The sequence below is a fragment of the Sebastes umbrosus genome, chromosome 10 (assembly GCF_015220745.1).
Source record: "Sebastes umbrosus isolate fSebUmb1 chromosome 10, fSebUmb1.pri, whole genome shotgun sequence".
Lineage (NCBI taxonomy): Eukaryota > Metazoa > Chordata > Actinopteri > Perciformes > Sebastidae > Sebastes > Sebastes umbrosus.
The window spans coordinates 9726582-9798670 of record NC_051278.1 but is presented as its reverse complement, the minus strand read 5'-3'; the positions used below and the strand labels follow the sequence as shown (position 1 = coordinate 9798670).

The following is a 72089-nucleotide window of genomic DNA, read 5'->3' as shown; positions in this document are numbered from 1 at the left end:
GAACCGGGGTAGATATACTGCTGGTGATTGGAATGATTGATTGCAGCTGCTCCTGCTGTGCCTGCCCAGGAGGAGGGGGAGGAGAAAGGCCACACCTCCCGACACACTGACAAACTAGACAAACCAGGGAAAAACACACCAGATACAAAAGGACAGGGAAACAGAGGAAACAAAAGGAAACACTAACCTACAGGCAGTGCTATCATGACAGTACCCCCCCCTTAATGAGAGCCTCTAGGCGATCTACCAGGTTTCCCAGGATGAGCCTGGTGAAATTCCCGAACCATCCCAGCATCTAGGATGCGGGAACGAGGAACCCAGGAGCGCTCCTCTGGACCGTATCCCTCCCAATCTACCAGATACTGATGACCCCGGCCTCTACGTCTAACATCCATCAGTCGTCTGACTGAATAAGCTGGCTGACTGTCAATGATCCGGGCGGGAGGAGGGGGATTGGTCGGAGGGACCAGAGGACTGGTGAGGACCGGTTTTAGCTTAGAAACATGAAACGAGGGATGGATCCTAAGAGACTTAGGCAGGATGAGTCTGACAGTGGTAGGATTAATAATCTTCTCAATTTCAAAAGGGCCAATGAAACGGGGAGACAGTTTTCTGGAGTCAGTCTTCAAAGGTATATCTTTGGAAGATAACCAAACTCTCTGACCTGGGATGTAGACGGGAGCCGGGGTCCTGTGACGATCCGCGATCCTTTTGTTCCTCTCAGCTGTCCGAACCAAAGCAGCCATAGTCTCCTTCCAAACCTTGCGGCAGCGTTGAAGGTGGTGTTGCACAGATGGCACAGCCAACTCCTCTTCTTGTGCTGGAAACAGTGGGGGCTGGTAACCTAATGAGGCCTCAAACGGAAATACCCCAGTGGCAGCAGAAGAGAGAGAATTATGCGCATATTCAATCCAAACTAACTGTGTACTCCAAGAAGAGGGATTAGTAGCAGCAACACAACGTATGGCGGATTCCAAATCCTGATTAGCCCTCTCAGACTGTCCATTAGTCTGAGGATGGAAACCAGAAGACAGGCTGACAGTGGCTCCAAGGGCTTGACAAAAAGACTTCCAAACCTGAGAGATGAACTGAGGACCACGGTCCGAGACGATGTCCACAGGGATACCATGCAGGCGAAACACATGGTTAGTCAAGAGATCAGCTGTCTCATGTGCTGAAGGCAGCTTGGGAAGACCAATGAAATGAACGGCCTTGGAGAACCGATCAACAATGGTAAGTATCACTGTTTTCCCATTAGAAGGGGGAAGACCAGTGACAAAGTCCAATGCGATGTGGGACCAAGGGCGACCAGGTATGGGTAATGGGCGGAGCAACCCTACAGGCGGCCGATGAGATGTCTTTCCCCGGGCACAGACTGTGCAGGCGAGGACGTATTCCTTAACGTCCCTCTCCATTGTGGCCCACCAGAAGTGTCGTCTGAGGAGTGACAAAGTCCTACTCATCCCAGGATGGCAAGAGAACCGGGAAACGTGTCCCCACTGCAGGACCTGGGAGCGAACTGACACAGGAACAAACATACGATTAGCGGGGCCAGTACCTGGATCCGGTTCTTCACGTTGAGCCTCCCGAACCGCTGACTCAACCTCCCAGGTTAACGTCCCCACCACCAAGGCTGCCGGCAGAATGGTGTCTGAAACACTTGGTGACTCCTCTGATGAAAACTGCCGGGATAACGCGTCAGGCTTGATGTTCTTGGAACCAGGACGGTAAGTAAGGGTGAAGTCGAATCGACCAAAAAATAAAGCCCACCGAGCCTGGCGGGAATTCAGTCGTTTGGCTAACTGGATGTAGGCAAGATTCTTGTGATCAGTCCATACAATAAACGGAAACTCTGAACCCTCCAACCAGTGTCTCCATTCCTCCAGGGCCAACTTCACTGCCAACAACTCACGATTTCCCACGTCGTAGTTGCTTTCAGCTGGAGACAGGCGTCGAGAGAAGAACGCACAAGGATGTAGCTTCTTATCGGTCTTGGAGCGTTGGGAGAGGACAGCTCCCACACCAATGTCCGAGGCATCAACCTCCACGACATACTGAAGATAAGAGTCAGGTTGCACCAGGATGGGTGCGGACGTAAAGCGGTTCTTTAATAAGGCAAACGCCTGATCCGCCTCAGGGGTCCAGCGAAAAGGAACAGCAGGAGATGTGAGCTTAGTCAGAGGAGCAGCAATTCTGCTGTAATCTCGGATGAATCGACGGTAGAAGTTGGCGAATCCAAGAAAACGCTGCAAGAGCTTCCTGGAGGAAGGTTCGGGCCACTCTGCCACCGCCTTGATCTTGTCCGGATCCGGCCTCACCTGCCCACTCTCAATGATGTAACCGAGGAATCCAACAGAGCTGACGTGAAACTCGCACTTCTCCGCTTTCACAAACAGTTTGTTCTCCAGTAGTCTCTGGAGCACTTGGCGCACATGAAGCTGGTGTTCTGCGAGATCAGAAGAAAAAATCAAAATGTCATCCAGGTAGACAAACACAAACCGGTCCAAAAAATCTCTCAAAACATCATTAACCAGTGCTTGAAACACTGCAGGAGCGTTAGTCAGTCCAAAAGGCATCACTAAGTACTCAAAGTGACCCAGTGGTGTGTTGAATGCTGTCTTCCATTCATCTCCCTCTCGAATCCGTACCAAGTGGTACGCGTTCCGCAAATCTAGCTTGCTGAAGACAGTAGCTCCCTGTAGAGGTACAAAAGCAGAGCTGATTAATGGCAGAGGGTACTTGTTCTTCACCGTGATATTGTTTAACCCTCGAAAATCAATACACGGGCGGAGAGTCTTGTCTTTCTTGCTCACAAAAAAGAATCCTGCCCCTAGAGGCGAAGAGGAGGGTCTGATGAGGCCTGCAGCTAGAGAGTCATTTATGTAGGTCTCCATAGCACCTCTCTCAGGACGTGACAGATTGTACAGGCGGCTTGAAGGCAGAGTGGTACCAGGTAGCAGCTCAATAGCACAATCGTACGGACGATGAGGTGGCAAGGATAACGCTCTCTCCTTACTGAAAACCTCACCGACATCATGATATTCAGTAGGCACCGCAGACAAGTCAGGAGGGACACAGGGCGGAGAAGCAACACTGATCTCTACAGGTGGTAAAGCCGACTGCAAGCACGAGGAATGACAAAAACTACTCCAGCCCATAATCTTACTGGTCGACCAGTCGATCTGGGGGTTGTGTAGCTTTAACCACGGGTGTCCGAGAACAAGAGGAGTCTTAGGGGCAGAGAAAACAAAAAACTGTATTAGCTCACGGTGGTTTCCAGACAGAATTAAAGACAGAGGTTCAGTGCGGTGAGTGACTAATGCTAAGGACTTGCCGTCTAAAGCACAGACTCTGACAGGAGTCTCAAGGGGTTCAATGCTGATATCAGCTTGAGAGACTAACTCAGCATCTAAAAAACTCTGCTCTGCACCGGAGTCAATCAATGCTAACAGGGGCAAGGACATGTTACTCATACACAGTTTGGCAGGTATTTGAGTACAAGGTCTAGTGTTGGTGGGGGCATCAGTCTTACTCACCAGTATCCCCACAGCTACTGGTGAGCCCGCTCTTTTGGGCGGAGAGGACATGCAGCAAGAAAATGTCCGACTTGACCACAGTAGATGCATTCACCCGCTCGGATCCGTCTCTGACGTTCAGCGGGAGTGAGATTAGCCCGGCCCACCTTCATGGGTTCATCAGAGTGAGCAGAGGAGCTGAGACCGGAGCCGTGAGTCTCTGACGAGCCGGAGGCAGCTCTCGCGAGAGTAGGAGTAGCGGCAAAGGCGTTCATGGGAGTGTGGGATTTGTAGTTCTTCTCCCGGCGTCTCTCCCGCATACGGTTGTCCAGTCTTATAGACAGATCAATAAGAGCATCAAGGGAGTTAGTATCATCACGGACAGCAAGTTCATCCTTTAACTGTTCACACAGACCGTGTAGAAAAACTCCTTTTAATGCCTCGTCATTCCATCCAGCCTCCGCAGCCAGAATCCGGAAGTCCACAGAATACTCCGCCACACTTCTTTGACTCTGTCGTATGTTAAGCAAACGTTTAGCAGCGTCTCCAATACATACAGGGTGGTCAAAAACTTTCTTCATTTCACTCATGAAACAATCATAGGACAAAAACTGTATCCCTCCTCTTCCCAACATTGCTTCAGCCCAGTCCAGTGCTCTCCCTCTTAACAGTCCCGTAACATACGCTACCTTGGCTTGGTCTGTGGTGAAGGTGACTGGTTGTCGGGAAAAAACCAGAGAACATTGGAGCTGGAATCCTTTGCATCTCCCCAAATCACCGGCATATGGTTCAGGTGGAGGAACAGGTGATTCTCTGAGTGGCTGAGGCGGAGAAGGAGGAGGCAGAGCGGGGGATGGGGCTAATTGGCCTGAAATTGTCTCCAAACATTTTCCCATCTGAGACATTTGATTTCCTAAAGTCTGTTGGGTCTCTAATAAACCCTGAAGTAATTGGTGATGTTGTCCTAACAAAATATCATGGCTGGAAACAGCCTTCTGAAAAACATTTGTGTCTGCTGAGTCCATAGTTAGGGCCAGATCGTTCTGTTATGTTCTGGTTTAGCAACAAAAGCTTGGACTCAAATGCAGCACACAACGAGAGTTTTAAAGTATGAACAAAAGAGTATTTATTTAAACTACAGGGTTCCAGGTTGAGGAAGAGCCGAGTGCAGGAGTGAGCAGGCAGGTTTGGAAGCAGCCACAGCTGGCAGGAAAACAGACCTGAGCACAGAGCAACAAAAACAAGGTTTAGTCCAAACAATCAAAAACATAAGAGCAACCGCAAAGACAAGAGCAAAAATCCAGGGAGCCTGATATAGTATGTACCACTGTAGGTGACGAAACGATCTGGCGATGAGTTGCAGGAAGAACCGGGGTAGATATACTGCTGGTGATTGGAATGATTGATTGCAGCTGCTCCTGCTGTGCCTGCCCAGGAGGAGGGGGAGGAGAAAGGCCACACCTCCCGACACACTGACAAACTAGACAAACCAGGGAAAAACACACCAGATACAAAAGGACAGGGAAACAGAGGAAACAAAAGGAAACACTAACCTACAGGCAGTGCTATCATGACATTCAAGTAGTTTTCTCTTTTTTTTAAGTTCATTTTTCAACAAAAAGGCTACAGAAACACACATTTTGACTGTTATCAGATCATTAAATAGGCGTTATCGGTCCCTATAAGCACCATAGATGTGGGTCATTAGGGGCCTACTACACCTACTACGTTGTAAAAGTGAAAGCAAAACTTAAAAGCAACACGTAAAACTGAATGAAACATTACGATTTGAACACAAACAAGGCGCCTGACTTCTGCTTCTGCTCCGATCATAATTACTACAATCGCTAGAGGTTACTGTCATGTTCTTTTATACCTTCTTTCAATCGTCTACCATGTGAATAGATGATAAAACCTACTATTGGGTGTAGTAGGCCCTTACTGACCCACATCTATGGTACTTATAGTGTCCGATAATGCCTATTTAATAGCCTGACAAAAGTCTAATCGGCTAACAGAAACAAGTAAAATCCTACTCTGACAGAAAACTGGGCAGCCATTTTGTTGGTCAGCCATATTGTATTGTTTATTTATAGCTGTGTGACAAAAACGTAATCCGAGGAAATGTCAGCTCAGTCTGTGGTCTTGTGTTCCACCCCCGTCTGCTTCACATAGATGCTATCACATCCTTATTTCTCCAAATAGCAGGAAGAGCCTAAATCATTGTGACGTAAGCAGAAAGCAAGGACGCACTCTGAATGGCTCGATGAAAACCGGCAACAACAACACCTCTCTGTGAATGTGAGAAGGCGGCGGCGGCAGCCTCGGGATCGAGGGAAAGCATTGTGACAAAAGCTGCGTTCTTGTTGTTATTGTTATGATACAACAAGACAAAAGAGAAACATTTCTCTCTTTGCAATGGAAAACCGCTCGGCTCAACGCGCTCCAGCTGCTTCGGTTTCCTCCCTCACCCACCTCCCCCAGCAAGACGTCTTTCATGCCATTGTGGATGTGGCATGCTGGAAACACAATGAAACAAGCATGAACCCAAACTACACTTCCCCTGGCACCAGCGCTGCATTGTGGGAGCCGGTGGGAGGAGATGCTGGGTCAGGGGAAACTCGACTAGGTCCTTTGCACCCACAGCTAACAATTTACAGTTGAGAAAGCAAAGACAAAGGGCAGCCATGTACAGATATATTGGCCTTCTGGCTACTTCCTCATTATTACCAACCTCCGTTCATGCTTTTTACCTTTACATAGTTAATTCTTTCCATTTTACAGTCTGTCGGAAGCCAAGTATGTGGAGTATGGATAGAAATCAATCCAGTGATTCAATCCAAGTTTGAAATTGTTTTACCAACGAGGGTGGAAAGAAAATTAATTTAATCAAAAATATATTAATAGGCAACTTAGAAGACAAGTGCAGCTGTCAGAAAATGTACTGTGGCTGTGTAGCTCTGTTTAAAGATAGAGTTACAGATGTGTGTGCACACATGGGATTATTGAACGCTGGTGAGCCTGCATGTGTTTCCACAACCCATGTAGAAACAAAGACGACGGACATTTTTGGATCTTTGAAAGACGAGCAGGATAGTCAGAGCTTTTCAATTAGCTGCTCATTTTACACCCAGAGCCTTGGAGCAAAAAGGTTTAGTTGGCTAATTAAAGAAACACCCCCCAAGCCCACCAGCAACACCCATTTACAGCACAGCTCATGAGCTCACCCCAGGGGGCTCTATAGGTAGCGATTACAGCCACCGCCCACCTGAATCACACACACATACAATCCTTATCCCTCTTTCTCCTGACCATGACCCCACTATCCATCTCTCGTATCTCCTCCTCGTCCTCCCCTCTCAGAGAGATCAGATTACAGGCCCATCTGATAACGGTAAACACTGTGGTTAAATGTTGGGCTGCGCCTGTGAGTGTGTCAGTGTGTGTTGGGGGATGAGAAGGCAGTAGTTGTCGGTGCACAACGAGGGCTATCGCCATTCCTGGTTCTCCTTTTTCTGGGAGCCATCCTGCGTTAAGCACAAACACACGCTCATACTCGTGTTTGTGTTTCAAAAATAGATTATAGGCTGTTTTGTTTTCCTCTTCTCCTAAATTCAATTTGCAACCGTACACGCGGTCTGCGCTATGTGTTTAACTCCATCATCCGTTAGGTCATGGTCTGTTCAGCCGTGACATCCAGACCGTTCTGCCCCTGCAATCGAGCCAGCCAATTACGGTAATCCTATTGATCCAAAGCACACCTAACCCCCTCCATTACATGTTATCTGCAGGATCGACCGCGAACAGCGAGGCAGCCTCTCGCTGTATACATCCAGGCGGTGAATCTGTGCTTGATATTTATTAAAGATGACATCTCCATCCAAATCAAGCCCTTACTTGAAGCCTCCACCCTTCAGAGTTGGAGCGAGAAACAAAACCAAACGGCTGCAGAAACGTTACTGTGGTTATGTACAGCTGTCTCGTGCACAGACACGCTGGATTTATGTTTACATGCTAGCCTGGTTTAATGTGAGCGGTCTGTGTAAAAGAGCTGGTATTTGGTGGATCTTAATCAAAAACACAGAGCTGAGAGGAGAATGTCAATCATAGTCTGTCTGTTGTATCTTCATCTTGATGACTTGATGGTCTAGTGTTGCCTAATTGCCAAATTCTGTATGATTTTACAGTACATGAAAAAGGGTTTAATGGGACCAAGTAATCTGAAAGACTAGTACTGATATTGTACTGTACTCCAACTCATTGCGGTCAAAAAGTTGAGTATGAAATGCTGGACACTTCTCACCCTACAATGGTCGCCATCTTGGCTACATAGCGTAAGTGGAGGGACCACCAAACTTGTGAAAATGGCGGGGACGGTGGTATTTTCCACCTCACATGAATCAGGGGTCACACGCAAGCAAGTAAAATTATGATAATTTTTATTCAGTTTTGATTGTCAAGTGAGTAAACAAGCCAGTAGATATTTTGGCGGGCAATGATCGCGGTCAAATGTTGGCGGTAATGTTCCGTCTGGTTGCAATTTGCCATTAATTGAAGAAGAAGAAGCTGTCAAATGTTGTCATTTTTAAGTGCACAACAGCCGTGTTCAATTTGAGACACTACCCTGTTGAAATTCATGCTCTACACAAGTCAGTACATAGTGCATGTAATGTACTACAATTTGCTAATTAGCACTAAAAATGCTGATGGGAATGTCATTAGTTTTGCAGGTATTTAGTCATGAACCAAAGTATTGGACAATTTTGACCTTTTTTTGACTGAAATTAAAGTCAGGGGATCACAACACTTCACTTCACACAATTGTGTGGGAGACATGAATGTGTGCACCAAATTTCACGGCAATCCACCCAGCAGTTGTTGAGACATTTCTCTCTGAACGCAAAATGCCAACCTGATGGTGCTGCTGGAGGAAAACTAACTTGAGAAAATGTGGATGTTTTGTACAAAATGTTTTTGCCAATCCATCTGGTAGATGACTAAAGTGGCGGCTGACATTGACATCCCCAGAGCCATGTGTGGCTAATAAAAAGTAGGATGAATAAAATAGTTTGAGGTAAGTTAAAAGTCCCTTAAGACAAGGAGAGGCTGGTTTCATTATGGACTGATCAGTAAAATATTTCCATACCAATCTGAAGCCGTTTTTCTGAAAATAAAACACATTCATATGTTCTCTGTAACTGGAATTCTGCTTATTGTTCTGGTTAGACCAATAGATCGGTTTGGACAAAGTGTTTTCAGGGAAGAACTTCCAACTTTTCAGAGACAACTGAAAATTCTTATAAAACCTGAATACATAGAAAATATCAAGTCTTATATGGAACTTTAGGGCCTCTTCTTCTGGGAATTTAGTATATTCTTATTAAACTGGGATTATTACTAGATATAAAGTTAGATATGTTGCTAAATATAAAAAGAAGGTCCAGTGACTAGCTCTATAAACAGATAAACACTGTTACAGCGGAGCTCATGTGCCAAGTGTTAACAGACAGGCCACATACCAGTGTGACAGGCCTATTTCCATAAAACAGAGAAGGAGTCCTGTGATCACCTGCTGCAGAGGGGTGGGACTCTCATCCGCTGCTACAAGAGTGCTGAGAGATGGACAGATTGGAAGATGGGGGGCCGGATTCCTCAAACACAATCACACAGGAGCACACACCTGAGATCAGATCATCACCTGCAAAGATAGATGGACGCGCACACACAGATTAGATCCCCGTCCTTCATGAACACACACACACACACACACACACTCTGCACAGTAGGGCTGTCGCGGTGAAGGAATTTCCCCTTCGGTGATAATGACTGGCTCAAAAGTACCTTGCCTCTTTTTTGTTTTGCAAATTATGTCATTTATCCTGATTTTAGTGCTATATAAATACACTTTATTGTTAAGCTATTATTTTGTATATTGTTGCTTTTTAAATGACAAAGATACTAATTAAATACTTGTTTATTGTTACATGCAGAAAACAGAAGAGCAATGAGGTGCACCGTTTTTTTCAGCTGAGACGCTCTGGTTGCATCTGGATGCCAAGATACGGAACATCTGCAGAAGTAATAATGTCAGCACAAGGTAGAGTAGTTGCTCTGGATGAAGGGAAGGCTGAAGCACGCAGGGAGAGAGGACAGACCGGTCTATGTGGGATCGTTCCTCCTCAATTGTTGTTGTTGTTGTTGTTCAGCACTTATAACCTGCATGTAGGGTGTGACGGTTGGTCTTTGTGGTATTATTCCCGCCCCACTGTGATTTGACGGCTGGGTGAAAAAGTGACGATGACGTGCGAAGCGTTTTACCCAAAGTATAACATTTTACAACTCTCAGCGACACCAAACTTGAAGCTCTCAGCGCAGAAAAGATGCTCCCATTGCAAAGAATTCAAAGAAAGGTGAACATAGCGATTGTGGCGGTTGCTTGCCATCCCCTGCGGTTGGCCTGTCAATAGCGCTCTATTGCAATATTGCGGTTATTGCGACAGCCCTACCTTGCAGGCAAACACAGTCCATGTGAACAAAGCACTGAAATGAGTGCAAATTGCAGTGACATAAATGCAGAAACCTCAAGGATTAGACTGGACGGGCTGCAACAAAACAGGTACCATGATTCAGAGCAGACCTGTAGTGTTTGCGACTGATTCATGGGGTCTGGTTCATTCTGCTGGGACACTACAGGTCATGTCAGGTGAAAGCGGTGACATCACACACAATGTTTGTATACCTATTCTGGGGATTATCCAAACGTTCTGGTCGACATCCCAAGCAAATTCTTTCAAACCAGGTTTATTTCAGATGTTGCCATCCAGGAGGCCGCTGCATCTGCTGCTTCTAGCTGGGAGACACACACACAAAAAAAAAACGGGAGTTGCACAATGTACTTTTCATGCTGGTCACACATAAACACACACACGAGAGCACATGGAGTCAGGAGGCAGGCATCCCCTTGTAGGCATTTCTGTGGGCAGCTGGGGCTCTTTAGTGGTCAAGGCAGACGCAGACACAGTCAGAATCAGAGCAGCATGGAAATCTAAGGCTCTCATTAACACAGATGATTCAGCCCCTTTTCACAGGGCCGTGCTGTGTGTGTGTGTGTGTGTGTGTGGGTGAGGGGGGTGAGAGTGGGCGTGAGAGCTTCATCCACTAAAGTATTACTTATAATGGAAAGGTTGTGACCTCCAGTATTTGCAAACAGTTCTTACAGTTAATTTCTTTCCTGCGTAGGTGCCAGGAACTAATAGTGTTATTACACTCACTGTTACTGTCGTCATGTTTTCCTCCGCTGGATTGTCCTCATATAATCACTTCAACATAAACAGCTTGAGACGCAGGTTGAGATTTATAACACAGCTACTGAAGCTCTCGAGGTCAGCGAGGAAGGCTGCAGGTGACCGCAGATGTGTGTGTGTGTAATCACAGAGGTGTATTTTTACTGGTGGCTGGGGGTCAAAGGTCACCACAGCAACTGCCACACAACACCAACAGTAAACTGCTGGCAATGACAGACTGACAGAGGAAATGCTGCTTGCTAAACAGTCACTATGAAACTGAATCCCTTAACTTTTCACCTGAAAATACCATGACTTAACATATAAATAATCATGTGTTTTTAAGGAATTTTAAGGGGATAATAATGGATTGATAAATTAATGGGTTTTAAGTATTCAATGGGCACAGCTTAAACCCATTAAAAATGTATGAAATGAAAGTCAACCGTTAAGTTATGCCTTAAAGGGGCCATAAAATTTCAGTTCACACCTTAACTTAAACTGCTATGCTTTCTGAGTAAACAATTACGGAGTCATCTCTTAATCCCTTAATAATATCTTAAAAAGTGTGAAAGGCATGTAGCTATTAAAGTCTACTTGATTTGTTAATTAAGGGATTAACAGTCAACAATTGGCAATAACTGATTTTTTTTGTGGCTTGCCTTGGGGGCATTGGAAGCAAGTTGTGAACACACCATTGACATATTATCACCTTATTAAGATATTATTGCTAATGTGTCAGCAAAGAGTTTCCTATTTACACACCCAGTAGACACGGAGCAACGTTAGCATTCATTTAAAGTCCTGTTTCTGACCTGCTCAATATTCACTCTCTTTTAGCTCTGTTCACACTACACATAGTCATTTGATCGAGTGTTAATATAAAAATACTGATTAGAGCAGCTTTAAGGTTTGGTTTGAGCTTTTTGAGAACCCCTTAAATAACGTTTTTGGATTTATCATTTTTTTTTTCAAAACAATGTGCAAACTAAGGGTAAAGTCGGTTCACTTCAATTCTGCTTAATTTGTTAATTAATGGCTTTTGAATTTAAGGGGTTTTAAAAAGGCTTAAAGTACATGGGGGTCCCTTGACCTCTGACCTCAGGATATGTGAATGAAAATGGGTTCTATGGGTACCCACGAGTCTCCCCTTACAGACATGCCCACTTTATGATAATCACATGCAGTTTGGGGCAAGTCATAGTCAAGTCAGCACACTGACACACTGACAGCTGTTGTTGCCTGTTGGGCTGCAGTTTGCCATGTTATGATTTGAGCATATTTTTTATGCTAAATGCAGTACCTGTGAGGGTTTCTGGACAATATTTGTCATTGTTTTGTGTTGTTAATTGATTTCCTATAATAAATATATACATACATTTGCATAAAGCAGCATATTTGTCCATTCCCATGTTGATAAGAGTATTAAATACTTGACAAATCTCCCTTAATTTGTAATCACGATTAACTATGGACAATCATTGCGATTAATCATGATTAATTATTGTAATCGACTGCCAGCCCTGCTTGAAAGTTGAGATTGAAAGTTCATTCTTGACCTTGGAGACAGTTTCTAAATGTTTTCAACCTTTCAAACTCATTTTTTGGTATGTTTTTCAAGGGCAAATTAAGAATTAATAAAGCGTATTTCAAGGGATCCTTGCTTCGTAGTGCGTGAAAAATGCAAGGAACTTCTCATGGTACTGAATCATTATTATCATCCAAGGATAACTGGGTTCGGATAATTGGCGGATGAATTGATGTTATTTTCTTTTTTTTTAAATTGGCGAAGGAACTTCAGAGGAAGATCTTTCTCGTAAACGTGTCAGTAGGTGTGGACTGAAGCTTAACGTATTGGACTAAACCCTTTAATTAATGCAGCCCGAGGACTGATGAAAAAACAGTCCTCGAGTAACCTGAAGCCAACTCCACACACACACACGCCCTGCTTGCCTGACCACCTGAAGCATTGTGGGATATTGGAACAGCCGCCCCCATCCACCCACCCCCATTAAAACTCAAGCTACTGGAGGAAACACCCACTTCCTCCACATTCCTGAAGGATTTTCCATACAGAGAATAGTAAACAAACCTGCGAACAAAGAGTGAGCGGGGGGGAGGGAAGGGCGCACGGACAAGTTAATGTTATTTCCTTCGTGTAGTAAATCAAACTAAAGGGCGAGGGAGTGGAGTGGAAGAGAGGGGGGGGTTCTTTTGTGAGGTGGTGGAGGTGTTTACCGTCAGCAGCGATGGCGGCAGGAGTAAGAGAGGGAACAAAGGCCTGGGCGAAGGCCTGCATCACCCTCCTCATCCTCCCACTTACCTTCCCCAGCTGCCCACATACACACACACACACAAAATATACCACACACACACACATACACTGCCTAGCACTGTATGGGAGGAGAGAGGAGTTGGCAGTGGGAGGAAGGACTCCTTATCAGCTTTCAGCATGGGAACCTCTGTGTTGTTCACTGACTCGTGTCAAAACCTTGGCCTGAACTTGACGCAGAGGGAGTGCTTGTGTGTGTGTGTGTGTGTGTGAAAGGAGGAGAGACAGGAAGAGAAACAGTCTGTCGTTAACTGACAAGTACAAACAGCTAGTCAGACAGTTAGCCCAAGAGACAGACAGCGAAATGGAAAGATAGACGTTTGGTTATTCCCAGTGGGACTGATAGACGGGTAAAGGTTTCATCTGTTAACGGGTGTGTTTATGTATGTGTTTTGTAGAGCCGGGACGATGCACCTACCTCCCGATTCGATACCATCATGATACTTGGGAGCCGATTTGACATGTAATGAGATTTTCAGGTATTGCGATTCTAAGTATTGTGATTTGATTATGATTTATTGAGATTTTTGTTAACTTTTTTAACACTTGACCATGAGAAAAAGTTGAATCATACACATTTTTACTTTAAAAAATATCAAAATTAATACATTCAAATGTTTGATTTCCAGCATGTATGTAGTCAGAGATGTCCTGAAGTCAAATATATCAGTCATTGTCAGGAATTATTTATTAAATTTTTTCCAGTACCCCAAAAATCCAAGAATAAAAGACATTTTCCTCAAGTCGCTAGCTCTCCCATCAGCTTCATTCTCTTTATACATCCCTGGTCAGCTCCATCGGGGCCGTTTGAATGCATTTAACATAAATGTCAGTATATGGGTGCTCTACAGTTGTAGCAACAGCCGATTTCACCACGGAGGTGCGAGTGACAGCTGACTTGACCGCACGTTACTGCAATACGATAACGTTTCCTGTCCATGACAGAGTTAGCATGCAGCTTTAGCAGTGTTGTCTAGCTCTGCTTTTCATGGCAGTGTGTGAAACCCAAAGTGTTTCCACACTTTACTGGATGTGTAGTGTTTACCACGTTGGATTTAACATGTGAGGGTTCAAGTCGTATCCACGCGGACTACCTCCACATAGACACAAATGAACCAAATATATCGATTCTGGCATTAAAAATTGATTTCAAAACCGTAAAAAAAAAAATCATGACACATAGGTTAATCAACTTTTTTTCCCACTCCTACTGTTTTGTGTAGAAGAAACGGAAAGGACCTCAAGCAACGTTTAGCATGTTACCCAACAGAGCAGGTGAGTCTTTGAATTTTCCAGTGCTGAGGGGTCACGCTGGCATGCAGCTGTTGACTTTTAAAAGCGCTGATTTGTACAGTTGTCAGACGTTTCCTGCTGGCACACTGGCACACACACGCACACACACACAAAACCTTGGCCCGCACAACTCTCTGGGCTTCTGAAAAAGTCGGCTTCCAGCTTTAAAGGTCACTCCACTCAGTGCTGACAGTTTCAGAGGGCATGTGAATTCAACATTCACCTCGCGTCCAGAAACAATAAACGCCCGTTCCAACCTTAGACCTCCGAGCTGCAGAATATATCTGCTGCGCTCATATAACACAGGAGGCCCGTTAAATCGTGGAGGCTGGCGTGGGATGTGTGAATAACTCATCCTCTATCTAGCAAGGGCCTACTAACTGTGAGTCCTGACCTGCTGCTTGTTCTGACGAGGCCCTTTTTGCTCAATCCCTCTGGCAGAGGCCGGCCCGTAGCTGTGGATCCTGCCCCGGCTTGCACACAGGAATGTACTATTGAGAAAGCGCTGCACCGCAAAACCCTCCCAGCCATTCCAACCCGTAATCAGATCCAGCCTGTCATCCCCCATCCTGTCTCCAATCTCTTTCTCTCTCTCTTTTTTCTCTCTCTTCAATCCCTCTCTCTCTAAATGACATGCACACACGCAGAACACAAACACCCACATACAGAACAAGCACTCAGACACCCGCACAGAATCGCAGACACCAATTTGTAGACATGTAAGCTTGTGCAAACACGGTCCTAAAGTCACAGAGACTTTCCGCAGTGACAAGTAAATGCAGCTCTACTGGGGAAACGCACAGCGATCGTACATAGTGAGTGTAGAGACATGACTATGAGAAACTGATTCTATAATACCCAATTGGATTTCTGGAAGTTAGAAAGCTACATTAGCTTGTAAGGTTTTCCATTTTCTCTGTAATGTGTCGTTTCCTCCCTTTGACCCACCCTGTCTGGCATTTTGTCTTCAAGATTGGTCATCATTTCATTAACTTAAGAGTTATTGAGGTGGGAAAAGAAGCTCTCCAAGCTGGCGAGCTTGCTAAGTGTCAGTTAGTAAGCTCGTTAGCTCGGTCGCTAACTGGACAACCTCTGGGTCTGAAAAGTGAAGCCAATGCTGAAGTGCCTTAAACTTGCATTCTCTCTAATAGCCAGCAGGGGGCGACTCCTCTGGTTGCAAAAAGAAGTCTGATTGTATAGAAGTCTATGAGAAAATGAGCCTACTTCTCACTTGATTTATTACCTCAGTAAACATTGTAAACATGAGTTTATGGTCTCAATCTCTAGTTTCAAGTCTTCTTCAATACAACATGATGTTCATTTAGTAAATTATGGTCCCATTTAGAGTCAAATAGACCATAAAGCAGGGTATGCCTTAGGGCGTGGCTACCTTGTGATTGACAGGTCACTACCACGGCGTTTTCCGGTAAGGGTGTTGTTCATGTTTGCATCTTACAACTCTAACCCTTTCACAGTGTGTTTTCAGTTCATGAAATGTAATCTTAACATTTTAGTCGTCTAAAAATGTCTTATTCAACGTTCTGTTATCCTTAGCTCCACCCTCTCGTGTCACTTCTGGTTGCAAAAAACAAGTTGACGATGGTCAAAATCGACAATCGAAAGCAAAAAAAAAGCGTGATCTTCCGCATCCATTGGGCCCATAGAGCAGGCGCAGTAGCATTTCCTTTAACCCCACCTCCCAGCCCTCGGTCCAGCCACGGTCTGGGTCTCATTCACATGAACGAAGGAAGGAGAATAACTTTGGATTTGGTTTAGTGCATTTTACAACTTTTAGGACCTACTGATTTAAATAAGGGCTATTCAAGTGTTCATACTGGGAAGTTGTTTTACTTAAAAAAAAATGATCTGCTGAGTTACAGACGTCTATTTCCCAATGTAAGTCTATGGGAAAAAGTCTTTTTGGGCCCAATGGCACCACATGACGGACATAATTCCCCCATTTGGCCACTATGTAAAATTTGCTTCAAAGCCCGGCACTCTTCTTGGGAGCTTGGTCAAAGGTCAGCTCTGTCAAGACGGCTTGCCATCGTCAAGGGCACAAATTCATGCGTAAAATTTTACAAAAATTGAACTTGATGCAAAAAGGATGGATGTATTTCACCCTTGTGAGCAAAACTGCACTATTCTAATTGCTGCTGTGACCTTAAGAGTCAGTCACACAAAGTACAGTGGGCAGCTTTTACGTGAGCATATATTAAACTTTCCGTATGTTTTGAATTTCAAATGTGATTCACATCTCAGTCCAGTTCTGACATTTCATGAATGTTCAGTTTACTTTCCCTACTTTTCATATTCCATTGGTTGTCCCCTGTACGTAGAGATGTGTTTGCTCACATAGTTGTAGATTTATCCTCTCGATGCTACAATAATTCTTGCTCATTATGTTTTATCAGAGGCAAATATATCAGTTTACATGCCCAGTTATAGGCTTAGTTGGAGTCTCAGTTAGTTAATCATCTCTTCCTCCCTCTATCTCTAACCACCAAATCTCCTCATCTCTTAGTTTCCACCTGACTGGCTATGATTGCTGCTGATCTTTCCCTCTTCATCTCTCCATCTCCAGACCCTCTCCTCTCCTCTCCTCTCTCTCTTTCTGTCTTTTCACTGAGGCGGGATGGGGAATATTTCTTTAAGCTCCCTTTTCTCTCTTCTTCTCTCAGGAAACTCTGACTGCGGGGCTGTTTTGCTGGCTTTCAATAAACTCTTGGATCCTGTGCCTCTCTGAAAAACCGCAGCTTCGATTACACAAAATGAAGCGCCACACAACCCTGGGCAACCGAAAGGTGTTTTCAATAATTACTTATTATATGTGTTTGGCGAATCAGAAACATCTGCGGCGAATTTGACTGAAAGAGCCCCAAAACAATTCTAAAATAGGACTGACGCACGCAGGCTCAGAGACACACACTCGCACACACGCACACACACTGGAGGGCTACACTGCGCCATTGTCAGTGTGGGTCTATTTGCGGGCTGTTTTTTTAGCTGGCCACAGCTGCGGAAATGAATATCAAATGTGGTACTGCTCCCATAAATCAAAACCGTTTGCCGTGTTCTGACTTTCTTTCCCCCGTTTAAAGTAAATTCGCAGGGGCAGTGTGCATTACACTTACACCCCACGGCTTAACTCTTTCCTCTGACACAGTCACAGAGGAGCGTTCAGGAGCTGGAGGTTAGAGGAGGCTGAGGGGCGATATAAAAGCTTGTTTTGAATGTACAGGCGTTTGAAGGCGCATCATGTATTATGTATAGCAACAGGAAGCCTGAACGTATTGAAAATGTGGGAAATGAAAAGTATGATCATTACAGAAGGAATGACATATATAGTGGAAATGACTCCATGTTTGCCCAGAATGAATAATAGTTTTCTTTTTGGTGTTAAAACACATTCTTTGGTTGGCCACATCTTTCTTAAATATTGGAGTAATATGTATAATAATTGGACCTGGCTTTATGGTTAGAAAAGACAAATTTGGTGACCGCTCTGTGTGTTCCGTGATCTAGCGGCGCCGCCATTACTGCGGTGGCAAGTTGTGACTCAGTGTCTGCTAACGGTGTCAACTGGTGACTTTCAGCTGAATGCGTCCGTGGTTGCTCGTAGTAACTGGCGTAAATGGTCGGCGTAGATAATAAACACAGATGAGTATGTATTTAAAATGGATCAAAGTCAAATTGAAGGCTTTTATGAGAACACAGCTGCCGTCACTACGAGCAACCACGACGCATTCGGCTGTCAGTTGTCACAACAATGTAACGCAACAACGTAACGCAACAACGTAACGCAACAACATAACAAGCATAAATAAGTTACAACTCAACATTTACTTTTAGTTTCACATCGAACAGCGGCCTCCTTGGTGGAAGACCTGTTTTTGTTTGACCCATCCAATGAAAAAACGTACACCGAATCCACACCAGGCAGCTGCGTAGTGCGGCTCACTGCAATAATTTCATTTTTCAGTGGCTGGGAGGTTTTCATATTCCTTGTAACATAGGTCAACATGTCACTGGAGTCACAGGATCTATTTACTGATTAGCTGTGGGTTCACTCTGTTCGCCCCTAAAAGTTAAACTTTTCCCAACTTTTAGTTTCGCCACACTTCACCGCAGAATCAAACGCCCGCTGAGCTCGGAAGCGGCCGCCGCAGCTTTTCATAGACATTGCATGGCAGCTCGCCGAAGGTCGCACTTTATCACCGTTATTAGCCTCAATGCACCACCCAATTTTACTTATACTCCTGTCTGAGAAACTGCTCAACCAAGGCATAATGATTTGCAGTTATAAAGTAGAAGTCAATGGTACAATTACATCTTTTGAGTAGTTATGGTCCCAGTGACTAGCTTACTAACTGCTTGCTTATGATACTTTTTGCCCCCTTCGTCAACTTTATTGGATGAAATGTACAATCCTGAGAACAAAATGCCAGAGGACAGTAAATGGCACAATACTGAGAAAATTGAAAGAAGCTCAAAAGCTCTTGTGACTGAACAGCACCAGCATATTAATGTCTGGCTGGTGTGTGAGAGGTAAGCTTGCGAGCTACAGTAGTTCCCTAACTAGCCCTGTGAGTATTAACTACGTCACGAAGCTTCTAGAGACGAATGAGAATGTGCAGATGAATTTCCCTGTGCTATTTTCTGGTGTAACTGTGCCTTTTAGGTAACAGAAGACATCATTGCTAATCTTATGTGGTCCACTATGGCAATACTAACATTGTGTGTACGCACATTTGTGTGTGTGTTTCCAGGTGAAGGAGGGTGTATCACTGAAAGCGCCGGAGGTCCTGGACTCGGCTTTACTTCTGCTTTTCTGGGATTAGAGGGGATCCAATGCTGTCCAAACCTTATCCTAACCTACCGTCCGGGCCAAACCAACACACACACTCCAGATCAAGCTGTGGGACAATAGACCTGGCCGTCTGTTGGTTTAACAGGTCTGGATGCTTGCTAAAGGGGGATTGGGGAGGCCTGCTCTGATGTCCAAAGGCCAGGGAGGGTGAGGGAGGGAGGGAGGGAGGGAGTGAAGCATTGCCAAAGGGGGAATGTGTGTGTGTGTGACTGTGTGTACATGTGTACGCTGAAGTAGGGCAGGGTGGAGAGGGGTCACATAAGGCCGTGTATGTGAGTGTGTATGTTTGGGACAGTGGAATGTGAGGGAGCAGAGGGGGGACATGCAGCAAGGGACATCCCATTAATACCAGACCTAATCTCCACCCTGGGCACTGAGTATATACACACACTCACAGACCGACAGACAGCCAGACAGAAGGACGGGGGGGGGGGGGGGGGGGGGGGGGGGGGGGGGGGGGTGAAGTCCATGTTTTCATTCCAAACTGAAATGGAAAGGAAGAGGAAATGTTTTCATTTCTTTTGATATAAACCACACAGTCAAAAATGATGGAAAGAGATCTGAACACACAGACATCAGCATAACTTTTTACTCTATGTGAAAATATTGGTTCTCTGTATTATTTCACATCAAATAGGGCTGCAACTAACGATTATTTTCATTGTCGATTAATCTGTTGATTATTCTTTTGATTAATCGATTAGTTGTTTGGGCTATAAAATGTCAGAAAATGGTGAAAAATGTCCCATCAAGCTCAAGATGACGTCCTCAAATGTCTTGTTTTGTTCACAACTCAAAGATCAGTCAGTTTACTGTCATAGAGGAGTAAAGAAACCAGAAAATATTCACATTGAAGAAGCTGCAATCAAAGAGTTTTGAATTATTTTCTTTAAAAAAATACTCAAACGGATTAATCGATTATCAAAATAGTTGCTGATTAATTCAATGTTGACAACTAATTGATTAACCGTTGCAGCTCTAAAATCAAATGTCCTCCAAATTTCATTATAGTTCTCATTAAAAGTGCTAAATATGGGATTGGGAGCATTTCCAGTATATTGCCTCTCAACGGTTCTCAACATGACTACTGCGAACCAGCGGCTCTCAGCCAAAGGTGCTAACAGTCATAACAGTGAAAACAACGGCGAGAGTGCTGACAGAGAGAGAGACATTACTCCTCTATATCTTTACATAGCAAAAAGTCGTTTAATGCTATATTAATGCTCTGGATATCGAATTTAGCACTTTTAAGTCCCCTGCAGATTGCTTGAATTTATTGTGTTAAACAGGCAAATCTAAAATAAGCCCATGGTTTCCCCATTCCCCACTCTACTTTGGTCACCTTTAAATGCACTTCTTCTCATATGAGGCCAAAACAAGAGTGATAAAGTGCATCAAAGGTTTGTTCATATGTCTAACATTTGCATCGAGTTACTACGGCTTAACAAAGTTTTAAAGAAAGCTTATTTCCCATCAGCTATTTCCCAAAGTCAAACTCGTGTGGACGGTCAAATAAATTCCAGATTGCACCTTTAAACTCCGCTCAGTGAAAATGACTGCTTTGCCTGCACTGTGCTGTCAGGCTTCATAAATTTCCCCTGAAAGCATGTTCTTTGCATGCAGCCTAATGTGTTTAAGCCCCGAGTCTGGGCAACATGTGCCTACTCGTGCTGCAACCATGCACACACACACACACACTGAGCTGCAACCCCCCCACACCCACCAGCTCAGCTTTACCTTATTAATATCGGCAGATTTACAGCTGATGTTGAGCCATAATTGGAGGTTTCACCAGGAGTGATAATGCAGCAGTGTCAGCCCTATGCTCTGTAATTAAACTGGAAATTATCGGCTGGTGTGTGTGTGTGTGTGTGTGTGTGTGTGTGAGAGGGTGTGTGTGTGAGAGAGTGTATGAAGTGCGTTGGTCTTTTTTCATGCTTACGTATGTGTGAGAATGTGCGTGCCAGTCAGCGTGAATGGATCTTAGCGTGCGTGTGTGTGTGTGTGTGTACAGTAGGAAATGACAGAGCTCCTGTGATGTGAAGTTTCATAGAAATGTCTGCTGTAGCTCCAGCTCCTCTACGCCGAGAATGGCAACAATAACAACCCCCTCGGCACTGGAAGGAGTGATGTCAGCCTCTACCCTCCCTTTACACACACACACACAAACAAGTGACACCCCCCCGATCGCTCAAATCAGACACTGGCGCAGCATACCAGCCTACCTTAGCCAGTCCTTACAAAACACACAGCTTCCTTTCCCTTTACTCTCCAACCCTTCCTCGCACCCTCCGCTGAATAGCCACATTCATAGCCGTCTGCGGCGACACATAAAACACTATTAATAAAACAGCAAGGGCCCGCTGAGTGACACCTGCCTGGCCCTGCCAATGTACACGTAAGCCCGCTCCAGCTACAAGTGTTATCATAGTCGGCCCTAAGGAAGGTGTCATAAAAATACATTAGAGTTAAAAAATATAGGAAAAATAAAGATCCTAGTAATTTGTGTGTGGCTGGCTGGAGGGAAGGTGGTTGTACTGCAGCTTTGGGGCACGGCAGGATGGCAGAGCAACAAGTATAACAGTATCTACAGTACAGCCAGGTGCACGGACTGCAGGTTATAAACACCAAGCGTGCAGCGTCGGAGGTGATAGCCAGCCTGTATAAAGGACAGAGAAGAATGGTGCTGCATAGAGAGCCATCATATGGTTCCTAATTATAAGGGATGCACCGATCCAACTTTTTCAGTCCAGAGAGCAAAAAACAAGCCTCTGGTCTAATGCCTGAGTCTCAAATAATAACACAATTAAATAAAGGTCGCTAATAAAGACCTCAAAAAGGAGGTGGAATTACTTCTACTGAGTCATACTCACCAGTCTGTTGTTCCGAGTTTCTCCAACCAAAATATTTTCATTGACTATGTGAGTCTCTTCTGCTCTGCTGTTTTTCAACTGCTGTTAAGTTACTATAATAAAACACATATTGGCATGGATGGAGGTCAGAGGTCAGATGGCGAGGTGGAGTCAGAAGACATGATTATTCAGTCTCAGCATCAGTACCGACTCTGATGGATGGAAAGTTCACTTTTTCTACTTTTTAAACAAACCTGCTCGAGATATTTTCACACACTGCACAACACTCTGACATCCATCAGCCCTCAGCTCTCATTGAAATACACGGGATATTGTTGAGTTTTTTTCGACGGATCACAGACTCACGCACCCCGAGCGGCACTACACAGCACCTGTAAGTCCACTTGCCTCCCTGCCTGTAACCACAGGCGAACACGAAGGGGGCTGCAGAGTTTTCCCAGGCTCAGCCAAGGTGAATATAAAGGCCGCTCTGTTCGCTCTCTGCCTGCATCTCCTGCTCCATCTCTTTGAACTGGGCGGTCATGTCAGCAGCTCCCAGCCCCCAGCCACCATACCGCCCTTCATGTGCCAACGGGGAGCGATAGGCTGGGCGCCGACAGATCCACACAACACCCGGGACTAATGCACGCGCGCACACACACACACACACACACACACACACACTTGGTTGTGCCCTGTCTGCCTACATGAGACGCTGATACAGGCATGTGCAGAACACATAAGACAGAGAGAGGGGGGAGCAATATGGGCCATTGCCTGTATTTTTGCATTTAGCATGCATTCAGTTACACACAGGGGTTGAGCCAAAGGGCACCATTACAGTAATACCCCCCTTAAAACATCAAATATCCCGTCTCTACAACATCCCTGCGCCCAATTATTCCATAATCCTGGCTCAAACGTTGCACTAAATGAGAAACTTTGTAATGAAAAAAAGTTACACTGTGATGTTTAACACACAAACACACAAAAATACATGTAAACATCGGAGAAAAAACAGATTCATTCATAAAAACGTGTTAAAATATGCTCAGACACGCCAAGCGTCTTTGCCTAAACAAACACTCACCAGCAAATACACATGCACATATTCTCTCGCACACAAACTAAATACACAAACACGCTAATCAGGCGTCCTTCCCTCCTTTTCCGGCCGCGGTGACGCTAAGTTGGCCCAGCAGGTAGAGTACACAATCACACTGGCGCAGGATCAGACAGTCCACTTCCTCTATCAAAGGTCATCGCTCTGTTAGTTATACCATCCGCATCTGACTCATAGTGTGATTGTTATGGAGCGAGCAAAAACAGACACAACGGACAAATTATAAATCATTGAGTCCATATTAAGTATTCGGAGGGTTGATGAAACACACCTGGCTCACGCCAAAACGAAGTTTATGATGTTTGTCGTAGCAACAAACCAGCAAATACACAAGTCACGGCGACCACAAGGGAAGCGCATGTGTGTTTATGTAACAGATGTTGTAAAGAATAGTCAGAGACTTGTGTTTATCTGCACATGCAAACTATTCAAGAGACCGAGAGACAACTGGGAACGCTAGACAAATGGGTGCTAACAACGTAAAAACTCTCCTCTCTTTTTCTGTGATGAGTTCAGGTCAGTCCAGCCAAGAATGCAGCCTGGCTCAGACTCTCAGGAAGGACCCTTTAAGGGATCCTGGCCCTCCATCAGGTCACACACTCTTCCTCTTCCAGAGGGCTCTGCGCACACATAAATCAAACACTCCCAGTGCTCCCCCCATTATTTGTGACATCTATCTGGATGGGCAGGCGCGTTTGTAGAGGATGTGGTCGTTCACCGGGCCCCGCCAGGCCTGAATCCCGGGCCAGGGGAGAGGGGCGGAGGCTGGGATACAAACTAAATCTCTGGCTGGGATGATAATACTCCCCGTGCTGTTTTTTTTCCTTTGACAAATGAAAGCCTCAGCTTGGGAAGATATAGGAAGCTGCAGCAATGAAGGAGTCCAACTTTCCTGGAAGTTATGGGACGCTGCAATAGTTTGTTTTAAAGTTTTAAGTACAAGTTTCCTGGATATAAAACAAGGGAATGAGCACATTCGTGTGCACCTATACGCTCACACAGGCACTGATTCATACAACATGTTGGGTATCTGACCCAAGAGTCCGTAAATGAAGAGTGAAGCGCTGCAAATCCTTTAAATCCACTGTAATTTCCAGGAAGAGAGTGCGTGTGTGTACTGTATGTGTGTGTGATTGGAGTTGGCAAAAGGAGCCAGGCTGTTGGAGGGATGTTTAATTAGGTTAAGGAGGTGCAGCGGGGAAGACAGCCAACTGGCCTTACACACCCTTGTCCTTGACACACACACACACATACACACACACACACACGCACTTGTAGACACTCCACTTCTTAAGTGCATCTGGCTCCTCGGACTCAGCACAGAGTTCGGTACACATAAAACTTGGAAAACTGTACAAGTTTCTAGCTGCCACCTGCTGCTGTGCTCACTTTTCATTACTCCTGAGAGAGAACGCACAGCACACATTACAGTAACCAGCAACCTTTCATTTCTTTTTAGTGTCTGTGGAACTTGACAAAGCAAACCAATATGGAAAAGACTGTTGGCTAGGCTTGCCGCGGTAGTCGGTGTTACCGATGTTATACGGTGGTCGGGCAGACACCGATTACATTACTTGCCGTCGTTTAGCTTTTATTTATAAAAATAAAACCCGTTTAGTACGCTACAAACTGAAAGTGAAAGTTTCTGCTCGGTACAAAGTCTCAGTACAGAGTCGCAGGAGTCAGAGTTCACACGCACGGGATGAGAGAGAGTTGACAGACAAGACGATGGCGGAGGATTTGGCAATATTTCAGATTTAAACCCAATGCTATAAGGGAACCACAACATAATGAGGCAATCACTGAGCGTCCACAACCAGTGTGCGCAGTGGAAACCCACAGCCCCGCAGCAAAAGCTCAACCGGAGAGGCCAGACACACAGCCATCCAACAAGTAAGCGCTCTACAGATTTTGAACGTCATCTTTTGATGAGGGCTCCAACAAAACAGTTGAACATGCCTGAACTTTTGCCACAATGCAAAGAAACGTCATCTGGCAGCACACTGTGACGGCCAATCTGATTTATGCAAATGCACTATCCAGGTACTTTGTTTTGAACTACTGCACTGTTCACCTAACAATCATCCCAGCGGAGGATAAAATCCACGTCACTGTGATAACTTTCCAGAGTTAAAAACTACTGTCTCATAGTATCATAAACCACTGTAGACGTTTGGCGTCTGATGAGCCTTAAAAATGATGGATATGTTGTTCAAACTGCAGTTCCTGGACCGCCAAGGAGGTTTTTAAGGGTATGTTTTTGATTGTTTCTTGGTTTCTTTGTCAGGACTTGCTAACTACTGTTTCTCTAACCTTTACACTACAAATATGCAGCATAAAGTGAACCATCTTGTATCAACCACAGTCATATTGGCTGATCTAGCATGAGATCATGAGAGCTGGTCCAGGATGGTTCCCAAAGAAAAGCTGTGTTCTGCTCTTCATCAGAGGTTGGGAACACCCACACAATGCTATCCTGACCACTTACATCCAAGATAATAATGATGATCAAGTGTGAGAGATGTTCACAGGTTAGAAAGTGGAGGTTAAAAGAAAGTAAATGGCACATCTGGGAATTTTGCACCAGATGACCCCAGAACTTCACACACTTCCCATGAAGAACCGTCACATAATTGGCTTCCTGGGAACAAAACATTATCACAACTCATTCACCCTCCCTGGCCGTAGGTTATGTATCCAACACACACACACACACACACACACACATATCTCCCCTTCTGACAAGCCACACCTTTGACCTCAAAGTTTGCTGGTGTGCGTCCAGGCAAAATTACATCACTTCCTTTTGGCAACTTGACAGGCGCTTCATCAGTGAAGTCGCTCGAGGCTTCAGCAAGCAGTGAAAGGGGGAAAAAAACAAAAACAATAATGATAATAATTATACCTTCACACATAATGAGCAGAGCCTACGGGCCGCAATACATAACAGCTGGGCCTGGGAGCTGTCAGACAGTTAGATAGTGAGTGAACACTCAGTGCTAACCAAAGGCAGATGTGAATTATAGCTTGTGACACATAGCTGCGTGGTTAGTAACGGGTTGGGGGCGGACTTGGATCTAAAGATCTTAATATACTGTTGTAGGACGCCTTTCAAAACATTGAAATGACGTATTACAGCTTGAGATTGTGGGTCAACCTCTCAACCGTCATTGTAATATCTTTGTTTTTTGCTAAGTTGTGAGGGAATTTCGATTCATGTATATCCTCCCACGAAACTTTTGACACAACATGCTCTTGAGGGAAGCAATTAACCTAGAATTGGTAGTCTTAAGCAGAAGTTATACCTTCTGCTTCTGCAAGTACATGATGTCCGCGTGACGTAAGTTTCGTCATTAGAGGTTGTATGCGTAGGCTCTGTGCGGACGTCCGCGTACCGGCAATTTGTTGTGACCGCGCAGCCACTACGCTACAAGTGGTAGCGTAGCGATCCACTGCACGTGTGGAGCATGTTCTCCGAGTGGACAGTATAAACAGAACTATTACACGTCCGTGGTGTCCGCAGCTGTCCGTGTACGCATCCGTTCGGGGGTATAAACGAGGCTTCAAAGGTACAGTGTGTAGGCATTTGGTGGCATCTAGTGGTGTGGTTGCAGATTACAACCAACTGAGTACTCCTCCACTCACTCCTCCCTTTCCAAACCTGCGGTAACGTGAGCCACCAAGTGCAAAATCGTGGTAACACCGTTCACCTCGCTCAGAGACCATCCTTACCATAATAACACTACTTTAGGAACAACAGAAGTCAGACGGCGGTTGGCAGGACCATGGGTTCGCACGCTGCGGCTCCCGTTACCGCAGTTTCACAAGCGTGTCCGAGAACTACGGTGGCCTTCAGGTAACAAAAAAATGTGAAAGGCTCTCTCTAGAGCCAGAGTTTAGTTTGTCTGTTCTGGGCTACTGTAGAAACATGGCTGAGCAACATGACGGACTCCGTAAAGAGGACCCGCTCCCTATGTAGATATGAATGACTCATTCTAAGCTAACGAAAACACAATGACTCTTAGTTCCAGGTGATTATACACAAATGAAAACATAGTTATGAATATTATATTCCATTTCTGCTAATAGATCCCCCAAAATGTTACACACTGGCCCCCTTAATAGGTAAATAAAGGCTTCATTATAACCACTGGTGGTTTACATTCATGACAAATGCATTCATCATTTATCCAGTAAAAGCATCGGTGGTAGATGTGATACTTTAAGCGTGAATGATTTACAGTCTTTTGCAGTAGTGTGTGTGCATGCATGTGTGTGTGTGTGTGTGTGCATGAACATAACTGGATAATGAGCGGTTGATTGGTGCTGCAGGCCAGATTAGGGCAGACATATGATGAGAACAGTCCTTGCCACAACAGCTACAGACTTGCAGTTACGGTGCCTTCAGGTTCTGTTTATTCTCAGGTCTCTCCTTCGTCACACACACACACATAGATTGGGTGTTTCTTTCTCATCATCAGCACACGCTCCCACTCTTCCTTTCCCATTGTCCCATCACAATTTCTCTCATATTTACACTATCACTCATACTCACACACACACAATGCTGTATATTAAAACAAATCAAAGCTATTGTACAGCTAAAGAATGTGTGGAATGTGTTGGTTGATATGAACCTTACTGTATAAACAATAATAACCCCTGGTATAATAATTCTGCACAGGTTGTTCTGACATAATGGAGACAATATCTTAAAAAAAAGTTGTATACCAATAGATTGCTGTTGGTACACCATGAACTGTCCTGTTACATTGTACATGAGCAAACAATGTCATCAAGATATTGTTTGGATTTGAGATAAAACATGATTTGAAAAAATTCATACCACGCGAAGGAAACAGCATACACTAAATTGAGTCAAGGCTCCATGATAACACTTAAGCATGTGCTATGTTGTGATACAGTTAACTCCATTCACTTTAACATACACTGTTTTGAAGGACAGTAGACTCCATGCTAACACTTCAGCATATGCTTTGAGAGATAGCTGACATTTTGAAAACACCACACTGACAGACAATAGACTCCATGTGAACACTGTGGCATATGTTATAAAGTCCCAAAAACACCAAACCGACCTCAAAGAACTGGCGGTGAAGAAAGCACACCATAAAAGACTACAGCCAACCGCCAACCTTCACATACGTTCTGCACCTGCGTGAGATGAAATAACTCTCCACACCAGCAGGCAGCGGTAGTCTGTATTCATCATTCAAAAAGGGAAACTGGAAGACCGAGGACTGCGGATATACAAGCCGTTGTTATGATACGTACATGAAACAAAGAGGCGTTTGACCACTATTTTCACACTGCTCTCACTCACCACTTAGGTTCATTCGTTTGATTGCTTTCCTCACTTCCGTTTCTCTTCCCGTGCACTGATTCGTTTAAGCTGAACAGCCAATCAGAGTGATTTCTCTCACTGACGGGCTCTGCCGCGGGTTCAACATGCTGAATCTGCCAAAAAGCTGCCGACGTCGGCCTGGCGTGTCATGGCCTTAGGAGACAGTAGGATCCATGCTAACATTTTAACATCCACTATTTTGAGAGACAGTAGGCCCCAATTGCTAAAATGTTTGCATTTTCTAAGTCACAGTAGGCTCAGTGCTAATACTTCTGTTTACTAACTGAGAGGTTTAATATAAAATTACTTAGAATTTAGCGTTAGCACTCTGTTTTTCCTAATTTTTTCCACATCACAATTCCTCTCATCTAATCACATCTAATGCTGTCATGGCTGATATAGTTCATACTTCACTCAGCATTTTACTGTGACTGCACTTTCAGATTTATTCTAAAATGAAGGCCAATAAATACAGTACATCTTGTGAGCACGCTGGGAGCCAAATGATGTGAAGAGGGAGGAATCTGCTATGGGAGGAGGAGGAGGTAGAGGAGGAGGGGGAGAAAAGACAACATTGACAGAATGAAAAGACTCCAGCAAATGTTTGGACAAACAACAAGTATGGTACGGCGATGATAGGGACAGTAATAACAAAGTGTGTTTGTTAGATCAGATGAGACATAGTAGTATCTCGAGTGGGAGCTTTTCATATTAAGTAAACTATAAATACTCCTTACTTCAGTGGGTATTGGAGTACTCTTTGCACCCAAACCAACATTCACACGCACAAATGCAGACTTTTTTTGCAAAAGGGTGATCTCATGCACATTGCAGCTGGCCTCAAGTGATCATAATGGAGCAAGTTCAAGTCTCCAAGCAGACCATGTTTTCTACATTAGCCCTGTTCTTGAGCTTATGACAGTCAATGACATGCATCTGACGCATCCACCTTGGCGTTGAGACTGTGTGTGTGTGTTATGAATTGAGGTTTGCATCAAATGATATCCATCTTTCCATTCATGCATAAATAATACCATTCATATCCCCACAACTCCCCTCCTCCGTCGCTCCAAAGTATTTCAATGGGCAGCACGGCAAGATGAAAAATGACTTCTGCATATTTAACTTTTATATATGCGGGAGCAACCAGATGCTCCAAAAGGCACATTTTCATATACACACATAAAAGAAATCACCCAGACATCCATATGTGCAGGTCTTGCGGCAGTTCCCGCTAGATAATGAAGTCGGCTTGTGTAAAAATGTAACTGCATGTGTAAGAGATGAGAGCACACACACACACTGAATACATAGAGAGCAAAAATGGGAAGAGCAAAAGCCGGACCAACTGTTTTCATTCAAACAGCAGACACAACCAGTCATATTCAAGCAGCCACATCTGCCTCAGGAAATAAAAAAAAAAGACCAGCATGTCCAAACTGTGGACAACAACGACCCCTAGTGGTGGAACAGCAAAATAATGTGTCAAGTCACTGATTTATTGAACATTATTTTCTCTCACACTGACTCATGATCTAATCATTATCATGAGAATGGTTTAAACCAAGTTATGTAAGATGAATTTGACCTTGCGCTATAGTTTTTAAACTGAAAAATAAATTGAGTCTCCTGGAAACAGTTTGAAGACCGAAAAGAAGCAGACATGGAAACATACAAATATCTGGATTTGAATATGTATGACTTGAAGAATTATGTTCTTCAAATATTATTTTTAGGCATCATGCAAGATGTGGGATTTGATATCCAAAAATGTAATATCCATTTTAAACTATTTGTAACTGATTATTATATGATGTCAATATGAACTCAGCATAAAACCTATATTGTAAGTACATGAGTGACGTGTCTTTTCACCACACTTTGAAACACTGGATCTTTGCAAAGATGGAGAGATACTGCCCCCTGTTTTCAGTAAAGCTGAAATACATCTAAGAGTTTGTTTAAGAATACTATGAGTCATATCTTACATGCCATGTTACTACTATACATGTTTTTGTTTTCAGGTTTGTCACAAAATATTAATATAAATGACATATAATGTTCTTTTGGTAAAAAAGTGGGTTTCAAATATGAAAATAATGATGAATAAAATATACCATAACACGAATTTGACTCTAATCTATAGTTTTTGTAACTTAATAAATTGGCCCAAGGGTAAAATTTAGTCTCCTGGAAACAGTTTGAAGCCAGAAAATAAGCAGGCATGGAGTGACTGAACTTCGACTATGTCAAATTTACAATACATTGATCTTGATTTGAATATCTATAACTCGCTGTCTTCTTCAAAGATTATTTTTGGGCATGTTATGAGTTTTGATATCCATCTTTAATTATTTATGAATGAATATCACATCACACATCATGCAAGATGTGGGATTTAATATCCATTTATCTATTTGTAAATTATTATTATGTGATTAAATATGAAGTCAGCATTGTAGTGGTCATTTGTTGGAAAAATCAAAATCAAACTTAAATCAACGGGCCACTGAGGCACCATGGATATGTGGATTGCGCAGGCAAAAGAGTCCATGGTCCATGCAAAATGTATATGTTTCTGATGATTTATTTTTTCCAAAAGGCAGGCAAGCAAACGAAGCACAAAGAAAACATGGATGTTGCTGCCTCTCTTGTTCTGTTAAAAAAAAAGCATAAGCCCACCCAGGTGCATGCTGGTCCTACCTGCCTACATATAAACACGGGTGCCCACAGTGTTACCCAATTCATAACCATAAGAAAACAAAATACTAATTATGCAAAAAAATAAATATAGGCTACTAAACAAGAAAATAGGCAAAATAAAACACTATCAAAAGTCTAAATATAGTAAACATCTAGAATAATAAATCAAACAATATTACTTATTATTAGTAAAACAACAAATAAATAGCTCCTACAAGCATATAACCTATACTGTAAGTACATGAGTGACATGTCTTTTCACCAAACTTTCAAACACTGGATCTTTTCAGCGATGGAGAGATACTGCCCCCTGTTTTCAGTACAGCTGAAATACATCTAAGAGTTTTTACTGTAAAGAATACTATGAGCCATATCTTACATTACTAATATACAATGTTTTTGTTGTCAGGTTTGTCACAAAATATGAATGCAAATTACATATAATATGGCTCTTTTGGTAAAGAAAAAAACAAAATGTGGGTTTTAAATATGAAAATATTGACGAATAACATATTGTGATATAAAATACCACATCGTAGAACTACATTTGGACAATCAGCTTTCTCCATAAAGGGCTGTCAAGTCTGGACCACATTACCAACTGAAATCAAATTAATTCCAGATATAAAGTAATTTACAACAAAGGTTAAGTGCTGGCTAAAAGCTAAACAGAGCTGTATCCATTTTTAGCTAATTTTACTGTATATTACCAAGGTGTATTGGTGTATGTGTATTAGCGTATTGCTGTATGTGTATTTTATTGTGTTTCCATATTGCATATCTGAAGCACATCAGTTTCATGCCCTGTATTCAGGGTCTGAAATTAACCTTTTTCTTCACCTGCCACTGTAGCAGGTCACTGAACATTTCTACCGGCCACTCAGTTTTTTTGTCTGTCACTTCTGAAAAAAATCTAGGTAGAACTCTTTAAAATTGTAAACATTGAGTCAGTGGTACCAGACCGTAGAATTTTGGAATATATCATGTACCCTTAATCCATAACTACATTTAATTTAGGCTTTAGAATTGCTTTTAAAATATTTATATAATATTTCTTCATATAAGGAAAACCTGTCTGCCATGGTGGCAGGTGACCTGACATTTGTACCTACCACAGCCAACCCTGTATTTGGCAGGTGGCAGGTGCTAATTTCATTCCCTGCCTGTACTGGATCTATGCTAAATTGCATCGTCCCTATCAACCTATTAATTTATATGACACTCCACAACAACTCCGTTCTGAGTAGGATTTCTAGTATTTGTGATATACAATGCAGTAAAACACATTGAGTATTTCAAAAGACTGCTCCAGGTGAGGCTCGAACTCACAACCTCGGCATTGCTCTACAGTGTACTGTCATATAAGTACCGCGCGCTAACCGATTGCGCCACTGGAGCTCACTGTACCCACACCGCAGTACTGTTTTTAAACATACACATGCATAATGTTTGTCTCGTCTACTTTTTAACGCTGTTGCACTAATTATACACAAACATTTATATGTTTACGTTAATATGAAGGTGCGACAACACGACAGCCAGAGTGAATAGGAGTGAAATGATTGCTGGTTTGTCACACGGAAACATGTCAGCACTCAGCAGGGTTACCGAGCAGAAACATGCTGCTAGTAATAACACGAGCAATGCCATAATATAACTACATTTCAACTTATGGCGAGATAATATATATATGTGAGCAGTTTGCATGTCCTCCGAGCGTCTCTCCTCCGTGCACAAAGGTACTTTCCGCTGATTGTGGAGCTAAGCTTGAACTAGAAAGGATGTGACGTCATAATAAGAACCTGCGAGAAGAGGAAACAGTCTTGATATTTTCAAAGTAAAACATGTCTTGCAGGGAAAAAAAGTGAATCTGTTTTTAAAGCATGTTTACACATCTTCTATTTGTAACGTTACCTTTTTTTTAACTTTTTATATTTCAAAATAAACCTGCTAAAAGATCCATCTGTCACCTGTGCTCTCTGTTATAAAGTAACATTACATTATCAAGCAATTAGCAAACTAAATGAAATATTATTAGGGCCCGAGCACGAAAGTGCCAGGACCCAAAGGTGTCCTGGCACGAAGTGCAAGGAACCTATTGTTTTTGTCGGTATTATTATTTTTCTGCTGCAAGAACGCATTTTTGACGACCTTAGCCATCCCCAAAACTCACCAAAATTGGAACATGCGTCGGGAGTGGCGAAAATTGCAATGTTCTGTAGTGATTGGGAACGGGCGTCGCCAGCGGGCTCTATAGCGCCCCCTAACGCGTCGAAATCTAAAGTTGATCCGATATTCATGAAATTTGGTATGCATATCCCACTCATCATTTGAAACATATTCCTCATTGGATTTCATTAGCTCCGCCCACCCAGAAGTCGGCCATATTGGATTTCATGTCATTTTTAGCGTTTTATAGGCCGCGTACTTTAACGAACTCCTCCTACAGATTTGATCTGATCGACTTGAAATTTGGTCAGGACCATCTTAAGACCTTGAAGATGAAAAGTTATTAAAATGATGAGTGTTCACTTAACGACCGGACCGTAGCGTGGCGGCCATTTTGAGCTATTCGCCATGAAACAGGCAGTTATTGTAACTCAACTGTACATAGTCCGATCTGCCCCAAATCTCTCAGGTATGATGGTGGTCCAGTACTGATGACATGTATATGAAAAATTATACTCATAGCCCCGCCCCAAGACGTTAGCCCCGCCCCCTTTCATAACTCATGAACCGTTTGTCGTAGAGTCTTGCGGGAGGTGTCATATCGCTCAGCAGAGAGTGCCTGTTTCATTGGTGAAGGTTATGCCCGCCCCCTACACATTAGCCACGCCCCCCTTCTAACTCGTGAACCGCTTGTCGTAGAGCCTTGCAGCAGGCGTCGTGGCGCTCGTCAGAGTTTCGGCTTCACGGTGCCCGGCCGCGTCGGTCGGCGTCCCGCCAGCATCCCCGACGCGCAAGTAGGGGCGAGGGCCCGTTCATCGCTGCTTGCAGCTTTAATATTTTATTATGTTTGGACAAACTGTTACATTATCCAACAGATGCCACATGTCCAGCTGAAAAACTTTAATAGGTTTACTATATGAAGCCAATCTTTGCTGGGATGGTGCAGTGAGTGAAATATACATTTCAGTCTTCAGAAGTGTCTAATCCTTTTGTAAATGTAACCTATATTATCATATTAGATAACACAATGTATCCCAAACACATGCATCATTCTGTGACATTTTATGTTTTTGCTCAAATTGATGATGTCACTATCATCTCCTCTCTCTGTAATCCTCCAGAGGTGTAACCCCCTCTTCCCATTTCTAACACCTGAGCTAATTGGTATGCATTGCTCCCAGGTCTGACCCAGGCAGTATCTGAATTGTCCTGACCAGGGTTCAACCTGGGTTGACTGGCTTGGTTTGAATTGACAAAAGGAGGGTTGGACCAGTGTAGGTTAACCCTGGTCCAACCCTGGTCAATGGTATGAAAGTGGTAAAAGACACATCAGACATCCGCTGAGAGTTTTCACTATCATACTACAGCACAAATGTTGAAAGCATAGATATAAAACAATAGATGCCTTCAGTCATAACTCGTGGAATAACCTTCCTCTGGGTATTGTTTACAATCGCCACCAAGGGGCAGCAACTGGTTGTCAGCTGTGTAGACCAGGGGTTCTCAACCTTTTGTAACTTGAGACCCATGTCTGTATTTTTAAAATAATTCCGAGGACCACCCTTCCCAAATAAATGACAAACCAGGCTATAAATATGTGTTATGCCACTGTCAGGTGTAATGACCCACATAAATACTCAGTTTACCCTCACCCATCACTGCCTGCCATTATGAATCCAAACTATTAAGGATCATAATTCCTCACCACACGCTTTGATGAAAAGTGCCATGCCAGTTTTTCCTTGACAAAATTTAGCGTAACTTTGAAATGTTATTTAACCTCCTTCCCGAAAAGCTAGCATGGTGTGGTTGGGACCAATGGATTCCTTAGGATTTTTAGTTTCATATCATTCCAGTATCCTTCCTATAGCTTTAAGACCCGCCTGCTACAACCTCTGAAAAACAGAATAGCGGCCGCTGGATTTTGAAGAGGTTAATCTAACCATTTGTCAGTACCTCTGCAGCCCACTAGGTGGTGCTCTAAGGCCCACCAGTGGGCCCCGGCCCATGGGTTGAGAATAGCCTGTGTGGCACATAACTGCTTTACCAACAGGACCAAAGGGGAGGCTGACATCACTTTCCACAGTCAGTATAGAGTAGATGAGAGATTTTTTTTTTTTTACATATGGGTCAACTAAAACTTCTAAAAAGTACCCTTGGCCTTGTCCTTCTCGCTGTAAACAATGCTGGCTTTTCCGGGGTATTAAGTTGTTCTTGTGTCGCCCAATGTAACATCAATGCAAAGAGTATAAAAGCAATTTATTAGTTACATATTTTATTGTTCAACGGATACCATTTCGGTAGAATATGACAACAGAATAGAAATCATTTTGTTTTACTTTTGTACGGCACTTTTTAGGTGGACGTTTTACTGGTCCAAAATGGTGGAAGAGCAGCCTTGCTGCTGGGCGCTGATGGCTTTTCCGGGGCATTAAAGCTGAAGTGGGCAAGATTGGAGCAAATATGATTAAAAAAAGCTATTTTTATATAACAGTCATATTGTGACAGTAGTACATGAAACAGGTAACCTGAAAAAAATCATGTGCCTCTGGTGTACTCCGTGCTCCTAACGGCATCTGCAAGATTTCACAGACCGGTTGAAAACAAGCAGTAAGAGCTGATCTGAGGTCTGCTGTCCAGCTGCCGTCTATGAGAGCCGGCTGTCAATCACTCGCGAACTCCGACCAAACGGTCAAACTAGGCAGCGCTGATCAAATATGAATCAATATTATGTCACGTTAATGCCTATTTCTCTCCTCAAATGTTTTCAGAATCATCTTGTAGTGCACGGTTTAGCTGTAAAATGAGAAGTTTGTGACGCCGCCTTTTTTAAAGCCTGAAAACAGAGCCATGATGAGTAGCAGAAGTCTAGTTATCTCTTGAATTACAATATGCTGAAAGGTTATTATGGAATTTTTGCCCAATGATGCCAAGAATATACTGCGTACTGCCACTTTAAGTTGTTCTTGTGTCTAACAAAGATTGAGATATTATTCACTTTTAACAATTCCAGTTTTTTGGCAGATGAAATTTACATAATTAATTTAATTATTGTGTAATTTAATAATTAACCTTAGCAAAATATTAAGCCAAACAGTTAGTTAGCCAAACAGACAGCTACGTTATAACCAGCAAACATTGTTTTAATGTTTGCTAACTTGGCTCAAATGTAAGGTTATAACAAAGTCTTTAATATTACCATAAGTTTTGACCGCTAAGCAGCTGTTTCCATGACAACCCAGTGTAAAGTAAACATGGGCAACACATGTTAGACAAGGAGAAGAGCTAATTAGTTAGCTAACCCCAAAATTGAATCCTGTAATAAAGTCATTATATATTACTTACTAACTATCACTTGTTGTCAGTTTACCTCGTTATGTTCCGTTCTGTAAAGAGAACAAAACTAATCCATGTCTTCATCAGGTAAAGTAAGCCAGTCTGTGAAAGAAGATTTGTGCTTCAACAGTTCAGGTTGCCATTTTGTAAAATCCCCGAGACTCTCTTCATTATCATCGTAACGTTAATGTCCGTAACGTTACCTTGAGATGAAGATTATATTAGATAATAGGGCTGTCAACCGATTAAAATATTTCATCGTGATTAATTGCAAATTAATTGAATGTGATTATCATAAAGTGGGCATGTCTGTAAAGGGGAGACTCGTGGGTACCCATAGAACCCATTTTCATTCACATATCTTGAGGTCAGAGGTCAAGGGACCTCTTTGAAAATGGCCATGCCAGTTTTTCCTCGCCAAAATTTAGCGTATTTATTATTATGTAGTAAGTTTGGAGCGTTATTTAGCCTCCTTCGCGACACGCTAGTATGACACGGCTGATACCAATGGATTCCTTAGGTTTCCTAGTTTCATATGATGCCAGTATCTTCACACCAGCTTTAAAACTGATCGCATTACAACCATGGAAAGATCAATTGCGTTAATGCGATAAAGAAATTAGCGGCATTAAAACAAATTTGCATTAAGGTGTTATTCTTGCAGTAACTTTGGCAGCCCTAATCTATAACTGACATCATTTTCAAAAATATGGTTCAGTCTGATTATCAGTTTACTAAACACAACCCGGATTGCATTGTCTCATCACCTCTCATCTCATCTCTTCTCATCGCATCTCATTTCTTCTCTTCTTCTCTCATGTCAATTCATTTCAACCTAATTTAGGTCCGTTCAATTTACCATGCCAGACCAACTCAACATTGCTTACAAGTGACTTGAAGAGAGCAACAAGTGAAGGCTCTCTGTGCTCTCTAAGGGAGAGAACGCTAATTTCCCTAACCAAATTTTCTTTGGTGACAATGCAACACACACAGAGTCGGCTCACCACTGTGTGAAGAGTCCGACCTTTGTAAGCCTGATAACTTTATGGTCGTTGACCATGCAGCGGTGCAGCCCCCCTTCCCAGCCCTAAAAAGTGTGTTTGCTAGAATCACTGGACTCTGATCTAAAGGTCCGCCATTCATCGAACTGTTTTATTAGAGTACACACAAAACAAACACACAGGACGCAGCGGTGGCACCATGTTAGGACTGGCATCTGCTCTCAGGGACACTTTATGGTTGTATTGTATTGCTGGTAGTGCATGTGTTTATACGTGTGTAGTCTTGCTGTTGGTGCTTAGTGAGTTCATTCTAGTTACTCATTTTTATAATTGCAGATAAATGACTAATAATAATCTTTATAAGGTATCATAAATCTCTTTACTGCGCATTCAGCTGTTCAACTGCTTACAGTAAATAACTGAAATGAACAGACACTATTTACAGAGGCTAACAATCAATCTGAAGCACATTTATAATATTATTATATAATAATTATTGTTAAATATGAATCAAATATTGCATTTATTTTATCTTCTCATTAAATCACGCAAACCTGACTGAATTATGACCAAATGCATTGAAATGTAGGCTCTACCTGCACAAAGGTACATATCTCAACATGCAGACCTACAGTAAATTTGCAGCTTGAACATATCACTCACTTCTGTTATTTGTAAATTCATAAATAACCATTTTGAATCAGTTTAGTCTACAATTTTAGTGTTTTAATGATCAAAAGAAATTTAAAAGCCAGAAAATATTACATTTTCCACAGGACAAGCAAATATAGGATCCAAGGTCAATCTAAAATATTATATATAAATTAAGGCTGTCAAAGTTAACGTGATAATAACTCGATAACAACTAAAGGAATCCATTGGTACCAACCATATCATACTAGCTTGTCGGGAAGGAGGGTAAATAACGCTCCAAACTTACGCAAAATTTTGGCAAGGAAAACTGTCATGGACATTTTCAAAGGGGTCCCTTGACCTCTGACCTCAAGATATGTGAATGAAAATGGGTTCACTGGGTACCCACGAGTCTCCCCTTACAGACATGCCCACTTTATGATAATCACATGCAGTTTGGGGCAAGTCATAGTCAAGTCAGCACACTGACACACTGACAGCTGTTGTTGCCTGTTGGGCTGCAGTTTGCCATGTTATGATTTGAGCATATTTTTTATGCTAAATGCAGTACCTGTGAGGGTTTCTGGACAATATTTGTCATTGTTTTGTGTTGGTAATTGATCTACAATAATACATATATATATACATTTGCATAAAGCATTATATTTGCAAACTCCCATGTTTCTAAGAGTATTAAATACTTGACAAATCTCCCTCTAAGAGACATTTTGAACAGATAAATGTGCGATTAACTATTGACAATCATGCAATTCAATATTTTAATACATTGACAGCCCTAATACAAATAAATTATTAAAGTGGTACAAATATTATTTTAACTGAAATATGGCCATCCAAAATATATCACAACCACTGTTAGGTTGGGAACCAACATTTTAAAATTATTGTTGTAAAATAATTTTGAAAAATTAAAGAAAATGTGGATGCAAAGAATGACAGTTTAACAGTCAGTTCTGTATGTCTATTGTGGGCTGCTTCCCTGACACACCCAGCTACTGTGGTTCACTGATAACCTCCAAATTTGCCCTCCGAAAACACACATCGACACATTTGCGCACTACTGAATGCTATTGTATGCCACTGTGAGATCAATACTGCACACAGACATTAGTTCTTCAGGTGGTGCAGGTTTGCTTCCTTGGTCTCTACCCAGGTTCATGACCTCAGCCTGTGACAGAGGCATCAATCTGATAACACGGAGCCGCTTAATGTTTAGCTCAAGATCCACACACACACACAGAGAGAGACACACAGGGAAGCAGAGGGATTACCACACCACAGAGACCCATATGCTGACCAGGGATGGAGGCGAGAACGCTAAATGCGAGGAGAACGCAAGGTAGTAATGACCAAGGTGAGAATTATTACTATTTATGGTGTTTAGTAACTGTAGAAGGCCACACTTTGAGGCATTATATGGTGTTTGTTGTCATTGTGTCCTCATCTCAGTTGAGGTTTGCCAAGTGATGGAGTTGGATTCAATGCTATTGTGAGACCATTGCTGACTTTATTCTGATGAGAAATAATTTAATGACAGGGACGATCACCAAGTTCATTTGGTAAATGGTAAATGGCACTTTGTTGTAGTGAAAAGTGAAAACCGGTTGAAGATTCTCTAAGCCTTTAATTTGCTAAACTGGGCTATTAGCCTGTTAATCCAGATTAGAGCCTGTATGTACACTATGCTGTGTGTGTCCTGTAGCGGAGGGACGACACAGTACTGTATACACATTGGAGGTATTATAATGGGGTGAAGAAGATCTAGAATAAAAGATGAGTTCTTCCGAGAAATAATATTAGCTGTCAATATCCTTTTTTTTTAAAGATCTTGTTAAAAAAAGCAAAATGCTAGATTCACAGGGAACACTGTTTTTCTCTATAAAGAGAGTGGTTTAATAGCTATGATTCCACCCATTTAAAAGCAATGAAAAGAAAAATTAAAGAGTAATTGTTTAGACTGGAGAATTTCACGATTAACAGTGTCAATAGTACAACTCTCAATAAGCATAGGTAACTTAAGGGGTAACTTTTCTATAACAAAATACATCCCATTAATGCAAATTGTTGCAGTAATTGATCTACTTAATTCCTGGTTTTCTTACTTGTACACCGATTTTGATCGCCATGCTTCACATTCATGGTCAAAAACAGAAGTGAAAGGAACAACTCATGATCCCTATGTAAACAAACCTGTGGTCCCACCGTTAAAATTCAAAACACAGGATGGCAAGCTGCTATCACTCCCCAAAGAACTGACAGGTTTTGTTTAATACAGACACTAACAATAGGCAACAACTGCTGTAAATATATGTCATTAATGTTAGTATAAACCTTTTTTCATTACATCAGTGATGTAAACACAACCGTAAAATAAAGCTATGATTTGATTATGATCAGCTGAGAAACAAACATCTTTTTTTCATGTATAACTTTTCAGTAACATGATGTCAGATTAATATGGTCAATAATGTACTGAATGGGCAACAACTGTTACCGAGACAGTTGTGCATTTCTTGTAGTAGTCTGTGTGTTTTAACTTAAAGGAGAAGTTCAACATTTTAGGAAATAATGACAGTAATGACAGTTTCTTTGTGACAGGGACTGTAGTTGAAGATGAAGCCCCAGCAGCACCTCATGGGAGCGGTCCTCTCTCTGCTGCAGCTCGTCTCTACGTGTACGCACTGCACGGCTGCCTCTGTGAGGTGGCCTTCACCGCTGTGTGGGACTGGTGCAGCACCCAGGACAGGAGGCTGGAAGGTCACAGCAGCCTGTGGGCGCTGCCTATGTACGCCACCGCCATCTACCTCATGGAGATCCTGGGAGCCCGGCTGATGGCTCAGCGTCTCCCGCTGCCGGTGCGTCTGACGGCCTACACCGCGTTCATCTACCTCTGGGAGTTCAGCTGGGGGGCGGGGCTGAGGCTGCTGGGGGCCTGTCCCTGGGACTACTCAGGATATAGGTACAACCTGGGAGGACTGGTGACTCTGGAGTATGCGCTGCCCTGGACTGTGGCAGCTTTTATAGCTGAGCAGCATGTGATCAGGAACACTTTGAGGATCAGACTGCACAACTGAACTGAATCTGGAAAACTGTGCTTCCAAATGCAACGACAAAGAATATATGGACATTGTTTTAGGAACAACACCATGTTATTGTGAGTGTTTGACATTTTGATGTCAGTTCATGTGTTTTGAAGTGGGGTTGTATGAGGTACTTCTCCATAGTCAGTGTATTACCTACAGTAGATGACGGTCAGCACGCCCCCAGTTTGGAGAAGCAGACAGGAGTTGCCGCTTGGAAGCAAAGCAATATAGCCTACTGCTGTGGACGAGCCGGCAGCAAAACATATTTTAGCCACCTAAAAGAAAGGCCCAACTTGAAAAATCAATATCAGTTTAAGTGTACGCTATATTTAGAATATTTTCACTGCTTTAACTTGTCATCAGACAGCCCTTTCCGACGATGAACTGAAGCCACTGTATTCATCTATGCTCTCGCCAAATCAACCAGACTCCATTGAAAAAACCTGTAATTTTACCTCGCAGAACAGGGCGGTTGCTGGTCTACCACTGCCTCGATCGGTTAGTTTGTTTGTGTTATTGTGTGACTTTGGTGAGACCAGCGACCCCTGTGTTCTGCCAAGTAAAATTACTGTCTTTTGCAATGGAGTCTGGTTGCTTTGGCGAGAGCATTTATAACTGCTTCAGTTCCCTGTCGGAGACATAGACTGTATAGCTGTCTCACAGCAAGGTAAACCGGTGAAAATATTCTAAATATAGCATACACTTAAACTGATAACGATTGTTTTAGGTGGGCCTTTCTTTTAGGTGGCTAAAATACGTTTTGCTGCCGGCCTTGTCAGCAGCAGTACATTGCTTTGCTTCCGTGCGGTAACTCCTGTCTGCTTCTCCAAGCTGGGGGCATGCCGACATGCCGTCATCTACTGTAGGTAATAACCTGGCTATGGATAATTTCCTCATAAAACCCCATTTCAAAATACCCAAACTATCCCTTTAAGAAGTTGGTGCATGATGCTCTGTCATTAAATCTAACAACTTTTTCAGTTCAATCTGAGAGTGTTTTTTTCCCACACAGACATAACAAATGAGACAGAACTATTGCATGTTAGGAAAACTGGTTTGGTAGCCTAATGTAACTGACTGTATGACAGATTTAAAGGAATAGTGTGGCATTTTGGGAAATAACTTGATTTGCGTTCTTGCTAAGAGTTAGATATGAAGATAAATACCACTCAACACGCAAACGTTCTCATCCCAACTCATCACATACCGCTCCTTGGCGTCATGCCCCTTGGCATCACTTTAGGTTTAGGAAACAAAACCACTTACTATAGGTTTAGGAAAATACTACATGGTTGGACTTAAAACTACTACGTTTGTGAAGTGAAAATGAAATTGAACGTTGTGAACACGGGACACGAACGAACAGCTGATTGGATGAAAGCTTGTGTTTGTTAGACCCATGCACCTCCCCTCCCGCCCGCACTTTGTGTTTTTTGCAGTTGTATATACGACAAGCATATCTTTATGTTTAGTCAATAGCTGCACCCATTACTGGAAGACAGTTTTATATTCAGTGGAAAATACGTCTAAGTTCTGTGTTTCTTTGTAAAAGTCCCTTGGCATGCAACACATGAATATCTATTGACAACGTGGTGACTGTTCGTAAAGCTTGCTGAAACTTGTGTTTAACGTCCTTTCATGCCAATAGGGTTGTTACATTATTACTGTGACTGTGTTTGTGGATATTTTTTTTGGAGGTTGATAATAGCAACAGGGATTTTCTTCTCTACTTTGTTTTTTACTTCCAGAGGAAATAAACATATCGTATCAGTTTATGAGGCAATTGAAAACGGTTCCTCTGTAAAATGGGGTGAATTAATCTAATGCCTACCCACTGCAGTAGAGGAAAAAACACTGAAGAAATGCAGTAATAGGGAAGTGGAAGTCAAACACTGTGCGTTAAGATAATCACAATTCTATCTCTTATTTATTTGATTTCTCTCATAAGTGCAATTTACAGTTTTAATTTCAACAGCTTATCAATACTGAAATGGGTCAATGTTCACTTTCATTAACACAAAGCAGAAGCTTGTAACTTAAATTAGTGCTTTTGATTTATTATACGTACAGCTTGTACTTTTCATTACCACACCTGTATTGAGTTTTCCTCCCCACGTATACAGAATACTACATATTTAATGTGTGTTTGACTTGGCATGTGATGGTCAGGGTCTCTTCCGCTCAGGGTTTTGGGCCACCAACAGGGCAACAGTCCCCTCATCTCTCTGCCACTGGTACCTACAGAAGAAGAAACCATATTAGATTTTTTTTTTTGAGGTAATAACTGCCAAATCTCTACAACTACAACATCTGAATATTCAGGAGGTGAAATTGCAACACTTTTACCCATTCATTTGTACACTGACTGGAAGAGTTAATATTGACTCACTGGCTCTGTTCAGGAATGAGTAAACTGTCTCCTGCAGAAAGACTGGACTCCTGCTCCCCCATAGTTACTCTTGAGGATCCCTCCTGAGAGACAAGAAAAAGACACACAGAGGGTCAGACACGGATGCATCGTACTTAGGGACAGCAGCATCTATGACAGCAGCACTGAGAGACTGGGTGGACATATGAAGCTACAGAAGGAAGAGCACATTTAGTGAACCTACCAGTTGCCAAATCCACACTTCACTTGGCCACACTGAGGTCTCTGTCCGCCCAGGTCCAAACACCATCACCTGTCAGGGTCACAAGACGGAGCGTTACTGCATCTCTTCCTCATCAATCTGCAGCACATCACATCTGCTCCTGTACAGAAGTCTCAATGACAACTCATCTATAATGCAATACTGAACATCCAAACTTAGTCACTGTTCCTCTTTTTTTAAATTCAACAAAAAAAGCCAAAGTTTTTCAAGTATTACAGTTTTTCTCAATCGCTTTGGTTTATTTTTTGAGTCGTAACATTTTCTAAACCACTGGTTCTCAACCTTTTTCGAGTCAAGGACCCCTGAATTGATACACATTAGGTCACGGACCCACATCTGATAAGATTTCCCTTCAGGGACCTCCATTTGAAAGGATTTTGGTTGTTAGATATGATTAAGACCAGAATTCTAGTTGTCTGTCTACTGCAGATGAGGAGATAATTGTGGAGGAAGTGAAACCAATGATCAGAATAGTCACTCTTATGACTCTTACTCACATTGGGCTCACTCGATTTCCACCAAAATGAAAAGTTGTTTGTCATTGTGTGAGCCGTAATGGTCAAAATGTTTAGATGTTTTTTCACCACGGCAGTTAACCCTGGAAATGTTTCTTATAATACAAATTTCTGTTTTGTTCGACTTCTTTGTTGACATTGACTACTTACTTTATTATACCAGAATCTCCATTCTCTCAAGCTGAATGTGTATTGCACTGAGCTTTTTAGATTCCCATTTCAGCAGTAGATCAAAGTTTACTGTACAAGACCGTAGTACACAGTAAACGTATTTGTGTACTGTAAACAGAACATTCATCTTTGATCTTTCATGTAAAGTGTATACTTATACATATACTGTGAACAGAAACGTTGCCACAAAATATCATCCATGCCAGAAACAAACCTGCTGTAGTTCAGCAAAAAACAACTAATTGTACTTCCTCACAGTACGTAACACCCTGTCATAGATGTTTATGGGATATACATGTAGTTGGACAGATTTTGCTAAGTGAATGGATCATTTTTTATCTAGAGACAGTGCGTAGGCTACGTTAAATCCTTTGAAACAGCAACTATCTGATCAAATAAATAAGATTAAAAATCTGAGCCAATCAAGAAATTGAAACAGTAAAACCTTTTTGGAAACACATCTGATAACATGATTAAAGGTACCTCTGTCTCAAACTGAGCTCCGAACACGTCGACGGGTTTGCCGCTGGCCAGGGATGGCCTCTGTTTGTCCAGCCAGTCTTTGAAGGAGAAAGGTGACATCACGTTCATGGTGTTCATCTGGAACGGAGGTACTCTGAAGACTTCATCTGCTCATTAAAACAACAACCAGGATGACACCAGTTGAACATTTACAGGGATTAGACTTTAGGTTAGACACAAGACATTTTAACAGGAATCACAAGACATTTCAGAACAACTCACTTGGATCAGGCCTTCCTGTTTTGGCCTGCTCTGATGCCATGAACCTGCAGGGAAAAATCAACTAACAAACTGTATTAAAACAAATAACGTGATCTGTTGGAAACTGTTTGTAAGAGTGTAGATAACAATGAAGACGGAAAGATGTCTTACTCTGTGATTATTGGCACCAGTTGGATTCCAAGATCCTGACAGTAAAACCATTTCTCAAACAGCGGATCAGTGGTGTTGTCTACGTAGTACCTGAAGGCACCAACACACTACTGTTAATACTGCTCTTACATATATCTGTCTGTCTGTTTGTTACTTTCTCACTGAATCGTATGGTTTATTTGGACACAGTGCACTTCTGAAATATAAAAAAGGGAGTCTTTGGATTGCACATCATAGTTTAGTGTACAGTTTTCCTCCACTGATTTGATGCATTTCTCCTGCTGAGATATAATAGTTAACCTCAGGCAGTCGGTCTCAGTCAGCAGCCGTCTCCTCTCCACCACCAGTCCCACGGTGTTGGCCTGTCTCTGGGGGGAGTGGGGGATCCGAGCCGGCAGCAGGAACATCTACAAACCAGAAAGACGTGAATACAGATTGTTAGAGCAAAACAGCGTGAATGAGACAAAGTTCATCGCACACATTTTTACAGACAAACTCCCACTAGAGCACTGTAAATGTGACCAGTTTATTTTCATTAGAAGAAAATCCATTGACAGGTGCAGTGACAGAGTGAATTGTACTGCTTTAATGTGGACTTCATATATGATTATAATTGACTTATTATAGAATTTAAAACTATGCAAAAGAAGAAAAAAACAGTATATAGAAGCATATTAGAGCGTTTACCTCCCCCTCCTTGATGTGCACATCCTTGTGGTTGCCATTTTCTATCACCTTCAGACACATGTCCCCCTTCACCATGTAGAACAGCTGTTTAAAGGGGAAATTTTAGGGGAAAATTAGCTGCTATACGCATAACACACCTGAATCTCTGACCGAACTGTCAGTCGTCACGATGCATTGTGGGTTAAGTAGCGTGAAGATTAAACAGTTCTATATTTTGTATGTATATGTAGCACATGTAACATACTTTTGAGACATTATACCTGACCCTATAACAAAAACAAACTAAAACTACTGTAAATCTAAAACTAAACCTTTCTTAAAAATTGAAACTGAACTAGCAAACACACTCAAACAAACTAAAACCAAACTAAAATTAAATTGAAAACTCAAAAGTACAACAAAATAAAAACCAATTAAAAATTCTAAACTATATAACCTTGACTTTGACTCGGTAAACTTAAAAAAAAAAAAAAAGCCAAACAGCAAAGGATGCCAACAACAACAACAGTGTGGTGGAGTTTGCCCTTGTCTGTGGGCGAGAGTCTAGTGGCAGTTGAAGGTCAGTATGTGGGGAACTGATTTTATCTATGTACATTGCGTACTTTATATTCTGTGAACATTTGCACATTATCTAGACAAATTTGCACACTTCTGCACAAAGCTGCCACTTCAGCTCTTTCATTTCAATTCAGATATATTGTACATATTTTTGTAGTATTTTTTCATATTTTCATTGTAATTTTCTTCTATACAGCTTTTGTTTTAATTCAGATATATTGTACATATTTTATAGTATTTTTTTCATATTTTCATTGTAATTTTCTTCTATACAGCTTTCGTTTTAATTCAGCTATATTGTACATATTTTATAGTTTTTTATTTTTATTTTATTGTAATTTTCTTGTATACAACTTTCATTTTAATTCAGATATATTGTACATATTTTTTATTTTTAGTGTAATTTTCTTCTATCCTATATTTATGTTTCTTGTTTTTTGTACTATTTTTTTTTTTTAAGTAAATTTTCTCTTATTATGTTTATGTTATGCACCAATACACCAAAGCAAATTCCTTGTACATGAAAACGTACTTGGCAATAAATTCTGATTAATTGTGAAGTGGAGTTAACTGTGAATGTAAAGCAATTAAATCAAGAACTGATGTGCAATCGCTGAGAAAAAGTTACACTCAGTGATTTGCGTTTTCAAGTCTGCATTAAATAATCTCTGGTGGAAGTAAAAATCTTACCTCCTCCCCTTCCTCGATGTGATAATCTTTCCTGGTATTAGGACCTCCAACAAACATGATATTCAATTGGGAAAAGTGCCTGAGAGAAAAGAATTAAAGACTCACTACACATCCTCAAGTTAGTTAGTTATTAATTTGTCTATGCATCAGAACTGTGCACTTGTACACTGAACACTTGATTGTGATTTGAAGAGATTTTCAATCTGATCAGAGTTTTAAAGTTGTGAATAAAATCACTGTTTTTTTATCACATTTTGTAAAGAAGACGCCGATGTAATTACACAAATATGATGTGTATGATCACAACTAGGGATGTCACGGTACCAGAAATCTAGCTGTCGATATCAATACCAGTGAATTTACATGATTCTCGATACCAATTCAATACAACGGTATAAAAAAAACAATAAATCCCATGTAATTCAACACGCACTCCTTTTTATTAAAACATTTGAGCATTACAAAAAACAGAGGCATGTAGCCTTTAAATAATAAATAAAAAGAAACGTATATTAACATTGCAAAACAGAACAGTGGCATCAAGTATTTAAAACAAACTATTGTCTGGATGTCTTTGAGGTGCTTTAAATTGGAAGTATTTCCTCCTTTGGAAAGAAAAGTACGACTGCACCGTTACTGCACCGCATACTGTTTTTTGCGAATCTATTATGACTCATGTGAATCCGCCTCGAACTCAAAGTACTTCCATACCCGACTCTTGCTATTTGTTTTCTCAACGAGTTGAGGCGGAGGTAGCGCTGCAGCAGCTGCCATCTCTCACGTCTTGTGTTGTTGTTTTGGGATTTATACAATATGATTACATACTTGTATATAAAAGATATTTAAACCTGAAGCATTCGAATAGTGATTTGGAAGTCGAATACCAGGGCAACTGTCGAAGCTTCGAAGCATTCAGGTCAGCCCTAGGTTTAAACAAGGTGAATTTTTGTAACAATGTGACTCATATCGAAACTAAAATTATACTCACATGAGCTTGTTGCACACTGGTGGCAGGAAATCATCTTTGTTCTCTTCAATCCAAAGATCGACATTCACAAGAGGAGGTCTGATGCTCATTTTCTAAACGTTGTGCTGCAGTATTAAACCTCTCTAACTGGTCTGCTGCTGGTCGGACTGGTCTGAACAATGTAACTGATTAATAAAGTCCAAAATACAGAAGTAGGGATATGGGAGGGGGGAGCTCTGTTTACCAGAGACATGAAAGGCAGCTTGCTCTGTCATAATGAGTAACAAATTGTCCTGCAGGAAGTCTGCAGACCGATTGGTACCCATTGCAACACTGCAACATGAAGTCAAGCTGGTAACAGCCACTGTGCACAGGTTTCTCCTGGAAAGCCAATACACCATTTTACACGGGGATGCAGGTCTTGAGAGTTGTGCCCGGAGCAATCCCTGTGAGATAAGAACACAATAATATCAGAACTTCAATATTGGGCAACAGAACAAACACAGAAAAGGTTTAAAATAGCCGAAAATAGGGATGTACTGGAGGTTTATCTCATGAATGTCCATAGTTAAAGTACTTAATACTCTTATCAACATGGGAGTTGTCAAATATACTGCTTTATGCAAATATATGTATATATTTATTATTGGAAACCAATTAACCACACAAAACAATGACAAATATAGTCCAGAAACCCTCACAGGTACTGCATTTAGCATAAAACAATGTGCTAAAATCATAACATGTCAAACTGCAGCCCAAGAGGCAACAACAGCTGTCAGTGTGTCAGTGTGCTGACTTGACTATGACTTGCCCCAAACTGCATGTGATGATCATAAAGTGGGCTTGTCTGTAAAGGGGAGACTCGTGGGTACCCATAGAACCCATTTTCATTCACATTATCTTGAGGATGGAGGTCAAGGGACCCCTTTGAAAATGGCCATGACAGTTTTTTCCTCGCCAAAATTTAGTTTGGAGCATTATTTATCCTCCTGTGCTAGTATGACATGGTTGGTACCAATGGATTCTTTAGTTTTTTTCTAGTTTCAGATTGAAGCCAGTATCTTCACTCTAGCTTTAAAACTGAGCCCGCTACAACCTCCGAAAGATCAAATAGCGGCCGAGGCTCATTTAAGTTGCGTTAATGCGTTAAAAAGATTAGTGGCGTTAAATCAAATCAGCGTGTGTCGGTGTGCTGACTTGACTATGACTTGCCCCAAACTGCATGTGATTATCATAAATTGGGCATGTCTGTAAAGGGGAGTCCGTGTGTGCAGTATTGTGTCCTTAGGACAAACATTTACGGAAGTTTGGCAAGGACTTTAACCAATTGATGATCACTGACTGACTGTTCATGCTGAAGTTGGTCAAGGTCAATGATGAAAACTATTTATTTGAAGTTATTTTACACCAGGTGTAGTGATTTAGAAAGCCCACTAGATGAAGCTGTTTACCCTGGTGAGAGCAGATAAAAACTGTCAAATGAATTGGTCACACAGACCAAAACTAATGTTGTATTCAGGCAGGACGATTCAACTAGGGATGCACCAACCCAACTTTTTCAGTCCCAATGCCGATACCGATACCTGGGCTTTGAGTATCGGCCGATACCGAGTACTGATCCGATACCACTGATTAATTTATAAGCTGTATGCCTCACTGCGTGGAAGTCACTGGATCAGGCTTGACTTAAACATTGCTTTATTAACTTTGTAAAACAAAAATGTAGCAGATAAATACATATATAAAAATGTATTGAAATGTTATTTATTATTATAATAATAAATCATACACCAGCAACTTGGTAAAAAAATCTTCAAAATTAACAGGAATTAAAATTGTATTTAACATATAACATTTTTAATGCAACAAATTGGTCAAAACTTAACAGGAATTAAAATTCCAGTATTTATAGTATATAATTGAATTTAATAGATTGGCCCCATTGTCGCCGATATCTGATCCAGCTATTAAAATCGGTATCGGCCCGGTATTTGATATCGGTATCGGTGCATCCGTAGTTTCAACAATGTACTGTAGAGTCAAACATTTCAAAGTTTAACAGTTTCCAGGAAACGTTAAAACACTGGTACAAGTTTCATCATACTTTGTTTACAGTACAAGTTGTAACATTTTGCTTCAACACATGATGGACAACAGTTCAATCAGGTAAATAGCAAAAATATTCACATGTATTTTTTTCTATAAAAATTAAAGGGACTATTTGTAACTTTGTACGCGCATAAATGTAGCGGGTCGTCACACATGCGCACTCGCATATGCGCGTTCGCGTGTAGCCGCTGTACCCTCCTCCTCTGCCTGCTCGCCTTCACTCAGACAGCTCAGCTCGCTCCACCTCTAGACGTGAACGCGCGTTCACTACACACTGCAGAAGAGTTAGTTTAGCTCTGAGAATATCTAGTGAATGTACAGGGGACATTTGTGCAGAAATAACTGCTGCAGCTCCTCCAGACCAACAGAGGTTTTCCGTGTCTTGTGAAGTGATGGAGCTCTACAGAGATTTACGTTGTCTTCTCGTTACTGACCGGGTGCCGGTGTCTCCTCTGCTCTCTCCGGCTGCGGGCGGAGAGAGCAGAGAGACACGCTGGAGAGCCCCGCTGCCTCAGCCTGCACTTAGGCAGGAAAAGCCAACACTAGGATCAGATCTAAATCATGTTCATGGAGAGACCTTTGTCTGGTCAGCTAACATTACTGCCAAGCAGCTGAAATATAGAGTGATATTGTGGTTTTAGCTGACTTGTGTCGCCTCACTGTTTTGAGTGATGCTCGTACAGGTATATTTAGAGCGAGCAAGCGCGAGCCCGACGCTGACTTTCGTTGATTTCACGGTCACAGGTGTCGCTGTTAAGAAGCATTTCTGAAAGTTACAAATAGTCCCTTTAAAACAGAGGGAAGGTTTGAACTTTTTTTTTTTATATATATATATATATTTCTTTTATTATTATTTCAAAATGATAGTATACATAGTAACAGCAGAAAACATTAAAAAACATTTACATACAGAAGAACATAGCGAAAACATAAACAAAGAGCTAAGCCAAACATAAAATTTAAAAGGACAACAAAGATGAAACAAAACCAACATGAAATAATCATTTAAAAAAAACACACAATAAAAAGATAAAAATATTATATTTTATTAAGTTGGAGAAAATTAGGTATACTATTAAAGGGTCAGCCGAGAAGTTTTCATTGATCTGGCAACCTTTTCTTAGTCACGTTGACTCTTTAGACTCAGATAACTTTGTGGCTGATTAAAGTTTGATGTATGTGTGTGTATGTATGTGTATATGTATGTACGTATATGTATGTACATATATGTATGTGTATGTATATGTATGTGTATATATATGTATATGGATATTTGACCAGGAACATTTCAAAGGAAAAGTGCCCTAAATGACAGGGTGTAACGTCCTAGACCTCTATCAATTTATCAAGGCAAGGCAAGGCAAGGCAGCTTTATTTGTATAGCACATTTCAACAACAGGGCAATTCAAAGTGCTTTACAGAAACATTCAAGAACATTGCGACAAAATGCAAAAGAACATTAAGAAATAATTAAAACAGTTATAAAAACATAAAAACATTAAAACATTAAAAATTAGAAAATAAAAACAAGCTAAAAATAAAAGCTAGGATAGAAACTAAAATTGCATAAAACTCAAAAGAGTAGAAGTTATAGTGCAGTGTCAGAATAAAAGGCACCCGCAAACAGGAAAGTTTTAAGCTTTGTTTTAAAAGAAGTGAGAGTTGGAGCGGTCCTGCAGGTTTCTGGGTTTCTATCATGATTTATGTTTATTTATTATTATTATTATTATTTATTTTTATTTACTTATCTATGTATTTATATTCATTCTTGTACACTTTATATATATATATATATATATATATATTTATTTTTTTTCTGAGTGCCCTCCGGGTATTGTCATGGGTGGGGGGGGGGGGGTGGGTGGGATATATACCAGTCCAAACATGTTTGTGCAATGGATTGTAAGAGTTGTATTAGCAAAATGTATAAATAAACTCTGTTTAAAAAAAAAAAAAAAGATAAAAATAAATAAATAATAATACAAAAAGATTATTTTTTCACTTAAAAACTTTAAAGATATTGCATACATTCATTGTTTTCATTGCTTTCTTCTTCTTCTTCTCTCAGGACTTCCTCGCTGCTGGTTCATAAGAAGTGCTTCCGGGTCAGAGGAAGGTTTGAACTGCTCCTCTCCATTGTTGTAATCAGGTCGAGGCTGTTAGCATCATCACTTTACTCACTTCATTCTTTACTTTATTCTTCTTTTTTACGGGATTTACAGCAACAAGCTTTTCATAGTGTCATGAAAGAAATGTCGAGGTAAGTCCTGCATGTGTAAATGTTAACATTTGTGATGTTTTTTTGTTCGAGAGTCCTTAAAGAATAGGCTAACAAGCTAAGCTAACGTTAGCACAACTGTCACAACAACCAAACAAGGCCCAACGCTTGTTAGCTTAGCTTGTTAGCTTGTTTGTTTGTTGTCGGGTAACTATGGTGGATATATACGTCTTAACAAAATGATTTCACTTGTTTATGTTTCATAAAATGTCAGTCATTAAATAGGTTTAACCGGATATCGAGTCATTAGTTCGCGTTAAACCGATTCTTCCGTAGCAGCCAGTTAGCTAACTTAGCTTCTAATTGTGTTAGCCTGTTTGTAGCCTCTCGTGCTAACGTTCACTCGCCGCCAGTTGAACAGTAAAAAGCTAATTTCAGACATGTTTTATGCAATTTGTGTTAAATTAACTCTTCAGATTTGGGATTACACACAATTATGGAGTATTTTACACGCTTGTAAGTAATGTACACATGTGCATGTATCGTGTTTACACATGTGGGTTCACGGTAATCATAGAAACAGAAACTAACAAAACACTAAACAACATGTGTCTGTGGCTTATAAATATCTTTAATATAACTTAGTAATCTTGTGCATAAAGTAAGACATGGTTTGAGAAACCATTACATGATGAAAATGAAGTGTTGCATAGCATAACATTACAAAATGTTGACTAGTAACAACATTTCAGACATGTTTTGGGCAATTTTACTCTTCAGATTTGGAGTTAAACACAATTATGGAGTTATTAGTATGCTTGTAAGTAATATGCACATTGTTGTGAGCGCATGTAGCGTGTTTACACATGTGGTAATAATAGAAAGGACGAGCATAACACTATATAAAATGTGTCTGGCTTATAGATATCTTTACTATAATATGGTAGTCTTGTGCATAAAGCTAATTTCAGACATGTCTTAGGCATTTTTTGTTAAATGAACTCTTCAGATTTTGGATTACACACAATTATGGAGTATTTTACACGCTTGTAAGTAATGTACACATGTGCATGTATCGTGTTTACACATGTGGGTTCACGGTAATCATAGAAACAGAAACTAACAAAACACTAAACAACATGTGTCTGTGGCTTATAAATATCTTTAATATAACTTAGTAATCTTGTGCATAAAGTTTGAGAAACCATTACATGATAAAAAACGAAGTGTTGCATAGCATAACACTACAAAATGTTGACTAGTAACAAGCTAATTCAGACATGTTTTGGGCAATTTTTGTTAAATTTACTCTTCAGATTTGGAATAACACACATTTATGGAGTTATTAGTATGCTTGTAAGTAATATGCACATTGTTGTCAGCGCATGTAGCGTGTTTACACATGTGGGTTCAAGGTAATAATAGAAACAGAATCTAGCAAAACACTATACAACATGTGTCTGGCTTATAAATATCTTTGCTATAATTTGGTATTTTTGTGCATAAACTAGTAAAGCATAACACTAAACAAAATGTGTCTTTGGCTTATAAATATCTTCACTGTAACTTGTTAATCTTGTGCATAAAGTAAGACAGGGTTTGAGAAACCAATGCATGATAAAAAATGATGTGAACATTGTTGTCAGCGCATGTATCGTGTTTACACATGGGGGTCCGCGGTAATAATAGAAACGGAAGCTAGCAAACACTATTCAAAATGTTTCTGTGGCTTATAAATGTCTTTACTATAACTTGGTAATATTGTGCATAAACTAGCAAAGCATAACACTATATCAAATGTGTCTGTGGCTTATAAATATCTTTACTATAACTTGGTAATATTGTGCATAAACTAGCAAAGCATAACACTATATCAAATGTGTCTGTGGCTTATAAATATCTTTGCTATAACTTGGTATTCTTGTGCATAAAGTAACACAGGGTTTGAGAAACCATTACATGATAATAAATGAACTGCTAGCTGTTATTTTAATGTATGTATTCTTGTTCCCCTCGCAGCACCATGCCTGGTGGGCAGCAGCCTCAGAAACACTATGGCATCACCTCTGCCATTAGCCTTGCACCCCCACGAGATATAGACCACCAGTACACCACTAAGCTCTGTGATGCTATGAAACCTTTTGGGGTGTTTGAAGATGAAGAGGAATTGAACCATAGGTGAGGAACAGAAATTGTTATTTTATATTAACCATAACACAAGTATGGGGGCATTCTTGAGTGCTTACATTTCATTGCAGCAATCACAACTAGGGATGTCACGGTACCAGAAATCTAGTAGTCGATATCAATACCAGTGAATTTACACGATTCTCGATACCAATTCAATACCACGGTAAAAAAAACAATAAATCCCATGTATTTCAACACGCACTGCTTTTATTAAAACATTTGAGCATTACAAAAAACAGACGCATGTAGCCTTTAAGTAATAAATAAAAAGAAACGTCTATTAAAATTGCAAAACAGAACAGTGGCATGTAGCCTTCAAGTATTTAAAACAAACAATATTGTCTGGATGTCTGTCTTTGAGGTGCTTTGCTAAAATGGAAGTATTTCCTCCTTTGGAAAGAAAAGTACAACGTCACCATTACTACTGTTTTTTGCAAACCTATTATTACTCCTTGTAAATCCGCCTCGAACTCAAAGTACTTCCATACCCGACTCTTGCTATTTCTTTTCTCAACGAGTTGAGTTACATCAGCGGAGGTAACGCTGCATTAGCTGCCATCTTTCCCGTCTCGTGTTGTTGTTTTCTTCCGTGCTGTTACAACGTTCTTCTTCCTTCATTTCACGACAGATGAGAACACTTGTAAGCGTAAACTGCCCCCATTAGATCCGGAAGAATCGCATCTCCAGTACCTCCGCGCCGGTACCAAATGAGAATTACAGGCATCGTTCGGTACCTTCAGTAACGAAGAAAACGAGTACCGTCACATTTTTAGAATTTTGGTACCGAAGTATCAGTTCTCGTGACATCCGTAATCAAAACTACACTTAGAGATGTTCTGACATAGTTTGTTTCCTTCCTGATACTGATTCCGATAACAGCGTGATAAGAAAAATATATGGTTATTATTATTATTATTATTTAACAGCTACGACAAACTACCTGCAATCAGTTCTTCTTCGCTGCTCTAAAACAGTAGTTGCCAGTGGCAGCCATGATACATCCAGGGCGACAGCACAGTGAAGACTACTGTTTTGGAGTGGCGAAGAAGAATTGATTTCTGGTTAAACTAGGGCTGTCTCGAATACCAGTTTTTGGGCTTCGATGAGAAATATTCGAAGATTCGCGGAGCAGCGCGGAGCAACAGGCTGACATGTTTTTCTGTCTGTCTGTCTCCATTCCCCCGTTTCAGTAATCAGGACACTGCCGCTGCCGCACGCACACCTCTACACGTAAAAACAGCAATATCCATCTGAGATTAACTAATAATCATTAATGTTGAATATTAATAATATGTAATGATGTGGGACCTATTTCATAGGTTATTTTGGGATTTATACAATATTTTTACATACTTGTATATAAAAAATATTTAAAAACTGAAGCATTCGAATAGTGATTTGGAAGTCGAATACCAGGGCAACGGTCGAAGCTTCGAAGCATTCAGGTCAGCCCTAGGTTTAAACAAGGTGATTTTTTTTCTGGGTTCAAAAAATTATGGTATCGGATCGGTACATAGGCATACTTGCCGATACCCGATCCCAAACTTTGGGTAGTATCGGACGCATTTCCGATACTGTTATCGGTATCGGAACAACTCTAACTACACTTACTACGGGTGCACACAAAAACATGAACACTTGTAATGTAATGCACCATGAGAGGGCTGGATTGTGAATGAAACACCCACTAAAAGTTGTATCTCTTCTCAGACTTGCAGTTCTTGGGAAGTTGAATAACTTTGTTAAAGAATGGATCGCAGAGATCAGTGAATTAAAGGTGGGTCCTGTTGTGTTGAAAGTAAAAGCTGTGATTTATGATGTATAATGGCGTCACTAATGGTGACTATCAAATCAGAAAGCTATCTATTGTTATGCTATAAAGAGAACAATACTGATTTCACTGTTTATGCTTCTCTCCTCTACAGAACCTCCCACCATCAGCTATAAGCTGTGTTGGGGGCAAGATATTTACATTTGGTTCGTACAGACTTGGAGTGCACACAAAAGGTATGTCTAGTCATTTCATCATCAATCACTGACGGGAAGCTGTCCGACAACATTACACTTTAAGACAACATCTGAACTGTGTGCGTGGCTATATTGTCATTCAAGAGGAGCAAAGAGAGATAGAGGTATCGGGACATTACTGCGACACACCACTCGGCCCTGTCTAAACAGGCATATCTTGTTGTTTTTGAAAAGCTCAGTTCACCCTGACCACACTAAAGCACGAGGCTGGCATTGTCATATTCCTCTGCCTATTGAGAGTGTTTTTGAAAAGCCTAGTTTTGGGGTCTGAAAGCTGTGTAAACATTGGCTCACTATAGACTGAAGGCATTAGTGTGAATGTGGTCGGAGTACCTCCATGCTTTAACAACAAACACAACAAGCAAGTTCAAACAACAGGAAATACTAAAAACTAATGTTTGGGACCCCGCTATCTGAATTTTGACTTCACAACTACTTTGAAGATGTCGTGTATAATTCTAGTCTCAAGGGACTTTTTGTTTTTCAACACATAGAATGGAGAAATGGATATGGTGTCAGGACATCAGATGGAATATTTACACTCACCTCTAGTCTTACAAACTTTTCAAACAAATGCTTGAACTTTTTTTCATTTTTGCCTGCCTGTTGACAGGCTAGGAGGTCATATCTAGACAAACCAGTTTGGTTTGAAGAATCTCTAAACCCTTAAAGGGTAACTTTGGTATTTTTCAACCTGGACCCTATTTTCCCATGATTTTGTGTTGAAGTGACCAATGGGGACAACAAGTTTTGAAATTGGTCCAGTTTGAGGGAGAACGCTGCAGTCACTAAAAGGCCTTTAACGTAATCACTCGTGACAACTCCTCACCGTCAAGTTACATCCGCTAGAAGTGCTTGTTTTTGACACTGACAGACTTATTATAAGTGTCTGACAACATTATGGAAAGGAGCGTAGAGAGAAATAAAACGTTCTTCCTTACCTTTCGCTTGATCCGGTCTGTTTGTTATTGTGTCCAAGTCCCGCTCTAGTAGAAGTATTGTTGTGTAATCTCGTGAGAGATGACTTGTTGCCGAAAGACAACGGTGGAAACGTGAGTGAAAGTTGGAGAGAGAAGTGCCGGTGTTGTCAGAGTTTGTTGTGTTGGAGTACAGAAAGCGTAGCTTAGTGTTCTCTAAAGATTTTTAAGGTCATGGCTGAATATGTAGCTGATTTCAACAATGTGGATGAGGTCTAACCCTCTCGCGAGATTTCAGAATGTGACTTCTAGGGATGCACTGATACTGGATCAGATGTCGGGCCGATACCGACTCGAATAGCTGGATCGGATGTCTGTGACAATGGGACCGATCTATTCATTAAATTCTATGTTTATATCCTGTGTACATTATATACTGGAATTTGAATTCCTGTTTAAGTTTTGACCAATTTGTTGCTGCATTAAAAAGGTTTACGCTTGAATTGTAATTCTTGTTAATTTAGAATATTTTTTACCAAGTTGCTCTACTTGTTTTTTTTATCTGTGATATTTTATCACATGAACTCTCTTTGACCTTGAATGCAGCAACTTATCAGATTGTTATTGAAGTCATTAACCATTTAACCTACTGGGCAACGCAGATCACACCGCTAACACTAAGGGTTTCTTTCAGGAGCTGATATTGATGCCTTATGTGTGGCTCCACGCCATGTAGAAAGAAGTGACTTTTTCCAGTCTTTCTTTGAGAAATTCAAACAGCACGAAGAGATCAAAGACCTGAGGGTAAGTTTATGTAGCACGTCTGGCCATTTCTCAATGAAGAAAGCCCCTGTTTCACCCTTGAGCTTGTAAAAATCAGTCCATTCAATCAAAGGTTTTTCATTGAGAAAGATGCAAGAGCAACAGAGAGCTGAGTTCACTGTATTGGGAATGCAGAACAATACCAAACACTGATAAAGATTACTCCCTTACATCTGTATGGCTGAGTTTATTTTTGCTGAATAGATAGAGGAGCTATAATGTAGTAACTGTCAGCAGAGAGCAAAACCCAGGAGTATTGCCTGTGCTGTTGTTAGGTCAGCTTGTGTGTTAATTTCCCAAGGTGTGTGTCTTTATTAACATCAATATACATGATGAAAAAGTGTGTACACCCTTTTAGTTTGTTTGTTTTGACACTAAATTATATTTATATATAATTATCAGATGAGCTGCTATTTGTTAAAGTGTTTACTTGCAGTTTAAAAACAAATTAAATTCACATCTTGCTGATCTTATCCAAAAATGCAAAGTGGTGGTGCACTTTTATTGGTTGATAAATGTTACTCAGAGTAGCCCTGTATTTATTAGATGTTGTAAAAGGAGGATGATATTAAATTGGATATTATACTGAAACCCTGGTCCCCAAAGACAACCATAGGTGACACTTGCATGTTTCTTTATAAGCTCTGTGTTCTTGACTTTGATTTTCAACCTCTTGTTCATGATGATGTCAGTCAGCCATGTGACTTCGCCTTGTCTGAGACGTGTTGGTGATATTGTCTCTTTTGGTGCTTTCTCAAGGCTGTCGAGGACGCCTTTGTACCAGTGATAAAGTTCAAATTTGACGGAATAGAGGTAAGTCACTTTGAGATATAAAATAAGGTAACAGAGATGAGAGAAACCAGAATGAAACCTCTGTACTTGAAGTCTTGTATTTCGCCTTGATGAAATTTCAAAAATAAATAAATCATTTAAAAGCTCATCCTGTTGTGCCGTACTGCTTTGAACTTGCTTGCCATTCCCACAAGAAAGAGGCGTCGACCTGTTTATGACAAAAACAAAAAAGCATTTTGTTGTGCCTGGTATTTTAGTATTAGACGGATCATTTATACTCTGTGTCATCTGTACTTTCCTTCTCCTCTGTGTCCGCCTGAGCAGATTGACCTGCTTTTTGCCAGACTGGCCTTACAGTCCATTCCAGACAACTTGGACCTGAGGGGAGACTCCATCCTGAGGAACTTGGACATTCGGTGTATCCGCAGCCTCAACGGTACGCTACAAACCATCTGTAACTTAAATCTTCTCTTACAGGGAATTCTCTCCGCATTAACTGTAAGAGTGTGTGTGTATATATGAGTGTAATACTTTACTCGCAGTGTTTTAGGTTTCTGGTGTTTTGTCTTACAGGCTGTCGAGTGACTGACGAAATACTGTACCTGGTGCCAAACAAAGAAAACTTCAGACTGACACTGAGAGCCATCAAACTGTGGGCAAAACGTAAGTGGATTTAAATGTTCTTGTGTTGTTGGGTGCACCTTAACATTTATTTTTTTGTACGTCTGATTTTATTTTATCCTTGTGTCATATTCAGTAGTTATAGAAGTGCTCTAAAAAGTGACTAACGAATTTGTGCGTAGAATTAAAGATATTGCCTCCTACAGGTGTCCCCCCCAGTTTAGTGTGTACTTAACAAATCTTTTGGCTGACACCAATATTTTTAAGATGTCTCTGCCTTACAACATATCAACATTTCATATGTGCAATAATGTGAACCCAACCATTCATTCAGTCCGTCTACTATTTTATTTTCTATCTTGTTTTTTACAGTTTACTTATTTAATATATCTTGTTTTGTTTTTTACCGATGTCTCTGTTGTTTGCAAGGTTCCCTTTCCTGTAAGTTTCTCCGCTGTGGGACTAATAAAGGATTATTTTATCTTATCTTACCCTTATTGTAATGTGTCGTCCGCCTGCAGGTCGTGGGATCTACTCCAACATGCTGGGGTTTCTGGGTGGAGTGTCGTGGGCCATGCTGGTGGCCAGGACCTGCCAGCTCTATCCTAACGCTGTGGCTGCCACGCTGGTCCACAAGTTCTTCTTGGTGTTTTCCAAATGGTATTTAGTTCTTGCAATTAATTACATCATGACATTTGTTTTGTTCCACTTGATGGCAGTATTTCACAACCTTGTGCAATGCCTGTTGTATTTCTCACATTTTACTACATTTGTAATTTCCCATCCTCCAGGGAGTGGCCGAATCCTGTGCTATTGAAACAGCCTGAGGACAGTAATCTGAATTTGCCTGTGTGGGATCCCAGAGTGAGTATGACACCGGTGTTTTATACCCACATGTTAACGATGTTATGCCTCCATTTTATATTGCTGTGTAGACACAGGAAACACTGTCTGGACAGTTAAACCCGCTAAATTGTGAGTTTGTTGGTATTTTTAAAAATTAGCTCAACAAATGAGAGTATAGGTTATTTTCTCTTCTTTCATGTCTCCTCATCCCTCTGTCCTCATGTGACCCGGAAAATTGATCGGGTCCTCTATCATGAGTTCCGATGCTCTTAACTGTGCTCGGAGGAGGCTTCCCAGAGCAGCTTGGAGCAAGGAAGACTTCCCAAGTGGACGTCTTTTTATCTCACACCCCTTCAGTAAAAAATTTGCAACTGAATAGCAAAACAGTGTGTTAAAATCCCATAATTGCAACACTGCAGTCGTAAATATTTGCTAAGGACACCTTTGCACACTCTTCTTTCAGGTTATCCATTTGAATCTTTTCTCCTTGGCCTTTGATATATTTGTTTTGCTATACTGTTTTTTTTCATTATAATACCATAAATTTACTTACACCCTAAACTAATTGGTCTTTAGCCTTAATTGAAAGCATTCTAGCTGTTGTAATTGCTGTGTCATGTTTGTTGTGTCTCTTCAGCAATAAACACATTTTAATTATCTATTGGTGTCGTTTCCGTTCAGTCACAGTACGGCCAACAGTCACCGTACATTGTGCAGAAAGTATAGTTTTAGATACAATTATATAATTTCCCAAATGTTTAGGCTACTTTTTAAAAGTATTTCTGTTTACTATGAGACATGCTCATCATAATCCAGAAAAAGGACAAGTGCAGAAACAAATACTTGCATTGTAGAGGCTTTACTGCTGGCAGAAATGACTCCTGTGAAGTTTTTCAGAGTACGGTCTGTACCTTCACCCCAAAATAGCTCTTGGTGGTAAGGAGGCATTCTCACATAGTCCCCCCTTTTTAACCCCGAGAACCTGGACAAAGTCGTTGAGTGGCTGGCGTCCGATGTAAAACATTATTAACTAAGCATGTGCAATGTACTTAGAAATTAAAATGTGGTTTGACTGACCTGTACACAGTTTAAACACAGGCTTGTCACGCATGCGTCGTCTAGCAGTTGGCTCAATGTGCATGTGTAATATTTCAAATTATCTTTTGTCACGTTAAAATGAAATGGCTAAAATGAATAGCGCTAACGGTGGTGACTACGTTGGGTAGTGCGGCACATTATCTGTCTAAATACGTACTCAAAGGGAAGATGCTGCAGGTGATCCAGCTCTGTAGCCTTCCTCAACAGACAAATCTCTTCACATGATGTTTTAGAAGGAAGCGCGTCTCGTTTCACGATATGTTTCCTTCGTTCCTCCTGCTTTGCATCACTTGAGGAAAAAAATGCAAATAAGGGAAACAGTGAAGTGGATTGGGATGTACCTTGTGTGTGGGATGTGTGCCCTTTGGGTTTATGATCCCTGTCAGTGTGTGGGTGTGTGAAGTTGCCCTACACATTCACTTTGGTGGGTGGAGTATGAAGGCTCTCGTTTCTGCAGCGAAAACCAATCTTGGTCCCTGTGCCGTGTTTTTAGGTGAACCCCTCCGACAGATACCACCTGATGCCCATCATCACCCCCGCCTATCCCCAGCAGAACTCCACGTACAATGTCTCCACGTCAACGCGCACCATCATGAGCGAGGAGTTCAAATACGGTAAAGATTGAAAATTAAATATCTGTTCACCTGTTTTTCCAGTTCTCTTAAAGTTTTGCATCGCAAAGTTTTTGAAAGGCAATGGTAACGGTACATTTCTGTTCCTGTGAGTAACAAAACGTATTCGTTTTTCAAAAGTGTCCCTTTGAATGTTGGATTGTTTAGCCTGATGTGTTTTTGTCGTTCATGAACAGGCCTCAGCGTCACAGATGAGATTCTTCAGGGAAAAGCAGAATGGTCCAAACTCTTTGAGCCACCCAACTTCTTCCAGAAGTACAAGTAGGTGTTGATTTTGTCAGAAAAAGGATTGATGGATGGAACATTTTATTTACCAAAGTAGGGCTGCAACTAACGATTGTTTTCATTGTTGATTAATTTGTCTATTATGTTCTGGATTAACCGATAAATTGTTTGGTTTATAAAATGGTGAAAAATGTTGATCAGTGTTTCCCAAAGTCCAAGATGATGTCCTCAAATATCTTGATTTTTCCACAACTCAAAGATATTCAGTTAACTGTCATAGAGGAGTAAAGAAACAATCAAATATTCGCATTTAAGAAGCTGCAATATGAGAACGTTGACTTATTTTTTCTTAAAAAAATACTCAAACCAATTAATCAATTATCAAAATAGTTGCAGAGTAATAGTTGACAACTGATCAATTAATCGTTGCAGCTCTATAACAAAGCAAGATGAGTAAAACATAGAGCTGCTTGTTTCTCATATACATGGCATCAGTCACAAGTCGGTATCATGTTAAGTTATGTGGAAATGAGCTGTTCATGTGTTGAGTGTTTGCATGCCATAGACTGTATTTTGCCGTTGAAACTAAAACTGGAAACTGTTTTTTGTTTCCGACCAACCTATTGTTATGACTTTTTGAATTTGGGCAGATTTGACTCATCCTAACTGTGGTCAGTAGAGTTGGTCGACTCATTTTGTTTATGAAAGTTCCTCCCACACACAAGTGTCACAACTGAGTTTTCTGCCATGTCCTGTTGGTGCTGTTGCTTCATCATCGGAGCAGGGCTTCACAGTTGATTGCAATTTTTTGGAAATCTCAACATGGCCAACTGCAATTTTCAAATCGCAGGAGGCACAACATTTGTTAAATCTAAAATATGTGTCAATATACCATTTTTAAATTAAATATTGTGGTGCTGCAGAGACGTCCTGGCCTACACATCATATTCTACAGACTTAAGAAAACATCTTTGTTTGGTACAGATCACCGCAAAAATCACACCATAATCATTTTACAGAAGTAAAGAGGAGTGACTTATTCTGCTTATTTGCATGTGCATACAGTACTTGTATTTTTGGTTTCTACTAGAACATGTTTGCATGATTTAATGTTAAAAAAATTGCTTTATTTTTCTCATAGCGGCTGTGCTGCAGCACCCCTTTTCACCCTCTGTCTGAAACGCTCTGTTTGAGCTTCTGCTCAGTTTTAAAGATTAATATGCTGCTGATATAACTGTTTATTAATTTATATTGCATACAGAATTAAGACGTCTTTCAGCAAATACTGATTGTGTTGAGGGAGGTTTTCATTCAGTTGTAGTCCTCATAATTATACACCTGGGTAGGCTATAGCAAACGTTGCCGTAATGCAGCCCGTCCCTGTATAAACATTTTATGAGCCCTAGAAGGAGTTTGTTGTGTTAATCTGCTCAACATCGTGTCTTCTGTTCTGTGCTGCAGGCATTACATCGTTCTCACTGCCAGTGCCTCCACAGAAGAAAACCACTTAGAATGGTAAGCGTCTGTACCGAGTGAAACTGTACTGAGGATAATTGTATTAGCGGCACCTCTGTGAACACATCTCGATGCTTTCCCTCAGGATCGGTCTGGTGGAGTCAAAGATCCGCGTTCTGGTGGGAAACTTGGAGAGAAACGAGTACATCACCCTGGCTCACGTCAACCCCCAGTCCTTCCCCGGGTCCAAAGAGAACCGCAACGAGTGAGTTCAGTTTTATCCAGACAAACAGCTCGCTGAGAGAGCTCTGGATTAGTGAAGGCAAAATCCTGCTAATCATTAATCAAACCTTTTCAGGGTCACTCAGCAAGTATTTATTTTTTGTCCTTGAGTAATGTTTCCTGTTGACCTGTGTGAATACTGCTAGTCATGGAGTCATAATTGGCTTGGGTCTTGTCATTGATTATTAGGCAGACACATGGCAATAGTTGAATGCAGCTTTGAGAGAGCTGCAAGAATATATTTCTACAACATTAGCTCCTTTCACACATACAGTCTATCCCTGAAATGCTCAGGAACATTCCCTGCATGGGCTCATGTGTGAATGGGAGCAGGGATCAATATTCAGGGAAATCTGTACTGCCAATTTTGCACCTCAAGACCTCGTAACATCTCAGGGAAAATGCCGGTACGGCTGTGTTGTGAATGAAAGCAGTAACATTGCAGAGAAAAGCACTTAAAGGGTTATGCCCGTCTGACCCACATATTCCAACATTGCCATGGCATGTGTGAAAAGACGAAACATGACTGTTATTTTCATGTTGCTATTTGTGTGTTTCTGTAACAGGAACGACTTTGTGTCCATGTGGTTCATCGGGATCATCTTCAAGAAAGTGGAGAGTCCAGAGAGCGTGAACATTGACCTGACGTACGACATCCAGTCCTTCACAGACACTGGTAGGTGCTAGTCAAACGTTAAAGATAAAATAGGCTACAGCACAGGACATTTACTAGTATACACTGCAAGTAAAAATATTAGTGGCATAAAAACCCATTTAAAATAAATGCAGCAAAATCAGGTTTTCAGGAACGTAATCAAATTATGCCACACTGTTTTTGTAATCACATGCAATATACATAATTTAGCTAGTAAGAAAATAAGAGAAAATACACACCCTCAGCCCTATTTGGTAGTTCTTCTGTTACGGCAAGACTCTATATTGAAAATATGAATTCAGCAAAGTCAAATGTTCTTTTAAAAGTGTCAAAATGGAAGAAATGGCCAGCAGTCACATGGACTACGCTAAGAAGAAAGTCAAACATGTTTCATGCGTTCATGCCGGCAGTCAATGAACCTTAACACGCCATGTTGTTGTCTGCAGTGTACAGACAAGCCAACAACATCAACATGCTGAAGGATGGGATGAAGATTGAAGCAACGCATGTGAAGAAGAAACAGCTCCATCAGTATCTTCCTCCTGAACTGGTGCAGAAGAAGAAGAGGGTGAGATCTATCTTCATGTGCATGTTGGGACAAAAGCCTTAATAATTTTTTTTTTAAACATTTCATGATTACTGACTTGATGTTTTTCCTCTTTTGTGTTTGTTTTTCTGCAGAGCATAGCTGAGTTGAACCGTAACTCTAACGGGGGGAGCTCTAAGCGGATCTCTCTGGACAACAGTCCCCTGGACAGCTCCAGAGACACAGACTCAGGGACTCCCTTTACCTCTCCATCCAACAAAGCTCCCAAGTCTGCGTCTGACACAGAGGACAGGTATGATGCACCTCTACACTTTTATTTGCATTTTAGTGTTGTCATTCTCTATTGCATTGGATTTTTGTATCCCCAGATGGTCTATTCTAATGCATATCCTGTTTGTTTTTTTAATATATATTATCACTATTGACAATGACCAGACTCAAATCCACAATATGACGCTGAGCAAATGTTTTCTGTCTCTTTGTATTTTGCAGCGTCAGCCCTCCCAAGCAGCTTTTTGCGGAGAGCTCCCCAGCACCCAGCGCAGCAGCAGCAGCAGGAGCAGCAGCAGGAGCAGCATCACCATCAGCATCAGCTGCTACAGACCAGGGCATGTCCATCCCCGTCATTGGCTCACGTGAGTCATTTGTCCAGTGACTATTACTCAGATACTGTCTATTAAGTATGGGAGAGTAATTTTCCTCTCTGGGATAGGCTGTTTAATATTTTAGCAATAGCATAAAACGTTATTTGGCATAATTGACAGCCGGAATATTTAATCAAACTTTTCAAATCTAGAGAATAGGGCTGCAACTAACGATTATTTTCATTGTTGATTAATCTGTTGATTATTTTCTCGATTAATCGATTAGTTGTTTAGTCTACAAAATGTCAGAAAAAGTCGATCAGTGTTTCCCAAAGCCCAAGATGACGTCCTCAAATGTCTTATTTTGTCCACAAATCAAAGATATTCAGTTTACAGTCGTAGAGGAGTAAAGAAACCAGAAAATATTCAAATTTAAGAAGCTGGAATCAGAGAATTTTGACATTTTTTCAAACCGACTAATCGACAAAAGGTATTGAGATGTTGAAGGCATGTCAAAGATGTGGATAAATCATCCTATTCTAATTTCTTCTTGTTTGTCTCCTTCTAATCCTTCTAATCCTGCAGAGCCTGCGGTTAAAGCGAGGCCTTCTTCCCCACCAGCCAGCAGCTCCGTCACCAACGTGCCGAGCGGCGACGTGCAGTCCAACGCCGCCAGCAGCCCCACAGAGGAGCCCAACAACGGCCTGGAGGACTCGGTCAACGGAGCTCCTGCCAAGAGACCACACTCGCCTACACAAGAGGACCTGGCCAAGAGGCACAAAGACACAGAGGTGAGGAGGGCAGGAGTTACCGTGTGTTTGGTGTTGGATTTAAATTTAATGGCAGATTTAATTTGGGACACTGTGCTGTTTTTTTGCTGCAGGTGGTGTCCAATGATGACTCTGCATTTAAAGAGCCGTATCCACCATCTGATTCCTGCACACAAGGAGAAGTACCCAATGCGGTAGGTGTTATTTACTCTGGCTGCTTCTATTGACCATGTAATGGCGGACAAAACAAATTTTCACATTTTGCCTCTTTTCACCATTAGACCCCTCTTTCTGGATCAAAGGCTAAGCCCATTCCAACCATCGATACCTCAAGAACACAGGTAACAACACCGCTTCATTTTATACCTGAATGATTTGATTTTAATTAACGTTGGATAATTACTTTCTCTACGTGGTGCACTTTGGTTCTGTTAAAGTATTTATTAAATGATTTTAAATACTCGTATTAAAATATTGTTATTTCCTTCCTCAGAGACTTCCCAGCATGGAGCTGCCAGACGCCTCCTCGCCTCTCCCCGCCAGCAACAGTTGTCGCGTCGTGAAAAATTCCATTAAACTGGCCCTCAACCGCCACAAGTGAGCTTCAGCTATTCTCCCAGCACCACGTTGATGTTGTTTGACTTTCTAATGTTTTAACTTATGTATTTCTCGGCCTGTCTGTTTCATTTTAATTGTAGCATCACACCTCCCAAGCCCCCCGTGTTTGAGGGCACCCTCACCCCCGACGCTCCTCCTGCCAGCGAAGAAAAGGGCATGTCCATTCCTGTAATTGGCTCAAGTGAGTGTATCATTTGTTTTTTCAGTCGTTCATCAGTTCTGTTAGTTCATCAAGGTGCTCCTCACTCAGATTTGTTTTTGTCCATTTTGTTAAGGAAAACTATGACAATAAATATTTGGTTATATTAAAGGTTGTTTCATACATTTGTATGATTGAATTTGTGCTCATTCAAAGACAGTGTAGTGAAATGCTGAATGACTTTAAAACAGTCCAGTTATTTTTATAAAGAAGATGTCTTTGTTTCCCCGGCACAAAAGGGGAATAAATAACAGCCAAAACAAAATAAACAACAAAAACATCTGTATTGGGTATCGGCAAAATTGTTATTTTAAACATCTTTATCGGCATCAGTAATCGTGCATCCTTAACGAAAACATGCAGGACAGCACGCTGACTTTCATTTTTTAAAAAGCAAGCTAACGTTAACGTGCCATTAGTAACAAACATACAACGTGTAAAGTTAATGTTACTTTCAGTCAGCTGTTTTTTGTATTATAGGCTATCGGTAGGAATGAATGCAATCAGTGTCATCTCTCTAATGTAGAGCTTCCTGTAGGTGTGCTGCTAAAGGAACTTTTTTGTCTTAATGTTTTTCTAACATTTTAGCTGCTTGTCTGAAGTTAAACTGAGACAATGAACCGTATTAAAGAGCACTTTCACAAGCCAACATTTAGTCTGTTTTAATCAAACTCAGTTGTGAACATAGTAATCGTACTCTTGTGTGGACCAAAACAGTCGGTCCTAGACCGCTTGTGAAAGGTGGTCTCAGACCTTTTCCAATCAGACCAAAACATAAGCTGCCTGTGCGGGCATTTGCAGAGATGGACGCAGGTGAACGACAGGTCAACATGAGTGGGAGAGGACTGACTTGAACTACCGCAGACACATCTGATGTTTGCTTGACATCTGATAACAGTGACGTTTATATAGTCATTCGAGATAAACTAGGGGAGATACTGGGGATTCATGCGCACAGTAGGTCAGTGCCGAGTCAAAGTGAAAACCCTTTGACAGCAATATTTCAAGGTCTGGGATTCCCTGCACAGAAGTGGCAGCTCTGGAGACAAAAAAGATTTCGCTTTCACTGTGAAATCGAACCAGACTAAATGGAAAACAAATCAAAAGTGTCAATTTCACTCTTGATTCGGACTAGCCAAACGGACTATGGCTTGTCAAAGCGCCCTTAGTGAACAAGTGGGTCAATCCAAAAGTCACAACCAAGATGGCGACTAAAATGTCACTGTGGTAAAACTAATGTGCATTTTTGTCAAAAGACTAAATCAAAATCAGGCGCCAAAATAAACACTGTTTTTGTCCTTTTCTTTCTCTCTCTGTAGAACACGTGGCGTCCAAACACGCGGTGCCCCCCGTCGGCAGCTCCATCCCCACATTAGTGAGCCGAGGAGCCGACCCGCTGAACGGAGCGACGGCCAAGAGATCCCACTCCCCCTCGCTGGAGGAGCAGGCCAAGAGGCTGAAAGAAACAGAAAAGGCCAGAATCCACATAGCTTGAACACACAACTGTAGACTGGATTTATATATACACACACACACAGAGAGTTGGGGCTTTACAGTTGAGTCAAACAGCGAGAAGATGACTTCACACAGTGTGTTCAGGTCGGTCAATCTCAAGTGTGAAGCAGCAGGACGGACGCTTCACCTCAAATCTTTCAGAGATTACAGATTTGCCAGTGGATAGGTGATTTTGTCAAACCAGATGTTGTGTCGCTCACAGCCAGAGGGCATTTAACACAACCGTCACGGAGATATCCGACATGAGAACTAAAGCGACCGTTTTTTTTACTCGTCTTCATCCCTCAGCGTTTAAAAAATGTACACAGTTCAGATGGAAACGGAGCTGTTCTTTTCGTTTCCCCCTTTTTTTTCCCTTCCGGTTAACGTTTTAAAAACAGCCCCAGAACATTTATCGACGCTTGCTACACACACTTCTAGTGTATGCTGATTTATTTTCTTTTCATTTCTCCCAAACAGAAACCTGTACAGTAAATGTTGATGTACATAACTTTTTTGTCTTAAAAAAAAAAAGAGCAAAAGATCTCTGTAAGTCTTTTGACCATTCTATTGTAGTTTTATCTAAAAAGGAAAAAAAAAAGTTTAAAAAAATTGTAATTTTTTTTGTTTTTCTCTATTGCTTGTCCAAAAAAAAAAAAAATGTCTCCAGCCCTGGATATTTTTTTGTAAAAACACTGTATAGGTTTGGATACAGTTGCAGGGAGGCTTTATTGAGGGTTTGCTTGGATATCACAACCACGACTCTTTGGACCACCACGAGAGGACTCCAGGTTGGTATTGGACTTGCGGTGTGTGTAGGTGATCGTAGACGCCCGGTGACATCAGCGCTTCTCAGGTGCCGGTAAGAGCGAGAAAATCCTTACTATGACAACAGCATTTTTCTGGAAGTGCTTAAATTGATCTGAAGCTTTTTCAGTTATTGTTCAGCTTTCAGAGGGATTAGTGCAGAAATTAGTAAGAAGAACCATATCAACAACGCCCCGCTAATCCTTCTGTTCAGTGTAGCTTCAGTGTCAAAAGTGTCCCGCCTGTTGTATGTGTTGGATTAAAAGAAAAGGTTGACGAGTTTTTCTGCTTACTTTGCCTGGTGTGTTAAAGATGTCAGATTAGGTGTGGTTGACGCAAAAAGTGCTGGACGGTTTAAAGAAAGTGTTTCAGTTTTTGTGTACGTCCCTGTGATTGTCTTGACACCTAAAATCTAAAACCAGGAGGGCCAAACAACAAAATTGTTCAGGATACCGCTTGACCCCTCCACCCGACCCCCACCAGATCAGTTTGCTAGCAGATGAAGCGAAGTCCTGAAAGAGTTTGTGGTGAAAAAAAGCTTTTGAGTTGTGTGTGTGAATGCATGCGTATGTGGTTGTGTGTGTGTGTGAGTATGCATGCATAGATGGTCATTTGTTGGAGAGAGATGGGATTCCCTTCGTTGTGGGTGTTAACCCTCTGCGCCTCCTGTGGAGGTTCTTAAAAAGGCATCTCCTGAGGCTACGGGTGGGGAGGTCAGGGGGTCAGGAGACAATTTATCTTCCTGCCTTAGGCCCCGACCTTCATCTTTAAGGTCTGAAACTTGGTGACTGTTTGATTTCAGAAGATATATGTATACAGTAAAGTGATGCTGATGAGGCGCCCTCTTCTTCAGAGCAGGTAGAGAGACACAGGGAGCGATTTTCCAGCATCCGTTTCCCCAAAATGTACAGAGAACAGTTTTTTGTTTTTTTTCAAAAAGGCATATTCTTCATTATCGGGGGTTTTCTTATCACTTTATTTATATTTGCATATTTGTACCATGTGATTCTTTTTTTTTTTTTCTTTTTTTTTTTTTTTTTAATAGCATTCATAGCAGGTAGGTCTCTTTTTAATGAAATCTGCACCACTCTGTTTCAGACGACTCATGTTTTGCTGTTCGGAAACATTTAACAAAACAAGTCATTTAGATGTTTGTTTCTAAAATGTATTGAAAGGGTATTTTTGTATGTGTTTATCACTTCCTTTAAATGAATCCGTACACCCATTAAACCCCTAAAAACTATGCTGATGTCTGTGTCTTTTGTTGCATATATTTTGTATATATTTTATATGTAAATCAGTAATGGGAGGGGTTTTTATTATGACCTACACGCCTTGTTTGTTTTCCTGGAAAAGACTGTCTTTAAATGTCAGTTACCTTAGATACAGCTTGCTATTAAAAATTGGAAAATTACCTTTTAAAGAAATCAAGAGCTATTAACTTCAATATGTTGCACAGGTCTTC

At 41.3% G+C, this 72089-nt stretch overlaps 3 protein-coding genes and 1 non-coding gene across 8 annotated transcripts; 2 read left to right on the top strand and 2 right to left on the bottom strand.

Annotated features, from left to right (window-relative positions):
* Positions 1–32640: 32640 nt before the first annotated feature.
* Positions 32641–32734, bottom strand: trnai-uau. Its single transcript has 2 exons — positions 32697–32734; positions 32641–32676 (listed from the first exon to the last, which is right to left on the bottom strand). It is a non-coding gene; the product is annotated as a tRNA-Ile (tRNA).
* Positions 32735–39015: 6281 nt separating this feature from the next.
* On the top strand, positions 39016–41772 carry LOC119495252 (transmembrane protein 229B-like). Of its 2 annotated transcripts, none has more exons than XR_005208414.1 (2): positions 39016–39850; positions 41081–41237. XR_005208414.1 is itself a non-coding variant. In XM_037781541.1 (2 exons), exons 1-2 carry the CDS (start codon positions 39799–39801, stop codon positions 41568–41570), a joined length of 528 nt encoding a protein of 175 aa, XP_037637469.1. In that variant the 5' UTR covers positions 39016–39798; the 3' UTR covers positions 41571–41772. The 2 variants fall into 2 exon arrangements, 1 of the variants encoding a protein (XP_037637469.1); XM_037781541.1 differs by having other exon boundaries at positions 41095–41772.
* Positions 41773–43478: 1706 nt separating this feature from the next.
* Positions 43479–48900, bottom strand: haao (3-hydroxyanthranilate 3,4-dioxygenase). Its single transcript, XM_037783449.1, has 10 exons — positions 48734–48900; positions 47746–47824; positions 46498–46581; positions 46111–46217; positions 45811–45900; positions 45661–45704; positions 45400–45545; positions 44192–44260; positions 43969–44051; positions 43479–43817 (listed from the first exon to the last, which is right to left on the bottom strand). Exons 1-10 carry the CDS (start codon positions 48820–48822, stop codon positions 43745–43747), a joined length of 864 nt encoding a protein of 287 aa, XP_037639377.1. The 5' UTR covers positions 48823–48900; the 3' UTR covers positions 43479–43744.
* A 4014-nt stretch (positions 48901–52914) lies between these two features.
* Positions 52915–71867, top strand: papolg (poly(A) polymerase gamma). 4 transcript variants are annotated; one of them, XM_037782620.1, is made up of 24 exons: positions 52917–53084; positions 55062–55220; positions 56943–57009; positions 57158–57239; positions 58872–58981; positions 59759–59812; positions 60116–60227; positions 60365–60454; positions 60934–61072; positions 61204–61276; positions 62850–62970; positions 63165–63249; positions 64675–64728; positions 64814–64933; positions 65517–65626; positions 66052–66173; positions 66287–66444; positions 66645–66787; positions 67322–67527; positions 67620–67700; positions 67788–67847; positions 68000–68103; positions 68205–68305; positions 69643–71867. In XM_037782620.1, the coding sequence occupies exons 1-24, from the start codon at positions 53068–53070 to the stop codon at positions 69816–69818; spliced, it is 2544 nt and encodes an 847-aa protein (XP_037638548.1). In that variant the 5' UTR covers positions 52917–53067; the 3' UTR covers positions 69819–71867. The 4 variants fall into 4 exon arrangements, 3 of the variants coding, with proteins under 3 accessions (XP_037638549.1, XP_037638550.1, XP_037638548.1); XR_005208570.1 differs by lacking the exons at positions 62850–62970; positions 63165–63249; positions 64675–64728; ... (9 more) ...; positions 68205–68305; positions 69643–71867 and adding exons at positions 61437–61614; positions 61722–61917 and having other exon boundaries at positions 52915–53084; XM_037782621.1 differs by lacking the exons at positions 62850–62970; positions 63165–63249; positions 64675–64728; ... (9 more) ...; positions 68205–68305; positions 69643–71867 and adding an exon at positions 61722–61917 and having other exon boundaries at positions 52915–53084.
* The last annotated feature ends 222 nt before the right edge of the window (positions 71868–72089 follow it).

Coding starts and splice junctions, on each gene's coding strand:
- papolg (XM_037782620.1), top strand. Junction 61,073..61,203: donor TTCTTGGTGTTTTCCAAATG/GTATTTAGTTCT, acceptor CCCATCCTCCAG/GGAGTGGCCGAATCCTGTGC. Junction 67,528..67,619: donor AGAGGCACAAAGACACAGAG/GTGAGGAGGGCA, acceptor TTTTTGCTGCAG/GTGGTGTCCAATGATGACTC.
- LOC119495252 (XM_037781541.1), top strand. CDS start 39,799: ATGGAGGCGAGAACGCTAAATGCGAGGAGAACGCAAGGTAGTAATGAC. Junction 39,851..41,094: donor GCAAGGTAGTAATGACCAAG/GTGAGAATTATT, acceptor TCTTTGTGACAG/GGACTGTAGTTGAAGATGAA.
- haao (XM_037783449.1), bottom strand. CDS start 48,822: ATGAGCATCAGACCTCCTCTTGTGAATGTCGATCTTTGGATTGAAGAG. Junction 46,218..46,497: donor TGCACATCAAGGAGGGGGAG/GTAAACGCTCTA, acceptor TCTGGTTTGTAG/ATGTTCCTGCTGCCGGCTCG. Junction 45,705..45,810: donor CTGGTGCCAATAATCACAGA/GTAAGACATCTT, acceptor TTTTCCCTGCAG/GTTCATGGCATCAGAGCAGG.